The sequence below is a fragment of the Hyaena hyaena genome, unplaced genomic scaffold, assembly GCF_003009895.1.
Source record: "Hyaena hyaena isolate Hyena2069 unplaced genomic scaffold, ASM300989v1 scaffold_65, whole genome shotgun sequence".
NCBI classification, from domain to species: domain Eukaryota; kingdom Metazoa; phylum Chordata; class Mammalia; order Carnivora; family Hyaenidae; genus Hyaena; species Hyaena hyaena.
Genome location: NW_024080697.1, coordinates 3,571,749 through 3,641,331, shown reverse-complemented (window position 1 = coordinate 3,641,331; position 69,583 = coordinate 3,571,749). Strand labels below are relative to the sequence as shown.

Here is a 69,583-nt window from a genome sequence, read left to right as displayed (position 1 = left end):
ACACTCATTACCACTACATTCGGCTGCCAGCAAGATGACAGAAAAGGGAAGTGCTTTGTGAGTACAGAGGTGGTTGCATATGACGTGTGTGTCCACACACTTGGCATGCACCGTTGCATGGGCGTTGAGATCAGGCAGAGCTAAATTTGAAGCTGAGCTCTGATATGACACTTTATGTAAATCCCTTGGACTTTGGGCTTTATGTAAATCCCTTACCCTATCTGAGCCTCCATAGCCTCATCATTAACACAGAGACGGTCATATTCACCTTTTGGGGTTGCTAGTGTTCATTCAGTCGCTCAGCAATGACTTATTGAGTTCCTCCTATGTGCCAGGCCCTGTGCTGGGCACAGGACACCGCGTGAAGCAAGCAGACAGAGTCCTGCCTGCACTCTAGCTGGGGTGACAGAAGGCACATCCAGGGCCTAGCCCAGGTCTGTAGAGATGTGCTGAGACAGTACTCACGGGTCAGGGCTCTGGGGGCTCTGCCCATATCTCTGCCTTACTCCCTGTTGCCAGTGTCCAGTTTCTTGAGGGCTGTCAGTTGCATGAGGGCCTGTTCTCAGCTGTACATGACAAATCCGAGGTCCCCAGGAAACAAATCCTCTTCTCTACCCAGCAGCCCTCAACCAGTGACTGGTGAGGTTTGCAGCTACATAGCCCAGCTCCCTGCTTCTGGGGGAATAACTGAGGCACCAGTGGGATTGAACTCCACTTGTCTACCACGGTCACTAACTTGATGGGACATTCTTTATTAGCTGCCTCCCATCCCCGACCCACTCCCCCACTCCCTGCTAGCGCCTCCTAGGATCACCTTCCAAAGGAATGCCCTGGAATTCTGGTGTCAGTGAAGAAACCCAGACTAAGACCCATGGCCCCCCTCCACTCCTGAGAGGTCCCTGGGGCCTGAAGCACAGAGCGGGGGCCTCCAAGAGCAGCTCTAGAGAAGGGTGGCTGTGACGTGTGGCTATGATGTTTAGCCAGGACTTTCTATGGCCTTTGCTCATCATCTGGTCCACCTGGGTAGTAAGGAGTGGCGAGGTTGGAGAGGGCTGGAAATGAACATTCTGAGCCCTGCTGGATATCAACTCTCTCCCCTCACTGTTCTCATTTTACAGATAAGGATGCTCAGAGGTTCTATCCCCTGACAGGGTCCCCCAGGTCAGAAGCCAGACTGTTCAGGGATTCAGATCTAAGCGGCCTGACTTTAGAGCAAGGTTTCTTTTCTTTCTTTCTTTTTTGTTTTTTTTTTTTAAAGCTTATTTATTTATTTAAGTAATCTCTACGCCCAGCGTGGGGCTCAAGACCCTGGAGGTCAAGAGTCACATCCTCTGCCAACTGAACCAGCCAGACGCCCCCTAGAGCAGGGTTTCTTAACTGCAGCAGTTTCTTTAAAAAAAAATTAAAAAAATTTTTTTTAATGTTTATTTATTTTTGAGAAAGAGAGAGAGACCCAAAGTGCAAGCGAGGGAGAGGCAGAGAGAGGGAGACACAGAATCCAAAGCAGGTTCCAGGCTCTGAGCTTTTAGCACAGAGCCCAGCATGGGACTTGAATCCATGAACTGTGAGATCATGACCTGAGCCGAAGTCTGTGCTAACTGAGCCACCCAGGAGCCCCTAAAAATTTTTTTTAAACATTTATTTATTTTTGAGAGTGACAGAGCATCAGTGGGGGGGGGGGTGCAGAGAGAGGGGAGAGAGGGAGGCACAGAATCTGAAGCAGGCTCCAGGCTCTGAGCTGTCAGCACAGAGCCCAACACGGGGCTCGGACTCGGGAACAATGAGATCATGACCTAGGCCGAAGTCGACGATGAACCGACTCAGCCACCCAGGCGCCCCTTAGTCACAGCACTGTTGACACTCCGGGCTGGGTGATTTTTATGAGGGCTGTCCTGTGTGTTGTAGTGTCAGTAGAACCCCTCTCCAATTGTGACAACCACAAATGTCTCCAGACATTGCCACATGTCCCCAGAGGAGAACCATTGCTTAACTACCCACTCAAGAGGCAGGGGCATCCACATCAGCCAGAAAGGCTGCAGACCCTGAACCCCTGCTGTCCCGAGACTGCCTGTCCCTGTGCCCCGGAGGCTGCAGAGAAGCTACTGAGCCAAGTCACAGGGACAGTTAGGGCTTTGGCTGCGGTGTGAGTGGGAGCTGCCAGGAAAGCAGCATATGGGGATGTTCCAGGCTTCCAAGACTGGTCAGTGAAGGAGCTTAGCTGTTCCATTACTCATTTGTCCATCCTCTCTGCTCATCTGGCCTGGCTATTAAGACCAGAGCACTCTGACTTGGTAACAGACTCCAGGGCCAGGCTCAGATGGGCCCCGGTGATTAGTGCGCGAGCCCTGGAACCAGGTGTCTGGGGAACACTGAGTGAGGGGGTTCAAGGGGAGAGACCAAAGGCTCTTATCCTCTTCAACCCAAGGCAGGAAAGTCATAGTGGGAAATTAGACCGAGTAAGCCCCTGATTTGTGGAATAGACTCTCCACACTCTTGCCTGTAGCGTCAGAGCATAACAGTTAAGAGTGGCGGCTCTCGGGTGTCTGACTGGCTCAGTCGGTAGAGTGTGTGACTTGATCTCAGGGTTGTGGGTTCAAGCCCCTCGTGGGGTGTAGAGATTACTTAAAAATAAAATCTTAAAACAAAACAAAACAAAAAAAAAAACCCCAAAAAAGGCGTATGGGCTCTGGACCCAGGCTGTGTGGTTCAAATCCTCGCTTTACAACTAAATGTCTGTGTGACCTCACGTGGGTTACTAGTTTCCATTGTCAAAAATGGGGAAGACAGATAGCACCTACCTCTGAGGGTGGTTGGGAGGATGAAATGAATGATTAAGTGTTTAGAATAGTGCCTGGCACACAGAGGCTGTGGAGGTGTTTGATAAATACATTTCTGACTATCCTTCCAGGTAGGAATTATCCTCATTTTGCAGATCAAGTTGAATGAGCTGGAAAGAGGCAGAGCTAGGATTTGAACCCAAGCTGATCAGACTGTCCAGACTTGTGTTTTTTCACATGGCTTCACGGATGAGGTGGGAAGTGGGGTCAAGGCTGTGGCCTGGATGGGGCAGGATCCACAGGGTCCCAGCCCCTGAGGCTCATAAAGGCAGCTCTGGACAGTGCCCTTTCTGTCCTGTTGTAGAGGAAGTAGGTGGATAGCCACCCCAGTGTCCCACTGTCTGAGCAGGTGAGGGCTGCTGCTGGAGTCAGAGACAACCAGGGTCTTTCACTTACTATTTGAGCCAAAGCAGGGACTGTCACGGCGTGGACCCCAAGGGCACTGGCTGGTGGAGGGAATTACCCGGCAGACAGACATCTGTGCCAGCACCTGAACTAGGAGAAGGTGCTGGGTCCCAGGTGGGTGGGCGGAGGAAGGGAGCAGTGGCCAGAGATGCTAAGGAACACAGCCCCCCCACGTGGACAGCTGGGGAGGGATGGCCAGTGACAGGGGAGCCTGCTGGAGGAAGGCCCAGGTCTGTGGCTGCCCTCCCTATTGGCCTTTCTGGGCCTTCCTGCCCTGACTCGTGAGACCCGCCGTCTGTTACTGGGCAAGAGCCCTGGGGGCTTCTGAAGTCTGGGGTTTGTTACCCGACCTTGGAAACACTGCCTTAAACAACATTCTTCCCTCTCTGGACCTCGGTTTCTTCGTCTGTAAAATGAGGAGGTTGGCTTATGTTTCTTCCACCTGTAGACACCTGATTTAGCCCCATTGTCATGCCTCACGTTGGCACCATTTGTCAAGCACCCTGTGCACATGGCCTCACTTACCCTCTGAGGCGTTAAAACAAAAAAAAACTGTTTCGACCCATGGTCACAGGGTGAATTTGTGGGCTGGTCAGACCCCAGGGCTCCTGAATCCCCCACTTTGGGGCCACTTGGGGCAAGCCCTGACCCCATTCACCCCCTCTTCCCCTTCAGGTCTCAGTACCCCCAGGTCCCCGCTCTCCTAGGGAAGAGGAAGGGACCCCGCTGCTCCCCAGAACCCGCCTCCAGGCAGGGCCCCGCCGACATAGGCGCCGGGCTCTTGGTGAGCCAGCAGCCCTGAGCCTGGAGAAGGCGGCCATGCCAAGGACCCTGGAGGACACTCCCTTGCTGCTGGAGCTGCAGAAGCTGCCGGGATTGGCCAACACAGACTTGAGTGCCCCAAACCCCAATATCCAGGTGAGAGCTACAGGAGGGCCTAGGCCCAGCAGACACCTAGAGAGGAACTGGGCTGACCGGCTCCACCCTGAGGTCAGGCATCCCCTGGAATGGAATCCCTGTATTCCTGGGAGGGTCCTTTTTGGGGTCACAGAAGGTAGAGTAGTGGAGGCTGCTCCTCTACTTCCCCACTGCAGGCTGAGCGGAGCATGGGGCCCTCTGGGCCTGTGTTTTCCTGTCCATAGCAAAGGAGAAACAGCAGCAGCCTGGTGGGGGCTCTCATGAGGACCCACAGTGTGGAGAAGCTTCCTGAGTGTCAGGGGCTTCCAAAGAAACGGGGGAGGGGCGACTTGTGGCCCCCCACCCAGGCCTGACCCTTACTGCAGGTTTGGTTGAGTGTAGAATGGGGTGCGCTCGTGGTGGGGGGCTACCCCCCAGAGGGGCTTTATGGAGCCAGTGGGATTCCAGTTTATATTCACCACTGCCAGTCCTCAATCCTGAGTGGTAAGAGTTCTGCATTTTGTGCAGCACCTGCAGTTTGCAAAACACGTTATTTTTTAAATTAAAAAATTTTTTTTAACATTTATTTACTTGAGAGAGAGAGACAGCATGAGCAGGGGAGGGTCAGAGAGAGGGAGACACAAAACTGAAACAGGCTCCAGGCTCTGAGCTGTCAGCACAGAGCCCAAGGCGGGGCTTAAACAGACCGCGAGATCATGACCTGAGCTGAAGTCTGATGCTTAACCGACTGAGCCACCCAGGCGCCCCACAAAACACTTTCATCAAAAGAGAAAAGGCCATGAGAAAGCGTAGAGCCTAATGTTCTAAAATTGTTTAAAAGTATGTGTGTATGTGCGCACGCGTGTGGATAAAACCTGGAAGTTTAATCATCAAAATGTTATCTGTCAGAGATGGAGTGGGGGTGATTTTAATTTTTTTCATTATATTTTGCTGGCTTTCTGCCAAATTCTGTTCAGCGATCTCGGATTATTTTAGAATAGCCAAAAATAATGTTTTCAAAGTTCATGTTCACATAAATGATTTCATGTTACTTACTTCCTGTCCACAATGTGGTGAATGAGAGCTCACTCTCCACCTCCACCCCACCCAGGGCTGCTATGGGACTTTGCTCTCTTTGCTGTCATTTTCCAGCCCTACAGCGAGACCCAAGGCTCTTTGTGATTCTGGGCAGCCTGCAGCCAGGTTCACAGCCAGCTTCTCTTAAACTACTGGGGCTCTACCCTCGCATGTGTTAGAGCCACCATACCTAGCCCCACCTCATATAATTGAATTCATGTCTAGGGTAGGGTCAAGGAGTCTGGAATATCCAGGGGATTCTGATGCATGCCCAAGTCTTAAATTGTGACCCCATGTGCCCTGGGAGGCCAGGAAGGTTGGCCAAGAGAATGAGCTGGTTTGGAGGAAAGGTTGGCCTTCTGCCCCTGCCCCCACACTTGTCTCTGAGTGCCCTGAGCACTCCTTACTGGCTGCCCTGTGTCTGACCCTCTGCAGGTGACCATCGAGGTGGTGAAGGATCCCCAGGCCAAGGTGGAGGTGGACCTACTGGCTGAGCCCAGCAACCGCTGGCCCAAGGGTGCCTCAAGCTGGCTGCCTGCCAAGGAGCTCTTCTGGCCCCTATTCTGGAGCTACCTGGAGGGCGAGGAGGGGAGGACCAGTCTCAAGGGCAGAGCCCCAGGGGAAGAAGAGGAGGAGGAAGAAGTGGAGGAGGAGGATTACCCTGCAGAGTATAGCGAGAGTGAGGACCAGGAGGACAACGAGGAGGAGGAGGAGGAGGAGCCTGGGTTCAGTGGGGCCACGGGCAGCTGGGAGCAGGGCTGGCTGGCCCCTGGGGACTGGGCCTTCAAGGAGCCAGACGGCTACGGTGAGCATCCCCATCTTGGCATCCCCGGCTGCTGCTTCTGGAGGTTCTGAGGGTAGCTGGGGGGCTAGAGAGAGGCCTGAGCGCTCCCCGAACAGGGGCAGCTAGGAAGACCAGAAGGTTAGGACTGTACGAACACCATCATCTGCTAAATAGCAACATGGCTCAGAGCTTGCAAAATCTGGCTTCCCCCCCCCCAAAATTTGACCTTCACAACAGCCCTGAGACCCCCCTAAGCAAAATGGACAGTTGTTAATTTTATATATATTCATAGCTATCACTTTCCAACAAATTGGGAAAGTGATAAACCCAGCCACTTGTAACTGACGTCATTTTCAGACTGTGTGGGCTTGAATCCTGGCTCTGCCACTTACCAGCTGAGTGACCGTGGGCAAGTTACCTAACCTCTCTGTGCCTCATGTCCTTCCTCTCTAAAATGGAGAATGCCACAACCCTTAACTGCATAAGATTGGGTGTAGAGGGTATTGAGTTAATACATTTAAAGTGTCAGCATATTGTAAACTAAGTATTAGCTATGTTTATTATTTTTATTAGAAAACAACAGGACGGACTGTCAGAAAATACCACCTAACACCTGGCCAGCCCCCTTGACAGCCATTCTTGTTGCAGTTCAGGTTTCCCTGGGTGCAGTGGTGCTTCATGCACAGGCGCAGACACTCTCCCCAGAGCCCTGGTGTTTCATCGTCTGACAGCGTTGCCAACATTAGGACTAAGGCATAGCAGGCTTTCCCTTGTTCACCAAAATGATGTAAACGGCAGAGCTTTCATGCCTTTCAGCTTTTCTTCCATTAATTTTTCTTAGGCTCTTGGTGCCCACCTGCTCAGGCCTGCCTGGGAAGTAAGGAGAGACTGTGTATGTCAGTACTTTGGGGGTTCCACAGAGCCCCTGGGTCTCGGCCCTGCAACAGCCAGAGGTCTGTGGGTGCAGTCACGGTGTATCTCAGGTTCCTTAGACCAGGACTTGGTCCCTAACATGGGAAACCAGGACCTTCCTTAATGTCCCCAGTGCCAGGGCAGTGCTGTCAGCCTTGGTTTTGATTGACTTAAAAATTATAGGTCAGAAGGATGCCTGGGTGGCTCAGTCGGTTGAACATCCGACTTCGGCTCAGGTCACGATCTGGCGGTTTGTGTTTGAGACCCGCGTCGGGCTTGCTGCTATCAGTGCAGAGCCTGCTTGGGATCCTCTGTCCCCCTCTCTCTCTGCCCCTCCCCTGCTCTCTCTCTCTCAAAAATAAACAAACAATAAAAACAAATAAATAAACCCTCTAGGTCAGAGACATAGGGAGACTTGCCCAGGGTCACATTGACAGTGGTCAGGTAGCCGCCAGCCCCAGGTATATTTTTTGTCCTCGTTGCTGTGTTGGCGCAGAGTCGGTGGCTGGGATTGTTGCTGTGTCTGTAGAGCCACCTGCAGGGGTCCCTGGCTGAGGGACAGGTGGGGGCTGAAATCCAGCCCCGTGCTTCGTCTGCTAGGCTGGGAGCCCTGGCACAGGCGGCACCCTCCTGAGAAAGGGGTGCCCTCAGCTCATCTGCACCAGTGCCCCCTGTGGACTGTGCTCACTCACCCCTGGCTCCCTGCCTTGACCCAGACTATGAGCTTCAAGAGGAGTGGAGCCCCTGGTCTCCCTGCAGTGGGAGCTGCGGCAGCAGCAGCCAGAGGAGGACTCGGCCCTGCGGCCACGCCTGCACTGCCACCGAGTCCCGAGCCTGCGACCTGCCCCCTTGTCCTGGTGAGACGAACCCCAGCTCCTGCACAGGCAGAGGCTTACTCTGGGCGCGGCCCCCCGGGAATGCGGGCCTTGTTTGAGGGTGGGGCCTGCTGGTCCTGCCTCGTCCCAGGCCTAGTCCAGATGCTGTGGGGACCGAGAGCCTAGTGAGGGCTGGGCTTCCCCACTGGGAGCACAGAGGTGCCCTGGGGCCCCACCAGCCTGGCCTCCTCTCTTCCCAAAGGCACCGAGGACAAGGACCCCTCGGGCTTCCCCAGTGAGGGGTCGCAGCCCCTGGCCCACAATGCTACGGACATGCTCAGCCCAGGTCAGTGGCGGGGGGCGGGGCTAGGCCCTACTCCTGGGGGCTTGGGGAGAACCTCTCTTGGGAGGGGGAGCATCGCTGCACAGGAGGGCTCTCACCCCCATCCACTAGGCAGAGTACATGTTCCAGCTGCAAGATTAGCCTCCCCGGCAAAGGGGCCCTGGCATTTCAGAGTCCCCGTAGCTGGGCCATTGGCCTTTCCCAACCTGACGTTCCTGCTGGGAAGACCCTCCTGATGGGAGCCAGTGAACTTGGAGATCATCTGGTGGGGTATATTCTCCCTGGCTGCAGGATGGGGCGGGGACATTCTAGCTTCCATTCCTGGTCGCTCTTGGGGGCTCCTGAGTAGGCTTTGTGTGGGAAGGGGGCGCTGTCAGAAACAGGTCAGGGGCCAGAATTCCAGGCCTGCTCCTTCCAGCAGCTTGGAGTGGGCTGGGCTTTCACTAGGACATTCTGGGTCTCTGTCTCTTGGTGTCACTTGCCGCCTACAAGGAAGTAGGCAGCCACCAACAGGCCCCGTTGCAGGTGGGACCTATGTTCGATACTGTGAAGCTCCCTGAGCTGGCATGCGATGCCTGGCACTATGCGGGGCAGGGGGTTCCCAGAAGACTAAGGCCTGGGATCTGCTCGCAAGGAGCCTGGGTGTTAGGGGGAGAGAGAGACACAACTAGCTTGCGCACGAGGCTGCAGAGCATCCCCCAGAGTTCTGGAGCAAGGAGGAAGGAGCAGTTTGTTCTGCGTGGCCAGAGCCACGGCTGCATTCCCAAGGTAGAGAGAAGGGAGGCGGACGCGTAGATGGAGGGGTCACAGTGGGCCCAGAGAGACAGCGAGCCAGAGAAAGGCAGAGGGGAGAGTGGGCCGATTGTTAAAATAGTAGAACACTTTCTTACCAGTTGCTTACAACAGCGGTTCCTGCGCCCAACCCCCCCTTCCCAAGACCCTGAACCCCCCCCCCAATCCAGCAGGTGAGGGGACAGCACCTGGCACTTCCGGCAGCCTCCAGGCCCCTCCTCCAGCCCCTGGGCCCACGTCCATTCTGAGCCGTGGCCTCCGGCTGCAGGTGTCCTGGGTGCTGTGTGGTAGCCCTTCTCTGGCAACAGGGGAAGCCTCGCCCGACCGCCCCCAGCTCTGGTGCGCGGCCTTCTGTCTCCAGGCATTGGCCCTTGATCGCCCCCACCCCGCCCGGGGGCTGACCGCTCCCCTCCCCTCCCCTCCGCAGATGTGGACAGCTGTGAGAAGTGGCTGAACTGCAAGAGTGACTTCCTGGCCAAGTACCTGAGTCAGGTGCTGCAGGACCTGCCCAGCTGCCCGTGCGCGTACCCGCTGGAGGCCGTGTACAGCGCCGTGAGCCTGCGGGACGAGCGCCGGGGCCGCAGCTTCCGGTGGAGGGACGCCAGCGGGCCGCGGGAGCACCTGGACGTGTACCAGCCCACGGCGCGCTTCTGCCTGCGCTCGCTGCTGTCCGTGGAGAGCCGCACGCTGGCGGCCCAGCACTGCTGCTACGACGCGGGCAGCCGGCTGCTGACCCGGGGCAAGGGCGCCGGCGCGCCTGACCTCGTCAGCACCGACTTCTCGCCTGAGCTGCACTTCAAGGTGGACACGCTGCCCTGGATCCTCTGTAAGGGGGACTGGAGCCGCTACCACGCCGTGCGGCCTCCCAACAATGGCCGCGCCTGCGCCGACAACCCTCCCGAGGAGGAGTACCTGGCCCAGTTGCAGGAGGCCAAGCAGTACTAACTGGGGGGCTGCTGTTCTGGAGAAGCTTCCCCTGCAGACCCATCGCTCTGCCTCTGCCCAGACCCCGCGAGGCCGGCCTGCCTGTGGAACCAAGGCAGGTCAGCACCTCGGGTGTCGGTGTGAGGCTGAGGACGAGATCGAGGGGTGTACAGAGCCTAGGCTGAGGAGGGAGCTCAGTCCCCAAGGCCTCTGGCTGTGTGTGTGTGTGGGGGGGGAAGGTGTCTCTGTGGGGGCTGCCCTCTCCTGCCCACTGGGAGGTGCAGTCCCAGCCTGGCCACTCGTTTTCCTCCCTGTCCCTCTGAGCTGGGCTCTTCCACCCTGACTCCGGGCAGGAGTGGTGATTCCCAGGGCCTGTGGTGGGAGGCCCAGGTCCTGAGGTGCCGCAGCTGCGTTTTGCCAGGCTGGCGGCCAGCCTAGCGGGCAGCTCCTCTTTATCTCTGGGTGGTTGCGGGAGGCTTCTTGCCCCACCTCTGCTGGGAGCCACCACAGACCTGAACCGGGACCCTAACAGAGGTTCTCCTCGGCTCTGAGCTGCTTTTCAGTGGGCACTACTTTGGTGTAGGACTGAAGTCAACCCATGGGGCCAAATGTGGACAGCCAGGCTGAGGCGGCTGAGACAGGGCTGGCTTCCGGCTGGGAATGGGTCAACCTATTCAGGTTCCTTTCTTTGTCCGGCATCTCTGCTCTGTCCAGGTTGTAGGGATGTGCAGGACTGGATGGCACTGCCCTGAATGGACCGAGCAGCCAGGCCTGGGGTGGGCTCAGAGCAGCTCAGGAAGATGTGCACCACGGTGAACTTGTAAACCAGTTCTCTGCTTGGGCTTGGCGGCAGGAGGCCCAGATTTGGGCAGTTTCTATGGTGTTTATGAAGACTCCCACCATGGCCCACACTCCCGAGGTGACGTCATTGAATGCACTGAGCTCAGAGCTGGGAAGAGATGCGTGTAATCAGCTCTCCTAGCACATCTGGTACTTCTTCTCTGCCCTCCTCACCCCCAAAACCATACTTCCTCGCCTTGTAGTGGGTTGAAGGGCTGAAGTCCCCACTGTCCTGTTCACAAAAGCTTCTAAAGGTGGGAACTTCAGCCCCTAGAAGAACTTCAGCTGTCCTGAAGCTCTTTGTGATCCTCAGCAATAAAGCACTTTATTTTCAAATTCTGTCTGATGAAGAATTTGGAGCCTCAGCAGAGGTATAGGGGGTCCTGTGTGCAGCCCAAGCCGAGCCCCCATGGCCGTGTTTGTGACCCCTTAACCTAGCCGGGCAGGCAGAGCTCCTGGGGTGCAGAGGTTAGATGTAGATGTGAGTTCTCCCTCTTCACACTTGTACAGGATTGCCTAGAAGACAGGGAGGACATGGCCAGACCTCAGAGTCACATTTACTAGTTCTGGGGTGACAGGAAGACTTCTAAGACAGAGGTAAATTGCACGCGCTCCAGAGGAAGTGGCCGTATTTCCCCAAGTACCTTGCTGCAAGGGGGTCTGAGGCAGAGTTCCCCAAAGGACTACCCCTGTAAGGTGACAGAAGTATACCTGTACCCTGCCTTGGTTGCTACCCTTAACAGACACTGCGCTGTCACTCCTGGCATTTGGGGAAGGACAGAGACACATCAGGAAGTAGGATGAGGCAAGGTGTGTCCAGAGCCACCACCTGGAGACAGAGAACCAGATGTTTCCATAACCATCACACCTAGAGGTAAGTTTATTAGTCTGGTCCTGGACCACAGGCTAAAAATAATACTCTGGTGCAAATAAAATATTACAGGGCCAGAGAGGGCGGGATCTCAAGTCACCAGATGGGATCCAAGTTCCCTTACTTGATCTCGTCTGGGAAAATCAACATGATTAGCTGAAAGGAGGGGAGTTAGCAGATTCCTGTGAAAAAGGACTCTGGGATATCTTTATCTTCTTATAAAAAAAAGTTTCTGCTGGGGCACCTGGGTGGCTCAGTCAGTTAAGCATCTGACTCATGATTTCAGCTCATGATTAGTACCGGCATAATTTAATTATTTGTTAACAGAAACTTTTTTTTCAGATTATGACCTGAGCTGAAATCATGAGTCAGATGCTTAACTGACTGAGCCACCCAGGTGCCCCAGCAGAAACTTTTTTTTATAAGAAGATAAAGATATCCCAGAGTCCTTTTTCACAGGAATCTGCTAACTCCCCTACTTTCAAATAGAACTCACCTTGACACTTGAACACACTGTCTAAATTTAATCTATACCTGGTGGTTGTCTATTACTCAAAAACTGAGTTTAGCCAGCCACATTTTTGATCTGTAAGTGACATGGGAAATTGCTACCATCTCAGACCACAGATGACAGAAGATAAAGGGAGTTTGGCAGAGTCTTGAAGAGGCTGGGGAGCAGGTCAGCTATGAAATGGTGTTTATTCAAACTCTACAAAAGAGAGAGGCATGGTGCAGGTGGCTTCGGGCTCAGGGGACAGGTGTGTGTGAGGAGAAACAGTGATGGGGGGCCCACTGAGCCTGTTAAAGGGAGGGTTTTAGGAGCGGCCAGTACTAGAACCTGGAGGGGCCCCTCCCCCAGTTCAGGTCCAGTGTTGGTGAGGTCACTGTCTTGACTAGCTGTTCTTCCTTTTCCAAACACCAGAAGCCCTCGTGGCTGCACATCCAGCACAAACACCGCCACTGTTTCTGGTTTAGCTGCCCCAATCAGGATGGTTTTACCCAATTTTTCTCCATCTGGAGTACCTCATAGAAGGTCCTAGGCTAGGCAAGACTGGTCAGATCAAATTCTTACTAGGATTTAAAACAACCTAGTACAAACCCTTCCAGATCCTGCTGGCTTCCTTTGTCTGTTAGAAGACAAAATGTTTCAGAGCTTTTGTCCTATTGTTCATGAAAAGGTCCCAAATGAGCTTCTTTGACTCCTCCATTACAATTGGATTTTAACAGGTAGAGGTGCTTCTCAAAATGTGTCCTGACATCAGTATCACCAGGGGTATTTGTTAAAGTATAAGTTCACGGGCCACACCCCACACCAAGTAAGAATCTTTTAGGGGTGGAGTCCACAGCGTTTTCTGAATTTAACAGGGGCCCCCAGGTGATTCTTAGTGATGTGAATCCTTGGTCTATGATTTGCAATGTAGCCAATTAACTAGCTTTTCAAAATTTTCTTGCTCAAGGGAAAACACTTGGGCCCTTGAGTCTGGAAGTCAGTAGGTACCATTTGGCAAATGGTACCTATGCTATATCTAATCATCTCTAATGCTCTCATAAGGTACCTGTTTTACCCATTATACAGGTGGGAAAATTTGCCCCATTTTTTTAGGAAGTGGTATGATTCAACCCAAGTCCAACTAAGTCCACGGTTTTACTTTTAGCTCAATCGTTCTGCGTTTTAGACTAAAAAATGCTAACAGTAAGGAGCACCTGGGTAGCTCAGTCGGTTAAGCATCTGACTCGATCTCAGCTCAGCTCTTGATCTCCAGGTCTTGAGTTCAAGCCCCGTATTGGGCACCATGCTGGGCATGAAGCCTACTTAAAAAACTACTAGCAGTAAAACGGCAGTGGTAAAAATCGGAACAGCCACCATCAATATTGGGGATGTCAACTGTTCCTGAGCAGGTCACAGGAAGTTAATTTGCCTGGTGCTTTGCTTTTTTAAAGGTGTTTATAATCTCTACTTCAGATTTTTTTGGTAAAGAACTCTAGAATTAACTCTCCAGCCAGGCAGGAAAGGGCTCCTATTTTGTCATTGGTCTCTCTCTCTGTGAGGAGGAAGAGTCGTCTTTTAGGAGGGGCCCGGAGATCGGATTCAAGCTCCAGTCCAGGTTCTTTATCAAGGCAGATCTAATGCCAAATTAGATGCTAATTAGTTCAGTCCACCATTCCTTTGAGTAATCCAAGCTAAAAGTGACTTTTGGGGGTCTAAATTATCCAGATCAGTACCGGTCTTTTGCTTTAACTACAATGTTTTGGCCAAGTCACGTTGGTAGGATTAGCCTGCAGGCCTCCCTGCCACCTAATAAAACAAGCAAAAATAGATGAAGGAAATAGCTGTGCCTGCAGGAGGCAGCGTGTCTGGATTATAAGGCCCTGACTCACGCTGGGACACAGGGCACCAGGGCAGGCCCTGAGGGAAGGCGGCCCTCCTGTTCAGGTAGTGAACTTCTGCCACGTGGCAGCCTGGACTCCATTTGAACATATACCCCCACCATGTGGTCAGTGCTCAGTAAACTTGTTTCATGGAACCGGGTATTTAAAAAATACTCTACAATATTCCTATCCTCCTCTTTTTGGGAATACTAAGAGGCCTGGAATTTTTTACCCCCGGTGGGGATGCCTAACACACTAGAAATACAGCAGCCTCTTTGAGATGAACCCAGCGACAGGACACTAGACATCGTGGTTTAGACTCGAGCACTGGCTCTCCAAGTTCCAGTCCTTCTCAGCTCCTGCGAAGTTATCAGTTGCCGGGCCTGGGAGGTTACTGATGAGAAGCAAGACTCAGATTCTTCTAAAACAGAAATGCTGGTAGTAGCTTTCTCTAAGGCTATTATGGGGGTTAAACGAGCTAATACCAGGGGGGCTACTCAAGTCTCCAGGACCTAGGAACTGCTCAGTAAGCAGAAGCTGTGAGCCTGAGGCTCCCAGTACCCCCTGCCACAGGGTGGGCATCTTTCCATATATCAAACCAGCACCTGATGCTCATCTCTTCTTGCACAGAAGAGGCCACACAAGGAGGCAAGCCTAGGGGGTGGTTTCTTGGCACTGTTTACCCCCAAGAACCCCGCCCTGAGAGCAGCTTTGTGCCAACCTGCAGAAAGGACACTAGCTCAGGAATACGGGGAGAAGGTTTCCTTCCTGCCTCCTAATTACCTGCACTTACCCGGAATGTTTTTCCCTTTAATTCAGTATCTCCAAGGGAACTCAATACCAGCCACCCAACCAACACAGGTTTCCAGATCTGCATGTTTTTTAAATTACGTTTATTTAGCGTATGTACACATAAAAGAGAAATCGCCCTCTGATCCCACCCAGCAGAAAACATGCACAAACCCAAGGTATACGTGGAGGGAAGGGGCCCCAGCCCCAAGTTAGTGGTTGGGATGGTGCAATCCTGTGAGTCCCAAGCCCCAGTCAGGAGAGGGCTGGACCGAAGTACTGGGCAGCCCCTTGCCACCAGCCCTAAAATAAGCGTGCGCCGTAGCCAAAGGTCTGTTTGATGCCCTCAAAGTAGTACCGCTGCCAACCCTGCCGCGTCCTCTCTTCCTCGGGGGCAGGGATGCCTCTGCCTTCCATGCACAGCTCAGTCTCTCCATTCTTGTCTATGAAGGTCAAGGTGATGGTGGCAAAATGCCCTGGGGAGAGGGGGAGGGGAGGGAGGTTTAAGATGCCGGGCTTCCATCAGGGTTGGAGACTAAAGGGGAGAGGAAAGAGTTCTGGGGGTTGGGACTAAGCAAATATGCATACTTACCTTCCGGCCAAGATTTAAACCTCCACTTCATCACAATAAGTTTCTCAGGGACCTAAAATAACCAGAGAGATCAGTGTGTACCACAGACCACCATGTACCCGATCCTGACTGGAAACAGCCATATGCCTTCCGTTCAGTCTCTAGTCTGTGCAGTTCTACATCTCGGGGCACAAAGTGGACCACGGGTTCGTAGCATCTGCACCAACACTGGCTGCAGCTTCTCTCACTCCCAAGTCCGGCTCAGTCAGCTGTGCCCGGGTGACATTTCAGCGCTATAAATGGAAAAGCCACCAGCCGCCAATATATATGACCTCTCTTCCATGTTTGATTCCTTCAAGAACTAATTTTACTCCACTAAGGGAAAAAATTCTGTAAAAGCAAGAAATTTCACCTGCAACATTCTTTTGAAAATCAAAAATGAGGTTTAACTAACCAAATTAAATTTTACCTACACAGCTGAAAAAAGAAGGAATGTTTTCCTTCTGACCAGAGACTACATCCTGGGTCTGGGGCTAGCAGGCACTCACCAGATCAGTGAATTCCCCGGAGACGTTGCCATCTACCAGGTGAAACTTCCCACCTTTGTCTGCTTCTAACATTGCAGGAGCATGAGTAAAGGCCTGAACGAGCTGTGGAAAAAAAGGAGGTAGGAAGATGCCCCTCTCAGTGGGACCTAGGGACAAATGACAGGTGATGCTTGCATGCCTCTGCTCTCATTCCCAAAGGCACCGCTTTGTCCAATGACTGGCTTCTGTTATGTTTCAGTACAAAGGAACAGCCACTGATCAGGGCTTTGACTGGAGTAGCTCTCTGAGCAACCATGATACTGTTACTTCAGATCTATTTACTTTTCCAGCGAGAATGTGTGCAGTGGTGCCAACTTCCACCACCCCGAACCACTGCACGGGAGGAGAGAGGGCACGGTAGCTTTGAGGAACTGAGTGAACACAGAAGGGTTTTTCCTTTGCCTCCACTTGTATGAGGAAATCCTCACGGCTCCACTTTTTAGTACCTGCTCTGCACGCAGAGGGGATGTGCCCCAACCCACATCACCTGAACAGCAGATGCCCTGAGGCCTAAAGGACAAGATTCTACGTACCTCTTGGGTAGTAAAGACTCTATACAGCTCCTCTGGCGATGTCAAGAAGGTTTCTCTAAGGGTGATCTTACAAGTGGGGATTTTGACACCAACAGGTCTGGCCTGGGTTTTTGAAGGAGCAGACTTAGCCTGTGGAGGCGGCAGTGAGAAAGGTTTAGAGGAATGGGGAAGCCTCCATTAATGTGGCTTCCAGGACAGGCTGGTCACTCATTCACACAAACTTCTTCACCTCTAGTGCTAACTGTTCCACAGGGCTGGATGGACGATTCAGTCGTTAGGGGAACCTTCCCAGAATGTTCTCAGTTCCCAAAGAAAACAATACTCCCAATGGAGGACAGATACCCACTGGAAACCCTACTGACCAAAGGACCTGGCAAACCACTGGGTATTTCTGAAGCACTCAGTGTAATTCTCGAGGAAAAATCCTGTGCTCGAACAGCTGGAAGCAGCCACCTCCCCTCCAGGTCCCCTCACTGTGCTAACAGAGGGCAGCAGGCTGCACACTAAGCCTGAACCGTGCAAGTTTCATCTCCACAAAACTATCTGCTCATTCTGCAAATGTGGTGAAATCAATCGATCTCCTGACAGGTGAATGTTGTGCTCTAACGCCGGTACCTTCATTGACCCCTCTAGTTTCAAAGTATGAAACATCAACACCCCAGTTAGAATACTGAAGACATAGATACATGCAGACCGTCCTGTGTTAACAACCTCCTGACTGGTGTTAAATGCCAGCAAGAGTCAAACTCCAAAGCCCCTGCTGGCTTCCATTTGCTCTAGGGGTCTGTTATAAATGAATACAAACCCTGTTAAACACAAACAACTATATATTGTGGACTCTGTAAAAAGCACCATAGGGAGATCACAGGCTGCCCTGGCTTGGAAGTTAGGGTCAGAGAGAAAGAGTGCATGCAAATACCACTTACTTACCTTGCGCTCCTCAGTTTTCAGTGCTGGCTGCCCGGATGGGTCCACTGACTCTCCGTTCATTGTAGGCAAGATCATGCCCTGCGTGAACTCTGAAAAAATAAAATCCCCACTCTCGGAAGTTCCTTCTTCGGAGCTGAGACTGGGGCTTTAGTCTGACAAACATGTCCATCTCCCAAATAAGGTAATGACAAAGACAGAAAGAGTCCACCTACTTTAGGTCTTTACTTTGGACTATGCCAGACAGGTATCTGAGTGTATGCTACAAAACACAGAATGTTAACGAGGTCTAAACCTTGCTCCATTAGAAGCAGTACAACTTGTTAACTATACATGAGGTCTCCTATGAATGTAGCCACTGAAGGTAGTAGCACCTCTAAGGACTTCAAGAATAGGGCAAGATACCCACAGATGCCTATTTAGTCCCCCTTCTCCGCTCTGACTTACCTCAGTAAAACAGCCACAACTAGTTACGGCACCAGAGCACTCGTTCTCACCTGAAGAGGTATCACCCTGATGCTAGTTCCCTTTGACGGTCATTTTATGTACTCCCCACACCAAGATCAGAACACAACTGGCAGAAATGGAATTCTAGGGGAAAGCTGAGCTGACTGCTACCCTAATAAACCCCTAACTGTCCCTGGAGAATGTGTATCAAAGATAGTCCAAGACTATGCTCAAACCATCCGGGGATGCCAAGTTTGACTATCCGACAGAAATATGTCAGCCTCAATATAATCTAAGTTTTCTCGTAGCCACATTAAAGTGTTAAAACAGACAGGTGAAATCAATTTTAGTAACGTGTTTAACCCAATGCTTCCAAACTACCATATCAATATAAAAAGCTATTGCTAATTTCACATTCACATCCTTTTTTTGGTACCAAGTTTTCAAAACCCACTGTATTTTCTACTCATGGCACAGCTCAATTGAGACTATCCACATTTTAGGTGCTCAACAGTCAATATACCAGACAACCCATCTAGATCTATCCCTCATTCAGAGTTTACAGATGAGATGAAATAAGCCCCCTCCCCCCAAATCTTTACCCATTTTGCAAAGAAAGCGCTGTTAGGACCCTTAAGCAGAGTCTGATGGTTGGGGGTGGGAGGAACTACCTCCTTAAGGTACACATTAACTACTCAAGGGATACCTGTTTTGAGAGTGCTGATGTAAATTCCCATTGCTTCTCTTAGGAGTTTCACCCCTTCTTCCTTCATTAAGGCCACGAGATTTGTGTCAGGCTCATCTTTGGCAAGGCTCACACTAATCTGAAAGATCAGAAGTAGGTGGTAAATAACTTGAGGGGCACCCACGACGTGGAATGTGGGTGCTGAGCAATCAGAGAGCTGCTGACATTTCCAAAGGAAATGTGTGAGGGTTGGGGTATTCTTCCAATCCCCATGAGTGTTCCTTCTCGAGTTCTCTTTGCCAAAGCCAAGGTGGCTAACATTAGAACCCAAGTTACTAGCTAAAGTAAAGCAATTAAACAAGCACAAGCTGTGCTGGAAGCTCTTAATGGCACCGCAGACCTAGGAAATCCTCTGCAGACTGAAGTTCTGAATGCTTGGGCCAAGCCTGGGCTTCAGTCTTGAATGGTTAAGTCATTTCTCTCATCTGAGAATAGAGAATGTGGAAACCTCAGCTGAGGAATTAGGAAGCACAAACCTCTACTTCATCCACACTGTTTTCATCAGATAAATTGGGGATCTCCACATGTCCCTTGTACTGTACTCCAGACTTAGAGGTACCTGTCAAAAGCAATGCCACATCATTAGTGTCCCCCTCTGCAGGAACAGGCTGCTCTGGAATCCTCGCTACTCCTCTGCCCCCACTTCATTTCAACTACTGAACTGACCCTCTTTATTCTGAGATAACGGCAGACCCAACCAACCCTCCCCGCTTTTCCCCCGGAAGAAGTGTCTTTCCTCATTAGATTTGTTGAGGTCAACTGCATTATGACTGTATGGGACTAAGAGCTATGTGGATGTGACCCTGGCAGAAATTCTGCCAGGGAGAACTCAGGTCAACAATCGATGCGGTCAGTTCTGCTAGAACTGTTGTTTTGAAAATACAAACTTGTTCCAGTGCGACTCACATATTAGGGGACAGTCTGATCACAGCATGAATTTCACATTTGCTAACACGGGATTTCTTCCATAAGAAACACCAGGTGACCTCTCCCCACTCCCTGCCGCCGCCTGGCCCCCAAAGCCACACCCAGCTGAAATGAGCTGCACAGGAATACACAAAACACACACATTTCAAACATTTCTCAGCCAGCAGCCTCAGTTCCCCATGTGTTACGAGCCAGCCACCCACACTAGTGTTACAACGTTCCTTCTGGTTTCGGCTGACCCTCCTTCCACTAATTGACAACAACCCACACGCTGCAACCCTTCTGGTGCCCACTATCACGAGTGAACGTCAGGTCTTTTTCAAGGCAAAGCACCATGTTTACTGTATTATTTATGTACTTCTTCCCATATAACATGTGTAGACTGTGCTATCAATTTTTACATTCCTAAATTTTAAAAACGTGTCACCAGTGAAGGTTTTGGGTGTCGTGTCCTGTCCCCAAACCCTCTCTTCCCTAGAAGCCCTGTGGTTTTGGTTGAGCAATTTTGCGCAGTATGGTGATTTTTAGGGTGATGTTACAGCAGAACTGACTGTATTACAAAATGAACCAACAGGACATTTATCTTCACTTCTCTGGACCTCAGTTTCTCAATCTATAAAAAGAGGATTGGGCAAGATGATACCCAGGGTTCCTTTCAGATTACTATAGTAGTTGTTTTTGAAGTCACGAACAGATCTACTCTTCCCCTCCCTATTACCATTTACTTGAGAAACACTCACCGAGGCACAAATCAATTGTATGCTTTGCCCCATACATGTTTTTCTTTAGCTTTAGTGCCTTTTAAAACTGTCAGGACCCTCCAGGTGGGACACATACAGGGCTCCGATTCTTTGCCAATACCACCACAAAAGGGACATTAAGCTGGAGGACAAAACCGCCCCAAATTATAGTCACATTCAAACTTCATTAGCACAGTAGTCTCAACTGCTAGACAGATTCACACTGGAGAAAGTTAAAACAGATCAAGACCAGATCAAGACCAAAACACCCCTCCCTTTCCCACTGTTAAGTCAGTCACCCAAGAGACAAGTTAGCTGGTCTGGGGAAACGCTACCTCACAGAAAATGTCCTGACATATTATGTGGCCCAAAGGTTCAGTGGTTCAGCTGCTCACTGGTGGGGGCTTGCGAGGCCCCCAGAGAGGAAATGCATTCAGTGTCCCACAGTGGCGGAGAAATTTTGGCACCCAATACTAATTTTTATGAAACACACGGCACTGTCCCTTGAAGAGTTCCTAACCTCCCCCAAACTGTTCTCCCCAGCTCCCTAACAGGTCAACTTGAATGCAGTTGGCTTTCGTTCTAACGGCCCAGCACAGACTTACCTGTCCAGTTTAGTTTGATGCTCCACTCATAAAAGAATATAAGTTTGCCTTTGCGATTGTTAATGGATGCCTCTCCATCAAGCTTATTCACTTCTGTCACCTCACACTTGCCTTCCTCATTTTGCACCCGCACTGCCAGGAACAGCGTTTTCAGCTTATCTGTGGACCAGTTTGAAGCATCCCTCTCTGTCCTGCAAAATAGAAGTAAAGCATTGAACTAGCAGCCAAATGGAAGACACACTGCTTGCTCTGTGCACAAGAATCCAGGCTAAAAGAGACCTGACAAACAGTTTGAAAAGATCATTCCCACTCCAGCATCCACAAACATGTTATCTTCTTTTCGGAAGATAAGGAGTCCCATGCTGTCAATAAAGATAACTCTTGTATGGAATGGTTACAAATCAAATGAAAAATTATGCTTCCCTTTCTCAGCATGATGATGCTAAGTCAGTATTTGACACTTGAAAATGGCGCCCCCGTTTGAGCAAAAGGAAAACTGAGACCATCTTGCTGAGGTCAGGAGCCTAAGAGTGGGCTCTAAAATGCAGTATTTAGCTAACAAGTCCAGTAGGTAAGAACCCAATACTCTTGACCTCATTAGTGTAGTGTTCTAACCTGTCAAATTCAGGCTGTGCTATAAATTCCCTACACATTCTGTGTCCTCTAAACGGCTAGGAAAACAATGTTAAGTCCAGGGCTTCAGACAAAAATTAGATCAAGCATTCTGCATGTTAACAGAGGGCAGGCTGAAATACAGAGAGTAAAAAAAATCAGTCTGCTTCTCAACATACAGAGAAACCAGCAGCAAAAAGGGCTGCAACAAAGTAAAAATGAAAGCAACGCGAACAAAGTTCAGTGGAGTTAAAAGTTAAAGAAATAGTACTTTTAGAAGATTTCATAAATAAGAGTAGGCTTTTAAAAGTGGTTAAGTTATAAAACGGCGATTGCCCGGCAACCAGGGGCAGTCTTGGGAGTTACAACACAGCCCAATGAATAGTTCCGGGTGAGAGGCCGGGGCATCTTCAGCATCACTGAGCTCCTAGCACCTGCCGAACACGTTCCAAACCTTTGTCCTCTGGACGAGGCAGTGGTCCTCTGTGACTGACTCTGAAAGCCGCAAAATGGGAATTCCAGTCACTAGCCCCGAGCCTACCACAGCAATCTCCCGACACAATCCACGGCGGTTCGGGTCTCACCGACTCCTCCGGCCACGTGTGGGAAGCATGTCCCTACTCGGGCTGGATGCATCGGCTAGAGGGGTTACGTTCTCGTATCTCTGAAACGCCTCCCCTGGGCGCAGCCCTCCGCGTCGCCCCCTTGCCCTCTAAACACTGAAACAGAGGCAGGTGGTAGTGCGTGGAGGGACCTGGGACTACGGACCCCTGCCACAGGAAGAACCCACCCCCATCTCCGGGCAGGGTTGCCCCGACCCTAGCTTTGTTCCGCCGGAGGTTTCAGGGACCCGCAACCCTGGCCGGGCCGTAGCGTTCCCGCGGCCTGGCCCGCTGGCCCTCACCAGTGCCAGTTGTTGACGTTGGTGGCGTCCGCCCGCTCCTCCACGATCCAGCGTGGGTCGCCCTCACCCCACTTGGCCATCAGCTTTCCTGTCGCGCCGCCACCAGCTCCCGAGCAGCCACAGCCACAGCCTCAGGACTGCCTGGTCCCAGCCGCCTGGCAGCGCCTGGAAACTACTAGAAGCGGCCGCAGAACCTCCTGGCTTGCTTTTCCCTCCACCCCCCGCCCCTCCCCGCCTTAACTTCCGGCTCCTCCTCACTCCCACAGGGTACTTCCGTTCCACCTCCTCGGACTTTAGCTTATTCCTGTTCTATGTAGAGTTCCTTCAAGCTCCCTCGGGCTAGCCCTAAAGGGGCCGGAAAAGCAACCGCTCACACGGCCATTCATCACCCTTAAGACCACAAAGAACACGTCTCATTGTTTCCCGAGTTTCTGCATTGGCCCTGCTGAGCCTCGTGGGAATTGTAGTCTTGTTGAGTAACCTGCTGGATAACCGCGGAAGGTCGCGCTAAAAGTAAAGGAAACGACTTAGGTATAAGCGCTAGAAGTTCTGGGAATTGTAGTCAAGATGCTCTATGGCACCTCCGGACAGTGCCTAACGGCAAAGACGGGAAAACTACAACTTCCAGCATACCCTGCGACCCCTTTCTTTACTCACGCTCCCCCTTCCGCCCCACCCAGCGACTGTTCGCTTCCGCCCATTTTCTCTGCCGCTTAGCCTGACTAGAAAGGGTGGTCCAGCGGCGGAAGAGTCTGACGCTGTCCTGAAAGGGTGGGCTCGGTGTGGAAGAGGTGAGGGTGTCCCAATCCGTTTGGGCCGCGTATCTGGTTGAGTGTAGTCTCTCTGCAAACATGTCCTTTCCCCCTTATTTTCTGAGGCGTCCCTAGACCTCCAGGCCCGACTCTTCCAGTCGGAGCGACCGAGTACGCTGCGAGCCCGAGTACCCTCGAGGTTGGGGCTGTGAGTGAGCCTCGACATTTGATTTTGAAAGAGCGTTTAGTCCGCCAGCGATCCGCCGGGCTCTGGCGACTGCAGTAGATGCGTGGCTTCCTGGACGTGCCGCCTGTAGAGTGTTCCTAGGTTAACCCACATTTCCCGGTCTCCGTTCATAGCCTCACATGTGGGAGCCTGGCTCAGAAGATGATAATAGAATCTGAAGCTAACTTCTCGGTAGCTGGTTTCTGAAATGTCCTGAGGCAGGGAGCGAGTTGGTTGTGGATTTTTTTTTTTTTTTTTTTTTTTTTTTTTTTTTTTTTTTTTTTTTTTTTTTTTTTTTTTTTTTTTTTTTTTTTTTTTTTTTTTTTTTTTTTTNTTTTTTTTTTTTTTTTTTTTTTTTTTTTTTTTTTGCTGATGCCTGTTGTCCTTCCTTTGTCTTGTACCTTGGATTTGCTTCCCTGTCTTGTGGGCTCTCAGTAAACCGGTGACGATAGGGACAAACCTCTGCTGTGTTTGAAATCATGTTGAAGCACCTTTTCCAGTCACTGTTAAAATTGTACGTGGTTGCTGCAACTTCTAGAGCCATTAAATCTTTATCATTATCTCTTTACTTGGCAAGTAAATTTAGGTTTTGATTTGGCTAGAAGTACAAATTGGTGTCAAGTATCCCCTGCGGTTGCATGGTTAAAAACGATTCCAGAAACCCTCTGGTGGATTATTGGGTGTGTTAGACACATTCTGTGCTTATCTGTAGGTATTTAGAGATATTTATTTACTGCCCTTGTTTTCCCTAGAGTAAAACAGAAGAACCATGCGTGTGAGGAGGCAGAAAACCTGGATTAAAGAAGCAATTAGCAAAGTGGTTTTGGTACCTAATTCTTTTGTGCCTCATCTTCCTCATCAGTGAGATAGAGGTAGAATCTGCCAGGCCTACCTTACAGAGATGTTGTGAGCATGGCAGTGCTCTGTTAAGTTGGGATGTGTGCCAGGGACATTTACATGCTCTATGTGCACCTTCATTGCTGGTGATGGTCACTAGTGTCTAATTTTTTTCATCTTTAGGATTGCTTAAAAGTGTTTTCTTTTTAGCTTTTTCTAAGTTACCATGATGCTTTATTAATACAAATTAATACTGAGCATTAATTTTGTGTCAGACACTAAGTACTCCACATGTATGAAAGCATTTTACAAGCTAGGGGTCTGTTACACGCAATTTACAGATGAGGAACCAAGATGGAAAGGTGTCAGTAAAATGTCCTGTACTAAGAAGAACTGCTCTTTAGTATTTACTTTCTGCTAGGTGTTCCCTGAGTCCTATTTCTTCTTCACTGCAGTCCTGTGAGGTAGGATAGCATTTTCTCCAAGGCTTAGAAGTAAAACTATTTACCCAGTTTGCTCAGAATTGGGAAACCAAGATTTGAATTCAAGGCTGCTTACTATAGAGCCTGTGCTGGTACCATCTTGAAGGATGATTTCATTACATCTGTCAGCTTTTTTATTTGGCTTTAAATGTACACAAGGATTTTTAAGTTACATCTGGGTTCAGTAGCAATTGACTAGTGATGTCTGCCATGGGAAGGAATCAGACATTAGAAAATTCCCACTGCACCTTTGCAATCCCTATATCCCCTGAAAACACAATAGTCAGGAAGTGAGAGTACAGATGATTTCCTGGCTTACAGTGGTTTGACTTAGGATTTTTCAGCTTTTTGATGATGTGAAAGTGATACACATCCAGTAGAAGCCATAGTGTGAATTTTGAATATGGATCTTTTCCTGGGCTGGCAATATACACCCTATACTCTTGTGATGCTGGGCAGTGGGAAGGGAGCTACAGCGCCCCGCCAGCCACATGATCACAAGACTGGACAACTGGTACATTAAACTGTTTTGCATCCACACAGCCATTCTGGTTTTTCACTTTCAGTACAGAAGTTGATAAATTACACAAGATATTTAACACTATATTATAAAATAGGCCTTGCGTTAGATAATCTTGCCCAACTGTAGGCTAATATAAGTGTTCTAACATGTTGAAGGTAGGCTAGGCTAAGCCACGATGTTCAGCGTTTTCAACTTAGGATATTTTCAACTTAGGTTTGGTTTATCAGGATGTTAACCCCATTGTAAATCAAGGAATATCTGTAGAGTATGTTAAGGGCCATCAGAAGCTTCAACAAGGCTGCCGTGATGAGTGTATGTCAAGCTTCTGTTGTGAAAGATACCATTGAAATAAAAAGAAAAGCAAATTAATTCTTTAGAATTTAATCCTGTGTAGCCTTTAGAGTTCTTTTTGTTGCTTTTAGAGTTTTGGTTACTCTTAGTGTTTCCTGGTATTTAAAAAAAAAATTTATTTTGAGAGAGCATGCATGAGCAGGCAGAAGGGTAGAGACAGGAGAGATAGAATCCTAATCTGGCTATTTGCTATTAGCGCTAAGCCCTACATGGGGCTCAATCCCAGAAACTGTGAGATCAAGACCTGAGCTGAAGTCAAGAGTCACTTAACCAACTGAGCCACCCAGGCACTCCACTGTTTCTTAGTTTAAACCAGTTTTCACTCTGTCCAGTTTACATTGATAATTTTTTTCAAAGTGAAATCTAATTTTAGAATAGTGATAAGAGGGACTTGTGGTATTTTGACTGCTTCTTTATATATTTTCTTTTCTTAGCCATGCCCTCAGTTCCCAAATTTTGGCCAATACTTGTCGGTTAATTAATCATAATTTGAAGATACAGGCAGGATAGTTCTGCTTCATTTAATCTTTGCTTTCTTTCTTCTGACATTTGGCAAGCATATACGAGAGCAAGGGACAGTTTTATTCACTGTAGTATTCCCAGAGCCCAGAATAGTGCCTCAAAGATGGCACTCAGTATTAGATATATGTTGAATACAGGAATGCAATTTTTATCTGTTTTGTAGATACCTTTTCTTTAATCTTTTAAATGTATATTTTTGAGAGAGAGGGGAGAGTGAGCAGGGGAGGAGCAGAGAGAGAGGGAGACAGGATCCAAGCAGGCTCCACACTGTCAGTGCAGAGCCCCATGTGGGGCTCGAACTCACAAACCTTGAGATCATGACCTGAGCCGAAGTTGGGCACTTAACTGACTGAGCCATGCAGGCACCCCGGTTTTATTGATATTTTGATCTTGTGTATTCAGCAAAATTTGGGATGCAATTTGGGATGCATTCTTATAACACTTGCCTGTCTTGTACTGTTACCTTTATACACATCTATGCTGAATACCCCAGCTCTGTTGTATGGTCCTTCAGAAGGGGACTGTGTCTTCCACTTTTTTTTTTAATGTTTATTTTTGAGAGACAGAGACAGAGTGCGAACAGGAGGGGGCAGAGAGAGAGGGAGACACAGAATCTGAAGCAGGCTCCAGGCTCTGAGCTGTCAGCACAGAGCCCGATGCTGGGCTCAAACTCACGAAGCATGAGATCATGACCTGAGCCAAAGTTGGACGCTTAACCGACTCAGCCACCCCGGTGCCCATATCTTGCATTTTTAAATATCCCTCACAGCACCTGGAAGAGTACCTTGAACAACATACGTATTCTAGGCAGAAATGCTGATGCATAGGAGCACATGTACCCCAGTGTTCATAGTAGCACTCTCAACAATTGCTAAAACATGGAAAGAGCCTAAGTGTCCGTCAATGGACGAATGGATCAAGAAGATGTGGTTTATCTATACCATGGAAAACTACATGGCAATGAGAAACAATGAAATCTGGCCATGTGTAGCAACATGGATGGACCTTGAGGTTGTTATGCTTAGCAAAATAAGTCAGGCAGAGAAGGACAAATATCACACATTTGCACGTATAGGAGGATTAGGAGGAACTTAACTGAGGACCATGGGGGAGAAGAAGGGGGGAAATGGTGGGGGAAAGGGAGAGAGGCAAACCGTGAGAGACTCTTGAATGCTGAGAAACAAACTGAGGACTGATGGATGTGGGGGGGAGGGGGGAGATGGGCATGGAGGAGGGCACTTGTGGGGATGAGCACTGGGTGTTATATCGAAACCAATTTGACAAACTATTTGTAAAAAAAAAAAAATTTTTAAAATTTAAAAAATATAAAATAAAAATAAAAAAAAAGTATGTATTCTAGGAATGAATGAGTACTTGTGGGTAATTAGAGGATCAAAAGTATGATTTGATCAGCTGGAGACCCAAAGATCTGATTTTATGTGGCAGGTTCAGTATTTACTTTATCTAATTCTTTTAAACATCCCCCAATTACTGGGGTGTGGGCTGGGAGGGAGAGTTTGTAGTGAAGGAAACTAAAGCTTTTGGAGCTCTGTGGGAAGCAATCCAGGAAGAGACATGTGTCTGTCTTACTCTCACAACAGATGAATCGGACAAAAGGTGATGAGGAGGAGTACTGGAATAGCTCCAAGTTCAAGGCTTTCACCTTTGATGATGAAGATGATGAACTCTCACAGGTGGGTTTTCATGAGCAATTGCTGCAGATCATACCACCTCCGCAGTGCCACTCAAATTCTTTCTCCTTGTATCCTTGGTAACCTGGGTTTTGACCATGTCTTCATTAGTCCCAGAAATGTTTTGGGTCAGACCTTTAGAAATATCTTCATAGAAAAGAGCCAGAAAGATTGTAAAACTCAACTTTCTGCCCTCTTTCTTTTATTCTTAAGGTGATTTATTCCTTTCAGTTTCTTTTTTCCTTCAGAACCCCAGGTCTTATATCATGTGGTATAGTTGTTATTTTTGAACAATGAACTGGATTGAAAGTTGTCTTTATTGCATCTATTTTACAAATGGGGAAACATTTATTTTTGGAGAGAAGGATAAACTCACTCAGGTTTACATAGTAAGTCATTGCCAGGAAATATGATTAGAACTTTTTTTTTTAAAGAGTTTTTTTTTTAATGTTTATTTGTGGGGGGCAGACAGAGAGGGGCATATAGGATCCGAAGCGGGCTCCACACTGACTCAGCAGGGAGCCCAATGCAGGGCTCGAACCCACAGACTGTGAGATCATGACCTGACTCAAGTCAGATGCTCAACCAACTGAGCCACCCAGGTGTCCCAAGAGTTTTGGGTTTTAAGTTTATGTATTTATTTTGAGAGAGAGAGGTTGAGAGAGTCCTTGCATGTGCTCTAGGGCAGGGCAGAAAGAGAGAAGGAGAGAGAGAATCCCAAGCAGACTCTGCACTGTAAGTGCACCGCCTGACATGGGGCTGGATCCCATGAACTGTGAGATCATGACCTGAGCTGAAATCAAGAGTCGGAACTGACTGAGCCACCCAGGTGCCCCTGTGATTAGAACTTAAAAGCAGCTTTGATTCCTTCTAACTCTTGCCACTGGACCACAGTGTTGGCTAAAGAACAATTTGTTTTCCTGGCAGATATCTGGCAGGCTAGATTGCAAAGGGTGAAAGTGTTGGCCATCTGTAAGTTCCAGTTGCTCAGCTGCCTTGGTTGTCAAGGAGCTAGGTAGGAGATCTGCTTGCCTGAGTGCCCTGCCTTATGTCCCTCTGCAGTTAAAGGAATCCAAGAGAGCAGTGAATAGTCTTCGAGACTTCGTGGATGACGATGATGATGATGACCTGGAGAGAGTCAGCTGGAGTGGGGAGCCGGTGGGAAGTAAGTAGAAGAGGCTATAGGAGGGGATTGAGATTCAGGGTTCTTGTCACTAATGAAGCCTCCATTTGTTGTCCCCTCAGTGCTTGTCAGGAAGCGGAATGAGGGTAGACTATTTTCAGATGAGCATACATTTGGAAATTTAACCTCGGAAGATACTTGACAAAATAGCAGTAGTTCCCATATGGCTGTCTAGGTCTGCTATCTTAGGGATAATGCTTCGCTGGCTGTTTCGGAGTGCTTGTTAAAGTTACATTCCTAGGCTTCACTCCAGAGACTTTGATTTAGTAGGTCTCGGGGGTGGGTGTCTTAATTTGTAATAGGTACCTTAAGTGCTTCTAATATGCAGTCGTATTTGGGGGTGCTGGCTTACTTGCTCCTAACTGGCCGGCAGGACTGACTTCCTTAGACACCAAGTCTCACCGTCTAGCTATTTTATAATACCACTTAACACTCTTGCAGGGTCCATCTGATTTTTGAAAATATTAAAATTTTTTTAATATAGGAAATATCACACTTTAAAGTATTTTAGGCACACAGTGAAAAGTTTCCCTCCCACACTGCATCTCCCTCCCTCCATCATGCATCTACTATTCTCAGTCCCTGCTATCCCAAAACACTGCTGTGGTTTGCTTCCTGTGTGTTCAACTAAAGATTCTTTTTACATTTGGAAATGCATGTAGGAATATGTATTTTCTTATTCCCTCTTTTACACCAACGGTAGCATGCTTTATACCCTGCTCTTTTCACTTGACAATATAGCTTGGAGATCGTTCCATATCAGTACATAAAGAAGTTTCTCGTCTCTCTTAAAACAGCAGCATCGTATTACATTGTATGGATTTACCATAATTTGTTTAACCTGTCCACTTTTGATGAATTTTAGATTGTGTCCAATCTTTTATTGTTTATACTGCTATCAATAACCTTGTTTTCTGCCCATGTATGAGTATGTGGAAGATCAATTCTCTAGTGAAATCACTGGCAGAGGGTATTTGCATCCGCATGGGTTAGATATTGCCAAATTGTTCTCCACAGGGGATGCACCAGTGTGCCCCCATCAGCGATGTTCGAGTCTTCCTGTTTCCCCACAGCCTTGCCAACACAGGGTATTATCGCACTCTGGGTCTTTGCCAATCTTACAGGGGCCAGTGGTATCTCAGTGCACTTTTACTTTGTGTAATTCTCCTATTAAGAGTAAGTTTGAGCATCGTCTATAGCCATTTGGATTTCCTTTCCTGTGATCCATTTGTTAATTTTCTTTCTCCTTTTTCTGTTGATGAGTCGATTTGATTTTTATCCTTTCCCCCTACTTCAATTTTTTAAGTCCATGTCAATAACAGACCGGGGCCTCTGGTGAAAAACTTTTAGTACTTATCAGCATGCTGTATGTCAAGGATTATTTTGGATGAGAATCACTGATTTAGTTCTTACTGTCTCACAGGTATCTCATGGTCCATCAAAGAGACTGCTGGTAACAGTGGGTCAAACCAGGAGGGTCGTGAACAGCTCAAGAGCCGAAACAGTTTCTCTTCCTATGCACAACTACCCAAACCTACTTCTACCTACTCCCTGAGCAGCTTTTTTAGAGGTAAAGAGTGATCGTTCAAGGGCTAGGGGGCCCTCCTCTCTTTTCCAAAAGAAAAAAAAAAAAGCACTCAGTTTATAATATTCGTTTACTCTTGAAGAAAAAGATGACTGAAGGATAAAGAATTATCTTTGGAACTGGCAGTTAGGGATTAGAAGTGGGAGAAGAGAGACATTCAGAGGCATTGGGCTGGGTTTCAGGAACATCATGTACAAAACTGACATTAGCTCTGTGGCAGGTACTGAAGAAATTTACGTAGGTCAGGATCCCTGCCTGCCCCTGTGCATTGCTGTTGGGAACCCTTGTCCACTCCTGGTGGGGATATAAAATGGTCTAACCACTGTGGAAGACAGTGTGGCAGTTTCTTACAAAAAAGTAAGCCTGACATACAAGGACAAATACTGTATGATTCCATTTCTATAAAATACCTTTTATAGTTTGATTCATCAAGACTGTAAAATAGTGGTGACCAGGGGCTGGAGGTGAGGAGGAATGGAGAGTTGTTGTCTCATGGGTACAGAGTCTTAGTTTGGGATGATGAGAAAGTCCTAGAGATGGAGAGTGGTGATGGTTGTCCCGTGTGAATGTACTTAGTGCTACCAAACTGCATTTAAGAATGGTAGAGAATGTTTATGTCATATATATTTTACCACAATTAAAAAAAAATTTTCTCCCTGACTTTGTTTTCCATGGCACCTCAAATTTCTGAAGTTGAATGGAGGTTTGTTTTAAGCCTTGAGTTCCCACATTGCATAAAAAACGTTCTATACATACTGCATCCTTAACCAAGTGAAATGACTCTGGTTGGAACTATTGACTTCTCTCCTTATATGTTCTTTACTTCCAGGGAGAACTAGACCTGGAAGTTTCCAGTCCCTTTCTGATGGTAAGCATTGACCCTCTGCTCTGGAGTTTTAGGCAAGATGTTTCTGAGATGGGGTACAGTCTGCGGGGTCATGGGGACAGGTGGTAACTAGATGAAATTTTTTCTGAGTCTACCACCATTATTAGAGACACTTTCTGATTTTGAGTAAGGAGGTCAAGATCTGGCTGTAGGGGCAAGGGGTGACTTCTAGGGATGCTGTCTCTGGGGAGGAGCTGAGATCTACTTTGGGCCATAAAGATGCTTTGGGACCTCATAAGTCAAAAAAATGCGTATGAGAAGGAAGCAGTAGAGGAGGGGAATGACATGACGATGGTGTCCTTCTGAATCAGCTGCCTATTTTTTCCAGCTCTGTCGGACACACCCGCCAAAAGCTATGCTCCAGAGCTGGGCAGACCTAAGGGGGAGTACAGGGTAAGTTCTATCTTAACACTGGTGTGACACTTTACGTGGTGCAGAGTGTTTGACATACATTACCTTGCTTGACCTAAATGTATTGAGCAGCTATTACTTTAACTTTTTTGTAGAGAAGAAAACTGGATTTCTAAATATCAGGGCTTGCCTTGGGTTTCACAGCTATTAAGTGGTGGAAGTGGGACTCACAGTCTGTTTCCTCTGTCCTAGCACACTTCCCTTATCCATCCAATACTGCCCTTTGAAGGCTGTATTTTGAAACTTTCGATTGCTGTGGTCTAGAAGTTTGGTGGAGCTAGTGTTCCCAAGAAGCACATAAAGTAAATTGATTCATAAGGAAGAAAGTATATCATAAGATCCAGAAGAGAAACATGTCGCCTTCTTTCCTTCTGTCTACATAGCCATTAATTAGAATCCCAAAATGTGACTAATTCTATCAAGGGGGTGGAATCCTGAACCGGTAGGCATAGGGTGATGGTTTTGTTGGTTGGTTCTTTCTGTTTTTAATCCAGCTCTTCTTGCCTATATTTCCCTGTTCTGATTTCTTCAGAAACTCACAAAAAGACCACCCCATTCTTCATTTTTTTTTTTTTTTTTTTTTAATCCATTCCCTCCCACAAAATATTTCCCATTAGGGAATAAAGATACGAGTTTTAAATGAGGAGCTGGCGCACTGATAATGCTGATCCCTTAACTTCCTGAGATTCATGTGTTGCTAATATTCCAGGATTACAGCAATGACTGGAGCCCCAGTGACACGGTGCGACGCCTTCGGAAGGGCAAGGTAAGGCCACTGGAGAGAGAACTCTTGGGGGAAAAGAGCACCATGGCTGGGAGAAAATGTTTTCAAAATACATACATTATAAAGGATTTTTATCGAGAATATATAAAGAACAATGATTGTCTTCAGTAAGAAGATAAACAACTCCGTGAAAGACTTGGTGCAAGATTTAACCAGCTATGTCAAAAAAAGATACGAGAAAAGCCAAAGAGCACTGGAAAAGTTCTTCCACATTAACAGTTATCAAGAAAATGTGAATTTAATCTGTGAGTTACCACTGTATAGCCACTAGAATGCCTAAATTTAAAAGTATTGATCATACCAAGCATTGCGAGGCTGTGGAGGAGCCAGAACTCTGCTACACTGAGAGCAAGAAGGGGAAATGTTAAAACTACTCTGGAAAATAGTCTGGCACCTTACGAAGTTCAACATAAACGTAATTTCATTGCTAGACGTTTACAATCTGAGGTAAACAAAAACTTATGTTCAAAGACTTGTACGGGGCGCCTGGGTGGCTTAGTCGGTTAAGCGTCCGACTTTCGCTTAGGTCATGATCTCGCGGTTCGTGGGTTCAAGCCCCGCGTCGGGCTCTGTGCTGACTGCCAGCTCAGAGCCTGGAGCCTGTTTCAGTCTGTGACTCCCTCTCTCTCTGACCCTCCCCTGCTCACGCTGTCTCTCTCTCTCTCCTAGAAATAAATAAAAAATATAAAAAACAAAAAAACAAAGACTTGTACACAAATTTTTAGCAGGTTCATTGAAAATAGCCCCCAAAGTGGAAATAACCCAAATATCCTTCAGGAGATGAATGGATAAATGGTGATATGTCCATACGATGGAAAACAATTTACCAGTGAATAGGAATAAATTAGTAGTACTCACCACAACGTATAGATTCATCTCAGCAGTGTGATCTTGAGGGGCACCTGGCTGGCTCAGTCAGTAGAGCAAGCATGTGTCTCTAGATCTCAGGGTCATGAATTCAAGCCCCATGTTGGGTATGGAGCCTACTAAAAAAAAAAAAAAAAGTGAAATTGCATAAAGGAAGCCAGATGTAAAAGAGTACATATTGTGTGATTCTGTGTCTGAAATCCTAGAAAAGGGAAAACTTTAGTGACTGAAAACAGATGAGTGGTTGTGAGGGGCTAGGGATGGAGGTGGGGCACAGGTGTGGACATCAGAGCTGACAAAGGAGCTTTTTGGGGTGATGGAATTGTTCTCTATCTTGATTATGGTAGTAATTACATGGAATTTTCTATGAATTTGTCAAACTCCCTGAATTCTACAGTTGAATAGGGTAGACTTTATTTATGTAAACTAATACTTTCTTAAAAAGAGAATAGGTGATCTCTTTACCCATTGACTTTGGCAAGACTTCATCAGGACATCAGGACTTCCTTGCATGTTAATTCTGTTCTTATTTTGCCAGGTCTGCTCACTAGAAAGATTCCGCTCCTTACAGGACAAGCTACAACTCCTGGAGGAAGCAGTAAGCATGCACGATGGAAACGTCATTACTGCAGTAAGTTGTGGCTTTTGTTTGTTGTCTGTTTGATTGTTGTTTTCTCAAAGTCTAATCAGAATAGGACTTTAACATTTTAGGTTAAATGTCTGTAAAGATCCTAGATTTCTCTTATTTGTTTATTTCTTTATTTTTTGCAGTAAATGGCTTTTGTTTGTTTGTCTATTTTAAGAGAGGGGAAGGAGAGCATAGAAGGGGGTGGGGGGGAGAGACACAATCCGGAGCAGGCTCTGCACTGTGAGCGCAGAGCTTAATGCGCGACTTGAACTCACAAACTGTGAACCAAAACCAAGAGTTGGATACATAACTGACTGAGCCACCCAGTTGTCCCCTCAATTCCTCTTAAAATGTAGGATTCTCAGTAATACATGCTTTGAGGCTCAGCTGGCAGGGACATGCATTGTATGTGGAACTCTTGATTATAATCGGGAAGCAGCAGGTTGGCTTCTAAAAAGTAATTTGAGAGAGAAGAGGTGTGAAAGCAGTCTCTCAGAGTGGATGTCTTTTGCCTGGGTGGGAATGGGCAGGTGGACTTCTCTGAGACACAGCTCAGTTCCAAATGTCCATCACCTGTCCTGTCACATAGAGAAATCTGTTGTCTGGATCTGCCAAGATGCCTAATGAGTCACTGACCTCATTCCTAGACATCAGGAGTTCAGGGCAGGGCTTTGTATTTGAAAAGTTACACAGAGTAATTTATTCTTTGTTGTCTTTTCCTCTAGGTTCTAATCTTTCTGAAGAGGACACTGAGCAAAGGTGAGCATGGGTTGAGAGAAACCTTCAGTCGACAAGATATCTGCTACATTTGAAGGGAGAATGTCATTGTGGCTCTCCTACCAGAATTCACCATCATGAAGTCTGTTTCTGAGACAGCTGGGATGGCCTAAGACTTCAGAGTATCCAGCTCATCTCTGAGGGTCGTTTTTCATCCTGTAGGGTGATAACTACATTCACTTTAAAGCGTCCCTCTTTACTAGACAGATGGATGGCTGTGTTGATTTGAGGACTTCAGAGTTCATGCTAGGTGCCTGCTGGTTGAGTTGGTGAGAACTGAAGGCTGACTGAATGGCTGAGAGTTGCCCTGGACCATGGAGTGCATTGATGGGGGATTGAGCCAGAGGAATGGGTACCATTAAAAGCTGTTCCTTGCTTGTGATTGGCTCTGAGGAGGTGTTTGGAATGTATGAGGCAGGAGACCCAATTTCACAGCTGAGTAATAGGCTTTAATCTTCCCCACCTAACTATTTCCCGCCTGCCAGAGATCCTCTTCCGGGAGCTGGAGGTGCGACAGGTTGCTTTGAGACATCTCATTCACTTCCTTAAAGAAATAGGGGATCAAAAGCTGCTTTTAGACCTCTTCAGGTAAGAACTGATCATTTAGTCTATAAAGTTTACTGAGTACTTTATTCAAAGCACTCTGGAGGCTACAAAGAGAAAAGACACTGTCCTTTTTTTGTTATTAGATAAGATACTGAAACGTGATGGGATAACTAATAATACACCTCAGTCTGTGATTAAGTGACAGTGTAGCAGGTGGTTAAGAACGAGGCGCCGGAGTCAAACATATCTGCATTGAATACTGGCAACACCACAACTTAACTTGAGCAAGTTGCCCAACTTCCCCCAAGCATCAGTTCCAAACCTGTACAGTGGAAATGATGATATCTACCTCAGCAGGTCATTGTGAAGATTAAAAGAGTTAGTGTAGGAAAAGCACTTAGCTTAGTACCTAGTCTGTATTATTAATATTTTCAGGCATTTTTTTATAAAAGACTCAGAATAAAGGTATCTTTTATTGTTTAGTCCCCAATGATGCCAGTGAGAAGTATAGTGGAAGAGCAGAAGAAGGAAATACAAGATTTAGTCAGGATACCCAAGGAAAGCCACAGGGTAGTGGTTAGGAATTGACACTAGGTAGGATTCTAACAGGTAGAGAGGCAAGAGCTCTCTCTCTCTATATATATGTGCTGGTGGCCAGGGGCATGAGAATGTCTTCTACCATGCTTTCCTTCCTTCCTTCCCTATCTCATTCTAATCAGTAGAGACTTTCCTGCCCTTAGATTAAAATTATGTATATTATGTCCTTTCTTCAATGTCAGGGAAGGTGTTAGAACCTTTATTTAGGCTGATAATCTGGCCCATGGTAACTCCAGTTACCTAGTGACTCCAACACAGTGCAGTGATGAGCTGTCCCAAAGACTGTGGTGGGGAAAAATTACAGATGGTTAGCCAGGAGTTTGCAGAAGACATGTTCGTTGTGGCAGGCTGTTCTCTCCCTCCTTCCCTTCCTTCCTTCTTTCCCACTCAACAGGGCTTTATTAAGCATCTCCTCTAGGCCAAAGTAGTGATGTTAGCTACAGTGGTCCATTCAGAATCAGAAAGAATCAGAAGACAAAGTCTGTGTTCTCCAGGGTCTTACCTTTGCGATAGGCAAAACTCACTCTACACTGTACATGAAAACAACAGAGAACAATATAAAAAATCTGTTTCCAAGATTGTGCTGACAGAGAAGAGGGCTTTAATCTTTCCCAAAAAACCTTTAAGATTACTATGGGCTAAGGTTTTGTGGAGACTATGAGCCTTTCTAGCAGACCTGCTTACAAAGTTATTACTGTCCTGCAAATGACTTCTTGTCCTTGCTTTTTGCTCAGCTAGAGTGATCAGGGGAACAATCATACCTGATCCGCCATGTGTTTTCAAAAGGTTGCTGGTAGAAATTTTAAGAAGAGGAGGGCTTATTTCACTTATGGAGGCAAATGAGTTTGAATTGTGTTGTTCCTAGAGCAGCCATCCTATTTTGTGAGGTTATACTGCCACACATCAATAGATAAAAATGCCCTGCTCCCTTCTGCTTCTTCCCAGGTTCCTAGATAGAACAGAAGAGCTTGCGGTAAGTGTGGCCTTTGTTTCAGTTGGGGACCTGTTTAACAGAAATCTAAGCCAAAACCCAGCCTCCAAGATCCCAGACTAGTTAACAATTTCCTTCCTTTGGTATTGATTGCATCCGGAAGAGAAAGGCACTGAGAAGCCTGAAAACTAAATCCAGATGATGTACTGTTGCTTTTTACATGCTCTTTTGATTGGGCTTCTGAATAAATACTCTTCTGAATAAATGAATAAAAACTGGCCTGGTCAATTTGTAATTTGTTTTTTAGTTTCTGGTTGTTTTCAGTTCCTGATTTGTAGGAGTTTTTGGGTTTTGGCTTCTAATACTAGAATATGTTGAGAGTTAAGAGGGATAAGAAAGCAGATATAGGTCAAGAAGGAAGATAGGTCAAGCCGGGATGCACCCAATACACATTTTGCCTAAGAGCTGAATGGCCGAGTGTTCATGCTGATTTTTGGCAGATTTTCACCATTACAAAATAAACTCCTGGAACACCGGAATAAATCTGAAATTGTACCAAAAGTTTCATTATATTATTAAAATTGTAGAGATGTACTTTGAAAAGTTTGCTGTTAACAGTGCAGGGGTAAGAATTCCCCAGCACGTCCATGGCAGGATTGTCCCTCTGTCTCTGCACCACACACCTGTGGTGGTATCTGTGCTTACATTCAGCTGGCATGCTTAATGATCTTGCTGACCTTCTTTGTGCAGCAGAATATAATTCAGGAAGATGTTTCAGTAATATTTTGCAAAAGGAACTTGTACTTAATATTCAAGGCATGGAACAATCTCAAAAAGTCTTAATCTGAAAATGATTGGCAGTGTGTAGCAATCATTTTGAAAAGCTCTTTGTTTACATTTTTAATTTCCGTGGAGTTGTAGTGGGTTAAAAAAAATTTTTTTTAAATATTCATTTGTTTTTGACAGAGAGAGAGACAGCATGAGCAGGGGAGGGGTAGAGAGAGGGAGACACAGAATCTGAAGCAGCTCCAGGCTCTGAGCTGTCAGCACAGAGCCCACCATGGGGCTTGAATTCATGAGCCTTGAAATCAGGATGTCAGCTGAGGTAGGACGCTTAAAAACCGACTGAGCCACCTAAAGGGCCCTTATCTTCATAGATTTGAAGCTGTAAGGAATTTTCTTCATACAGCATTCATTGATTTGAAGTTTGATTAGTGAAAATAAATGTGCTTTGGGTAATGCATTTTTCTCTAAAATTTTCTTACTTTCTTCCTATTCTCTATTATATATGAATTGAAGATTCAGATTTACACGCATGCTGTTGTATATAAATTTGGAGCTTTCCAACCTTACAAACTTGAGAATTGACAAAGCTAATGATAGTCTGCTTTCAGTTTCTCCTCAGAGTGGAAAGTCTTTCCTGAAAGACTTAAGGCCAAATGGAGTTGAACAATAAAAATTAACTATAGCTCTCAAAGATTGCTTTCTTTAATACTAGGAATGATTATATACCAAACATTTTATGAAGATTAGATCATGACATAATCTCTATTATTCTATTTTATGTTATCATTTACATTTTTATACACTTGTTTCTAAAAGGATATGCTGTCCTTCCTAAAGCCAGTTTATTTTCTTAATATTCATATTAACTGTCAATTTTTTTTTAAAGATTATATTTTTAAGTAATCTCTATACCCAATGTGGGGCTCAAACTCACACCCTGAGATCAAGAGTTGCATGCTCCACTGACTGAGCCAGACAGGTGCCCCTAATCTGTTTATTTTTTAATTCTTGGAAAGTTTTTAATAATTGTACATAAAATCACAACATTTACAACCATCATAAATTATTGCATCAATTAGCTCTTATAATAATAAGTAGGGATTTTTTAAATTATTTTTATTTTTTAATGTTTATTTTAGAGAGAGAGTACTCACGTGCAGTAGGGGAGAGACAGAGAAAGAGACAGAGGATCCGAAGTGGGCTCTGTACTGACAGCAGAGAGCCCCAGAGCCTGATGCCAGGCTCGAACTCAGGAATTGTGAGATTATGACCTGAGCTGAAGTCAGACACTTAACCGACTGAGCCACCCAGGTGCCCCAAATAGGGATTTAATCTTCAGTTCCTTTTTTAGAATTCCAAAACAGAAAGCACATGAGGAGATTGTCTTTCAGAGTTCTGTGTAGAACCTATGGTATTTGAATGTGAGCCTTCAGGTGTCAACAGTGAATGAGATGACATGCCTTGTTCGTGTTACTGATGTTTAATTACTAGATATTTACAGGATAATGCTTCCATTGATTGTGTACAAGGTCAAGGATGCCAAAACTAATGTTGAAGTAAGCATTTAACTCTTTGGCTTTTCAAAAGGTTAAGGTTGAAGCAAAAGCTGGTTTTAGTTACATAGTGAGGCTAAACTTTGGAGTAAAACTAGGTGCTCAACCAACTACTCAGTGCTTCATTATAGGCCAGCACTGTCCAGTAGGGCTTCCTACGATAATGGCAGTATTCTGTATCTGTGCTCTTGGATATGGTAGCCACTACTCACATGTAGCTTTTGTGCACTTCCAAAAATGACTACTGTAACTAAGGATCTGAATTGCTTAATTTAACTTAATTAATTTAAATGTAAATGTAAACCAGACGTGGGTAGTGGTTATATATTAGATATTGCAGTTATAAATAAACCAAAGAGTGATTTTGAAGATTTTTTTTTTAAAGCAATCTCTCTAACCCTGAGATTAAGAGTTCCATGTACTGCTTACCGAGCTAGCCTGGCACCCCCGAAGAGCAATTTTGAATCACTATTCTCTCCATACCCCCATATCCATCCACACCCAGAGGAATATCTGATAATGAAGAATTTAGTTTTTAAGAATGGTATAACTAACTCAGCCTTCTAAGGAGACAAAGTAGCTCAAAGCCTGCCTTTTTTTTTTTTTTTTTTTTTTTTTTTTAATTGTAGCTGTCTCATTATCGAGAGCACTTGAACATTCAGGACCCCGAGAAACGGAAAGAATTTCTTAAGACGTGCATTGGGTAAGTATGGGGGAGAAATGTTTTTAAGTATAAATATTCTTATATAGAGAAGCGAAGAGACTAAGGGGTGGATAGGTAGTTCAAGGGAAAACCCAACAGTAGGTCATATAAATAAACATCGTTAAAGATGGTCCCATTCAGTGAAGTGACTTCAGGTATTAATTCCCTAGTAGAGTTTTCGCTGATGAGTAGTAAATTGAGAAAAATAAAGGCAATATAAAGAGCTTTTTTCTACAGTTTATTTTTTTTTGAAGACTGCCTTTTATTATGGAATTTTTCCCCCTCCTCTCCCTCCTTTTTTTGGTGGTAAAATGAGTTGGAATTTTTTTTATGATGTTATATATTAAAATAAAAAGTCAGTGTTGCTGGTCCTTTGGACCCCAAAGCACAAGAACCACTGATCCAGTGTAGGTGTTCATCCAGGATATAAGTCCTTGTAAAGCCAGTCCCACACATTCTTCTACTGGTGAGCACTCACTGCTCTTGGAAGCGGCTTATGTTACTGTTGGATAACCTTCATTGCTTTAAAATGCTTTGTTATCTTGAGCTGAAACTTGCTTCCATCTGTCTTTCAAGACAGGTATAGAGTCTTCCCAGTAGGCCTTAACCCACGTTCAGAATTCATGGTTGTGTTAGTCCCTCATGGGATGAGAGTGCCCAGTTTCACATTTAGAAATGTCTTTGTGCAATCCTTAATGTGAGCATTATCACATACTGGGCTGTGTCATAGTGGCCTCTGGTGAACAAGGAGAAAAGTTGGAATAGTGAAGTAACTGAAACCTATTGCTGTCTCCCTTTATCTCTTGCAAAAATTGCCTGTGGCTCAGGCTTCTCTGGGATAGTGTAACTGAGTTTCGGAATTCTTCCAGGAGTGAGTGGAGTATGGAAGTAAGGCAGCACTTTCTAAAGGGGAGATCTGTGAATTGGAAGCTTAAAATCTGGCTTCTATTCCTGGCCTTATTTCTTGACTTACCATGTATGACTTTTAGGCAAGACACTGTCCCTCAACATTTTTATGTGTAAAAATGCAGTGTTGAAGATGGGAACCCTTTATGTTTGTGTAGATCTTTGAGATCTTTATCAATCTACAAACATACTACCCTACCTTGTAATTTAATTGTACATACCTCTCTGCAGTAAGAAACCACAGGGCTTCACTGGGTTGTGGGTGATGAGCAGTTGGCTAGGCTCACTCACTCAGTATCTCATTGTCACCAGCTCCCACAGCAAAGCCACTGATGACTACATATATTTTGTGGACTTTGAGGGTCCTTCCTTTTTCTTTTTTTAAAATTTATTTATTTTTATGTCTTTATTTTTTATTTTGAGAGACAGAGACAGAGAGTGAGCAGGGGAGAGGCAGAGAGAGAGGGAGACAAAGAATCTGAATCAGGCTCCAGGTTCTGAGCTGTCAGCACAGAGCCTGACGCGGGACTCAAATCCACGGACTGTGAGATCATGACCTGAGCCGAAGTCAGTCGCTTAACCAACTGAGCCACCCAGGCGCCCCCACCCCTTTTTTCTTTTTTTAAAGATTTTAGTTTTTTAAGTAATCTCTACATCCAGCATGGAGCTTGAACTCACAACCCTGAGATTAAGAGTCACACGCTCTACCAGCTGAGCCAGCCAGGTGCTCCTCAGGATCCCTCCTGAGTTGGCAAAACCTTAAATACAGAATCCTAGTCAAAGGTCTATTCTGTTTCCTGTTTCTCTCTTTGCCTTTCAGGGATGCTCTAAAGGTGCATTGAGATCAGCTTTGTGAAGCACTGTGAGCCTCTTGTGCTTGCAGTGGTGTTTTGGTTTAGTTAGGTTTGTTTCTTATTTTAGTAGAGAAAGGTACTAATCTGGCTCTCTACCAGTTTGCCATTTTCAGCAGAAGATTCTACACATATTCAAGACCATTACACCCTCCTGGAACGTCAGATCATTATTGAGGTTAGACCCCTTGTCTTTATGTTTTCTGCTTCAATGCCAGGGCTCAGTGTCCCTCAGCATCTAGGAGACTTCTGTGCTCTGCCATATGTGTCATTTCCTGCTACATTCTGTGAGAGCCTTTCATTTCCTCTTTACGTGATCGCCCTTTTCCCTCCATTGTTCTCAGGAGTCCTTTTCCTTTTCACTTGCTGTTAACCTGGAAGTATTTTCTCTTCCTCCCAGAATTCCCATTTCATCCTTCTTTCTCCAGTCTTCCCCCATTCAACATGGATCTGTCATCATTTTATGGTTTTTAAACTCCCTTGGGCAATCCTGGGCAGTTTCTTTTTCTCTTCTTTGCCTCTTTCCTAGGATAGGAAGCACAGCTGCTGTAGTATTTAATGTTTCTTTCCTGCCTCTACTCTGTGGACACTGTTTTTTTTTTTACTTGGTTCGCTCCACCACAGGCAAATGATCGACACCTAGAATCTGCAGGACAGACTGAGATCTTCCGGAAGCACCCCCGCAAAGCTTCTATCCTCAACATGCCGTTAGTGACTACGCTTTTCTACTCCTGCTTCTACCATTACACGGAGGCTGAGGTACAGGCAAAGTGTGGAAGAAAGACCCCACACACTTGCAGTGGGCAAGAGGAATATACTTTGAAGCCAGTTATTTCCATGTGCTCTTTAACGATGGGTGTGTATAGTTCTTGGAAGTCCCCTTGGAAGCTTTCCTGGCCATCAGAAGGGGGCGAGCCCAGAAGGAAAGAGGTTTGTAAGCGCTTGTGTGGCTTCCGGTGAGCTGGCATGCTAGCCTAGCGCGTTCTGTCTCACCAGTGCAGGTCCTACAGCAGTCCCTGTTTAAAGGTTCATAATTTAAAATGGTATGGTATAAAGAAGAGCAGCAGGGTGTTAAATATTTGTGAGTACTTGAAGAAATTTTATTTTTGAAGAGATTCAAGTTTAATGATCGTAGGTGGGAATGAGCGTAATGGTCACAAGATTAACATAAAATTGGGAAATACACCATATGTATTAATCCAGTCTCATTTAGCCAAGTTGTGATATCCAATTAGACCTGATGGAGTTCTTCTCTTAAATTATTTTCTGTGTATAAATATCTACAGAGTGAAATGTGAAAAGAAAATGTTAGAGTGGGTGGTATTTGGGAAAGTAAGTAACACTAAAATTCCTTCTCCATTTTCATCCTAGGGGACGTTCAGCAGTCCGGTCAACCTGAAGAAGACATTTAAGGTAGATATAAATTGGTCAGTGTTGGGTAAAGTAGTCTCAAGGGTAACTCTGTGGAGTGGATGTTGCTTTGTATCCTTGTCCAGGAAGTCCCTTTATATTCATGGTTAAAGGTGGAAAGGACTGAGTTTGTGGGAAGTGAAGGAAGATTGCAACTGAATGGCTTAATGGTGGTGCTGGGGCATGGGGGTGAGGAGGTTCTTGATGACTTGAGAGATTTGTGCATTTTAAGAGGCTTCAGAATCAACCCCAAGGCATATTTTTGCCTGTCTTTTCTAGAATTCTCCCTGATGCATTTCTACTCCCTCTTAATTCCCCTGGCCTCTGCTTTTTAGATCCCAGACAAGCAGTATGTGCTGACGGCCCTGGCTGCTCGCGCCAAGCTGCGGGCCTGGCATGATGTAGATGCCCTCTTTACCACAAAGGTGGGTGCCCTGGAATCGTCTGGTGCTGCTGAGGCCTCAGAGTTGCTGTCTTGTGACCTCATGCCTCATGGAAGCTCAAGTTCTAGTTACTGGTTTACATTTTTCCTCCAACTTTTTATTTTCCAAAATGTCAAACTGAAAGAAAAGTTGAAAGAATAGTATGATAAACACTAATAGTCTTTACTTATTTTAGTAGTTTATTAACATTTTTGCCATATCTGCCTTTTCTTTTTTCTTTTGCTGAACCATTTAAAAATGAATTGCAGACATCATGATACTTGCCTTGAATATTTAAGCATTTACTTCATTTATAATCACAATATTATCAATTTCAGGGTATTTAATGTTAATTTTTTTAAGTGTATTTATTTTGAGACAGAAGGAAGGAAAATGCAAATGGAGTGGCAGAAAGAGGGGGAGGGGCAGAGAGATAGGGAGAGAGAATTCCAGGCAGGCTCTGACGGAGGCGAGGCCTTGATCTCACGAACTGTGAGATCATGACCTGAGCTGAAATCAAGAGTTGGATGCTTAACCAACTGAGCCACCCAGGTGGCCCTTAACGTTAATATTATCATATATATAGTCTATATTCATATTAACTCTTTAAAGCTTTTTGTTTTTGTGTTTGCTGTCAGGATCCAATCAAGGATCTTACATTACTTTGGTTGTCATGTGTCTATTTGTTTATATTTTAAGTATGTTTTTTTCTACTATGGGTTTGAAATTTTTCTGTTTCTTTCCTTTGTTAGTAGGTGGTTCTGTTTGTTTTTATTTTTGTTTTTTAAGATTTTATTAAGTAGTCTCCAACCCCAGGGTGGGGCTCAAACTGACGACCCCAAGATCAAGAGCTGCATGCTCTACCAACTGAGCCAGCCGGGGGGCCCCCCCCCACTTTTTTTGGTTGTTGTTGTTAGTTATTTAGCTGCATTAACTACCATATGATTAGTACATTAGCTAATATAACTCATATATATGTGTATATATGTATATGAAACGTATATAATTAACTACCAAAACAATACATGTCCATGTCAAAATGAAATACTGTATGAGAGCATTGACAGTCTAATAACATGAAGTTCCTCATCCAATGTCTACCTTCTCCTATCTCAGTCCTGTCCTCAACACAACACTTAAAAGGTTGATGGGTAGTTTCTCAGACTGCTCCTCACGAATTTACAAACATCTTTATATGAATATAAACATGCGGAATATAGGATTTTTTCTACCCAGATAAGTTCATACTACAAGTATTGTTAAATTGCTTATTTGATTTAGCCATATTTCATAGACTTTTTTCTGCCTGAAGATCCAAGAACTTATTTCCTATCTCTTACTCTTTTTCCATCCTCTTTTAATTCCTTGACTTTTCTGAAAAACTCGTTTCTCTTCACTTCTCTATCTCCCACCTCCCACCCATCCACACTCACCACTGTTACTCTAGTCTGAACATAAAATGAATGGTCACAAAGTGTGTTGAGTCTTTCTTGTCTGGCTACTGCTGCCCCATCTTTCCTTTTCAGAACTGGCTAGGCTACACCAAGAAGAGAGCGCCCATTGGCTTCCATCGGGTTGTAGAAATTTTGCACAAGAACAGTGCCCCTGTCCAGGTAATGCCTCCTAAAGAGAGTTGGGTACAGGATCCTCTAGGAGACCTAACTTTTAGCCTCTTCCTGGTCAATGATGGGAGACTTGACCTGCTCTAGTCTTATCTTAAAGACAGTATAGTAGCTGCAGTGGATCTTGATATAGAAACGGCCAGGGAGGGAAGTTCTACTCTGCCCTTTAGAAGGAATCCCAGACTGCCCCTCTCTAAGGAGCATCTACTGTGCTTAGCTCACGTGGAGCACTGACATATTATTCAAGTGATACAAAAAGAGAGCTCAGTGAAAAAGGACATCAGGGAGCACTGAGCACAGCACCAGATCAGATCTAGAGCACATGCGTTGCTGGCGTGGATGTCTGGCTATAGCGTAAGGCGGAGTGTGCTCTTCCTGCCTCTCCTGGGCCAGCATGGAGATACTGCATAGAGTCCACCTCACTCCCCATTGCAGAACTAGTCCTAGGGTTGATGGTGGGAACTGTAGACATCAGATATGGAACTCTTTTGCCTTCTTCAGGATTTTTTTGTGTGTATCTTTTGGAGCTCTTTGTTTTATGGGTCTGGACATCATTAATCAGAAGTACCTCTTCCCATAGATATTACAAGAGTATGTTAATCTGGTGGAAGATGTGGACACAAAGTTGAACTTAGCCACCAAATTCAAGTGCCATGATGTCGTCATTGATGTGAGTCTCTCAGAAAGGAGAAGCCCTGAGTTAGACCCTCAGTGGAGAGTGGGGAATTGTGATCTTCTCTGTCCTAGATCCTGTGGTACCTCTTTCAAGTTTGACTTTAATAAACAGAATGATCTGGCAAGAGTTAGTTTGGAGACCTGTTCTCCTATATTATTTTCCCAGCCTTTGACTGACCTCTCTTTTTTTATAAATTTGTTGCATTCAAAGAATTCATAGAACTGAATCCAGCCACATGAGCTCTCCAGTAAGAAATTCTGTAGGTGCCTGGCCCCCTGTCCTCCCACTGTAGCCTCTCAGCCTCTCTTTCAACCTTGGCCCAGTGTTGGGAGTGGCAGGAAGAAAAAGCCCTCGTGGAGAAGGTTGATTGGAGGTTTTATTACTGTTTGTTGGTACAGACCTGTCGGGACCTGAAGGACCGTCAGCAGTTGCTAGCATACAGGAGTAAAGTGGATAAAGGATCTGCAGAGGAGGAGAAGATTGATGCCATTCTGAATAGCTCGGTGAGCAGCTACAGTTTACCCCTCCAAGCAGTCCCAGGAGATGGTCCCCAAAGTAGCATCGAGTATATATTCCCAAGGCCAAGATGGGGTCACTGTTAGCTGAGCATCATGGGTATAAGGGCCTCTGAGCCTGAGGGTCTGAAGCGCTACTTTGAAAGGCAGAAATTACTTCTGAGATGTGGGGTGATCCAGGGTTAATCTGGGGACCTTGGGCTGAGACTTCATGTAGTACCCTGATAATCGTTAAACACAGCAGGTAGGAGGTACTCATCCAGGGACTGCAGGACCAACTGCTACAGACACAGAATATCCACACAATAGTTTTCTGGGGCCAGGTATGACCTACTGGTTGGAAATAAGTGTCTAAAACAGCTTTTAGCTATTGGGGCAACACTCATCTCTCATAGCATGAAATCACTGAACTTTTTGTTAACATAGAGCTTAGCTCCCTGTTAGATATTTTGGAACCTACCCTGGGGTCATTTGAATCTCGGTCCTGAGGAAGACAGAGCCAGAATAAATGCCCTAAATCAGGCTTGTAAGATACAGAAGAGCTGTTTAATTCGTCTCTGAATAACAAACTCCCCCACATATTAGAAAGACATTTTTCAACTTCCCCCTCCATTTTTCTTATTCTTACTTTACGAGGCTGTTAGCCTTGTTTTATTGTATTCCCCTACCTCTCTGTAGGGGTCAGTGGAAACTGATCATTGTTTGTTCTCTCTACAGCAAATTCGATGGAAGAACTAAGTGGCATTAGCTACTCTGAAACCTGCCTCATTTCTTCCTTTCCTGCCTATTAAAGTAGAGAGTGCTCTTTGTTGGGAGAATAACAGTATCACATCGCTTTGGACCCATCATCATCAACAGGCAACGCCTGCTACTCTTAGGACAGAAACCAGCACCTGGGCACAGACAGCTTCAGACTGATCTTCTGTCCAAGAATCATCATCTATAAGGGCCAAGATCTAAAGCTTTGACTCATGAGAAAGATTCTCTCCACCTGGTGCTCAAGTGAAGGTGGGAATAATTTCTAGATTGGGCCCATATTGGGCAAGATCTCTCTTGGTCTGGGAAAAATGACTGCTCTAGCCTAGACTAAGAGGTCAGGGATCATAGGATGGCCACTCCATTCCTCTCAGCTAATTATGACCCTGGACTTGGTGCTGGACATTGGCAGTTCTGCTCTGAATGAAGTCAGAATAGAACCAAAATGGCTCTCTCCCAAGGGACCTCAGGAAAGGATGCCTGTGTAGCCAGGAGCTGTTGGAGGTGCCTGCACACCAGACTGCAGAGTCCTCCAGACAGATAGTGCCCAGACCTTGTGTTTCTTCAGCCAGTGTCGTCCTGCCACCCCAGTCTAGCCTCTGTCCGAGACTTGTTGTTCCTCTTTCACCTGCACACCACGATGGCCTTGTGTGGGAGATAAGGACATTCCCATTATCTTTTCCTCTATTTTTCCCACCCAAGACCCATAACCTTATATGGAGCTCAGATTCAGCAGTGCTGGAGAGATCTTCCTTTATGCACAAATCTCATTATTTCACTAGGAGCTTCCAGAGGGTTCACCAGGGCTAACCTCAGCAACATTTCAGACGGTTAAGATGGAGGTTTTAGTTTCATGCTTGGTTTTCAAGAGTGTATTCTGGAATGCTAGCCTCCTTGCCCTGTACCAATATCAGCCTCTCTTCTCTGTGACTGAACTGGGTCTCCTTGACATGCCTCAACCCCTAATAAAGCTGCTTCTTCCTTGATGCCTTTTCTTTTCCCTCCCAATTGTTTTGTGCAGAACAATGAAATAATTGCCCTGTCTCTTGGGACCATTACAAACCTGCCTCAGTGACTGCATTCAGTGGTCTGTCAACACACGTCAGGTCATAGAGTAATGGTGCTTATGGCAAAGTACAGCCATGTGGTTAACAGAGTACTGAGCCTGGAGACAAAAGACCTGGCCTCTTGTCCCAGCTCTGCTGCTGACAAGCTGTGTGATGTTGGGTGAATCCCTTTCTCTCTGGACTCACTATCTTAACCTGTCATTGGGGGGCATGTTTCTCTCAGAACTTGTGGAAGTCTCTGCGCCTGTGACTGTGTGGAGCAGGTGAAATGGTAGGAAGAAGAGGAGATGTATAGAAGCACACAGCACGCCTTAGGGCATGCAGTAGCATGGGAGAATTTGGGCCCCAGGAGACTGTCCAAATCTGGAGACGCTTTGTTGCCACAACTGTTGGATGCTACTTGAATCTAGTGGGTAGAAGCAAGGGATGCTGCCAAATATCCTACCATATAGGACAGCCCCCGCCAACAAAGAATGATCCTGCCCAGAATGTCAGTAATGCAAATGCTGAGAAACCCTGCTTTACAGGGATTAGACTCATCTCTTGCTCCTCCACTTTGCAGTCCCCTTTGCAACTCCAGGTAACCTCATAGCTCCTTCCCTAATCATCCTTCTTCCTGTTGAAGAAACAGGGTTTGCTACATTGTGCTAAAGTTATTTGCTGATAATAAACCGTGTTAACTTTATGAACTAATATCTCAGCATTCGTTTAGAGAAGCAGAATGTCCAGGAGTATATAGTCTTGTCTATATTACAGACTTTACTCAAGTATGGCCAATGGTTTAACAGGCTCTGGAAGGTTGTCTTCATGTCTGGTGGTAGAGCTGGGTGTCCATACAGCAGGCAGTGGGGAAGGGAAGATGGGTAAAATGTGAGCAAAGGCAAGGACAAGATGGAGGCCCATGAAGCTGGACAGGAACCCGTGTCAGCTCTCACTGCCTCCAACATTGAGGATGTGGGTGTCCTGCAGGCAAAGCTGGCTGGTAGCCTTTGTCACGGAACTGAACACAAACCTGGCCCAGGAGTGTGAGGCTATAGGAGGATCGAGGGGAAAGTAGTGATCATGGGTCCAGCTGCTGCCCCACACCCACACGGTACCCAGCAAAGTACCAGCCCAGACCTTGTAAGCAGCAACACAAACTGGCTGCTGCTTCACCCCTCCAGATCCTCACAAAAGTCTGTGGCACACCCTAACTGGAAACATTCAGGGAAAGGAATTCTGGGAAATGTAGTTCAGCCTTGCCAACTTGACATGTTACAAAGCCACAATGACTGGGTCCATATTTTTGAGGATGTATTAGTGAAGGATGGGCCTATAACCCACACCTGTACAGGTTAACTAGTGCTGAGTGGGGAGGTTTTGAGCTTCTCTTTCCTTAGGAACAATATACATCGCTTGCAACATTAGGATGACCTACTCACTTTTTTTTAAATTTTTAATGTTTTTTAATGTATTTTTGAGAGTCAGAAACAGCGCGAGCAGGGGAGGATTAGAGAGAGAGGGAGACAGAATCTGAAGACAGGCTCCAGGCTCTGAGCTAGCTGTCAGCACAGAGCCCGATGTGGGGCTTGAACCCACGAACTGTGAGATCATGACCTGAGCCGAAGTCGGACACTTATCCGACTGAGCCACCCAGGCACCCCGACCTACTCACTGTTTTGATCAAAGGAAGTATTATTTCTCGGACTTGACGAGAAATTCCATACATTTCACTTGAAGAGCTGAAATTGAGAGTGACATAGGAGCCTATGCAAAGGATTAGAGAAGCCAACCATGAAAGGTCACATACTGTATCCAAAGGTCACATGAAATATCCAAAAAAGGTAAATCCACAGACACAAAAAGCAGATTTGTGGTGCCAGGGACTGAGGATGGTGGCGAGCAAGTGGGGAGTAACTGCTTAATGGTTACAGCGTTTCCTTACATTCAGAGGACAAAACTGCAAATGTACTGAATTGTTCACTTCCAAATGGCTGTTATGTGAATTTCACCTCAATTTCTTTTAATTTAAAAAGTGGATTAGAGGGATGCCTGGCTGGCTCAGTCCACAAAGTGTTAAGACTCTTGATCATGAGTTGGGTATAGAGATTACTTTTTAAAAGGTGGATTAGAGATTTGAATAGTTTTGCTTGCTGGTCTCAGTTTTGCCACTGCTATAAAATAGAGTTCTGAATATCACTGATTCTTTCCCCAGCTCTTCTGAGGTATGATTGGCAAATAAAAATTGTATATATTCAAGGTGTACATCATGATGATTGATATATATTGTGAAATGATTACCACAGTCCAGTTAATTAACATATCTGTCATCTCATATAGTTAACCTTTTGTGTGTGTGTGTGTGTGTGTGGTGAGCACATTTAAGATCTACCCTTAGCAAATTTCAAGTATATAACCTAGTATAATTAACTATAGTCACTATGGTACACATTAGATCCCCAGAATTTACTTGTCTTATTCTTCAGTATTCTTCTTTGTATTCTTTTGAGTACAAAAAGAAGGGGTTTAAAAAATAACTCGTTGAGAAGTGCTGGATCTGTATGATTGATATTCCAGTCTGGGAAAAATCTAGAAGTCCAGAACCTTCTGCTAGGAAAAGGAGGCTCCCATACTGCCCTGGTATAGTGTTCCTAGAAATAGCAAAAAGAATTCTTGTCCTCATGAGGCAAGTCTGGAAAACTCTGGGTGGGGCTGGCCCCTTTAAGGCTCAGAGAGTGAAGTAATCTGGTAGCTAAGGAGTCATAATGAGACTTTCTTGGGTAATTCTCCCTAGAAATATAATTCTTACTCTCCAAGACCAGAAGTACCTAGGAGGAAAGCCACCTTCTCCTCAATTTGGTTGGTGAGAGATCTATGTAAACAGGCTTACACATCTCTGGCTTCATTTTCTAAAATCTAGATGTCCTTGACCTAGAGTGGAGATCATGTTAAATTTGGGCCCTTTCCTATCCTGTGAGGAACAGTGTTGAGTGAAAGGGAAAAATTCCTTTGAAGTGGGGTATACATGATCAGTCTTATTTCTAAAATCTTAGAGGGACTAGAACTAGGGAGAAGGCCCTGGACCACATGCATCTGTGAAACCCACTGCCAAAGTAAATGCATCTGCTGAAAAATGTGCCTATAGCCTATGTGGATGAACATCACTTTGGATTTTTGTTCAGGTTTTTCACGAATCCACGTATTCCTGATCCATGGGCAGTCTGAGCTTAAGAATCCTCCAGGACTCACACTGCAAGTACAGAATCTGGGAGGAGAGAGGTGCTGAAGCCTGCCATCACAAGAGGTTGTGACTGGGGCACACACCCTCCTGCATAGACTCCCCTGTCTTCTAAGAGAAGGAGCCAAACTGATTGGTATCTATCACTGCAGGAGATGGTGGCTTGGAAATGGACTTGCTAGAGGGCCTTGAGTCCCTGCGGTTTGAGTATGGGATTCGAGAGGAAGACCGCAGCTGGCTGTATTTGCACGGCCGTTCTCGAGGGCTGATGATCAAGGCCTGTGCCCATGCAACCTTCTTCTGCAAGCTACTCTATAATTTGAGGTAAGTTAGGTCTCCAAGTTCAGGCAGATGGAGAAGAATCCCACTGCAGAGAATCCAAATGACTTAAACTGTTTATATTGGAGGATAGCTTTGATAGAGGGAGTGTTTTCCTATATTTTCCAACCCACAGTCAATCACTCTGGGTCTGAAAGCACCAGGAAAGGCATACCAGAATCCCTTGGCTGTGGTTACATAACGAAGCAGGGCTGATGATTTCCTTTCAGTGGTTGGATTGATTAAATGATCAGTTCATTCATTCACCCATTCATGCACTCACTGAGACCACCAACTTGGCTTCTACAGCTACCAATAACTAGCTGTTCTCTCGCTATTGGTCAAAAATTTGGGGGCTAAGCTAATAGTGGAATTCTCCCTAACAGGAAAACCACCTGAAACTTTGGGAGTCCTTTTGGCCAGGTGACTTACATGAACACAGTATTCCAGGAATACACTCAGTCTAGTCCTGACCTCTCATGTCTTTGTACAATGTGGCTCCAGACACTTAAACAGGAAGCATGTGAAAGCAAGGTACTGAAGACCAGACTCCTGGATTCTATAACTCTAGGCTACTCCTGGAACATAGGTAGCTCCCCTGCCACCAGACTACTTTTCTTTGAAATTGAACGTGTTACAGATACAGCAGATACTCAAAGAGGCAGGCTGCTTAATGAGTTTGCTGAATGGCTGACTCATAAGAAAACATAAACTTTCTGGTTGCATTCCAGATGAGTGGTGAGAAATCAAAATATGAAACTTCCGGGAGGCATTTTATATTTGGGAGGATCAGGCACAGAGGAAATGCCTTCCTTTTAACCCAGAGGGAAACCTTAAATAGAACGTGGCTTGTGATGTTTATATGGAAACTCCAGAGCTTAAGAATTTTTACAGAAATATAGAACAAATTTAAGCTTGTATAACAACAGAAAACATTGCCTTATATATTCAAAGTTCAGATTTTGTTTGCCTTGGGCCAAGGAAACACATCCAGAACCAGTGAGTGAGTGTCTAGAAGGAGACACTTATATCCTTGATCCTCAGGTTCTTAGATCTATTTTCCCTTATACACCAATTACTTCTATAAATCACATGTTTGAAAAAAACTAAGTTATCTGAATGCCCAGATCTATGCAAAAGCGAAATAGCAAACTAGAAAGAGTAGGCATAGGGAGGGAAAAGGTATGCTTATCATGATGTCAATGAAAAAAGACAGCTGTCTGCACAGGAAACAGTGAAGGCACTGGCCCACAGTGTTCCAGGATGATGTATAAACAAGTGGCTATTCACAATGATAGTCCTGAGTCAAGTAGTTCAATATTCAGACCTTGTGTTTAAGAAGGCAGGGAAATGCACAATGCACGTAACAACAACAAAAAGAAACATGTTCACTTAAAAATGTTTTAAACAAGTTTTGGTCCCTTGAAGGGGTATGCTTTACTTTCTGGAAAATTCACTCAGGAGGAACATTTCATTCCCTAGCGATACTGGACAAGTGGCACGTGACTGGAATGCCTTATCTCTGGAGTACTAAAGGTGCCACCAGGCTGCCATGTGAGGAAGTTAAAGCAGAGAACACCAGAGGTTAAGAGCTACTGGGTGTGTGTGTATTTATTTATGTGTCTGTGTTTCATTCTCCAGAGAATCATTACGTAAGAAGCACACTTCCAGGTGTGTCTTGACTGGATTGCTTGATGACACTCCCGACGATAATGATGAGTTAAAGGTGGGCATCATTGGAGGTGGCCACCTTGGGAAGCAGCTGGCCCGTGCACTGCTTCAGCTTGTCCCCATCCCTGCTGAGAACCTGCGGATCTCCACTCGGAGGCCAGAGGCCCTGGGTGAGGAGCAGTGTGTGGTAGCTCTTTAGGTGTTGATGAGGCCATTTTGAAGAGGCTCTTTGAAGAAGGAATCCCTGCATGCAGCATACAGAGTTGTCTGCTTGCTAGCCCTGAGAAAAGCTAGAAAGACTCTGTGTGTGTGTGTGTGTGTGTGTGTGTGTTTTAAAGTTTTTGTTTTTAGGCAGAGAAGGACAAATACCATATGTTTGCACGTATAGGAGGATTAGGAGGAACTTGATGGAGTAACAAGGGGGAGAAGAAGGGGGGAAATGGTGGGGGAAAGGGAGAGAAGCAAACCATGAGAGACTTTTTTTTTTTAATATTTTTATTTATCTCTAGGAGAGAGAGAGAGCGTGAGCAGGGGAGGGTCAGAGAGAGAGGGAGATACAGACTCTGAAACAGGCTCCAGGCTCTGAGCTGGCAGTCAGCACAGAGCCCGACGCAGGGCTCGAACCCACGAACCGCGAGACCATGACCTAAGTGAAAGTCGGACGCTTAACCGACTAAGCCACCCAGGTGCCCTGAGAGACTCTTGAATGATGACAAAAACTGAGGACTGATGGATGTGGGGGGGAGGGGGGATGGGCATGGAGGAGGGCACTTGTGGGGATGAGCACTGAGTGTTATGTGGAAACTAATTTGACAATAAACTATTAGAAAAAAAATAAAGTTTTTGTTTTTAAGTAATTTCTATACCCAATGTGGGGCTTGAACCCATAATCCTGAGATCAAGAGTCTGAAGTTCCGCCAACTGACCCAGCCAGGGGCCAGTAGAAAGATGTGTGTGTGTGTGTGTGTGTTCTAAGTGGGTCAGAGTAGTACTATCTCTCTATTTATCTATCTATTTTATTATTATTTTTAATGAATATAATTTATTGTCAAATTGGCTTACATACAACACCCAGTGCTCTTCCCAACAAGTGCCCTTCTCAATGCCTGTCACTCATTTCCCCTCCCTCCCACCCCCCATCAACCCTCAGTTTGTTCTCTGTATTTAATAGCCTCATGTGGTTTGCCTCCCTCCCTATATGTTTGTATCTATTTTTTTTTCTCCTTCCCTTCCCCCATGGTCTTCTGTTCAGTTTCTCAAGACCCACATATGAATGAAAACATATGATACCTGTCCTCTATTATTTCCCTCAGCATAATACCTTCCAGTTCTATCCACACTGCTGCAAATGTCATGATTTCATTCTTTCTCATTGCCAAGTAGTATTCCATTGAATATATAAACCACATCTTCTTTATCCATTCAGCAGGTGATGGACACTTAGGCTCTTTCCATAATTTGGCTATTGTTGAAAGTGCTGTTATGAACATTGGGGTACACGTGCCCCTATGCATCAGCACTCCTGTATCCCTTGGGTAAATTCTTAGTATTACTATTGCTGGGTCATAGGGTAGCTCTAGTTTTAATATTTTGAGGAACCTCCACACTGTTTTCCAGAGCAGCTGCACTAGTTTGCATTCCCACCAACAGTGCAAAAGGGTTCCTGTTTCTCCACATCCTCACCAGCATCTGCTGTTTCCTGACTTGTTCAATTTAGCTACTCTGACTGGTGTGAGGTAGTATCTCAGTATGGCTTTCACTTGTATTTCCCTAATGATGAGTGACATTGAGCATCTCTTCATGTGTCTGTTGGCCATCTGGATGTCTTCTTTGGAGAAGTGTCTATTCATGTCTTCTTCCCATTCTTTAATGGATTATTTGTTTTTTGGGTGTTGAGTTTGGTAAGTTCTTTATAGACTTTGGATACTAGCCCTTTATCCGATATGTCATTTGCAAATATCTTTCCCCATTCCATCGGTTGCCTTTTAGTTTTGTTGATTGTTTCCTTTGCAGTGCAGAAGCTTTTTAGAAAGATGGTTTTTAACCTGTTCCTTAAAACAACTTTCTTCTCATGCTCCTGTTTCTCTTCATACAAATAAATCTTTTGCTTTTTACTGAAGAAAAAAAAAAGGAAAACTTTCTTTTCCCTGTAAATATTTTATATCCTCCTCCCTGTGCCCTTGGTGATAAAATAGCTTTCTTTTTTTTTTTTTAAGTTTTTTTTTTTTTAAGTTTTTTTTTATTTATTTCTAGAGAGAGAGAGTGTGAGCAGGGGAGGGTCAGAGAGAGAGGGAGTCACAGACTGAAACAGGCTCCAGGCTCTGAGCTGGCAGTCAGCACAGAGCCCGACGCGGGGCTCAAACCCACGAACCGTGAGATCATGACCTAAGCGAAAGTCGGACGCTTAACCGACTAAGCCACCCAGGCGCCCCATAATAGCTTTCTGAGTCTTTGATACAGAGAAGTTTTTCAAAGAGAGTTCACATCTCATTGGACCAGTTAGAGTCCAGTGGGTATTAACCAGTTCCAAACATTTGGCCTTGTTTTTTTAAAAATAACAATTACTAAATTAAAAAAATGTTTTATAATGATTTTACTTACTAGTCTATGATGATAGAAATCAGAAGAGTGGTTGCTTCTGGGAGGCTGACTGAGGAGAGGCCCAAAGGAACTTTCTGGGAAGATGAAAATGTTCTATATCTTGAGAAAGGTATGAATGAGTTACATGGGTGTATGCCTTTGTCAAAAATGATCAGACTAGATACTTCAGATCTGTGTGTACCCTGTATATAAGTTATACTTCAATAATAAAAGCATTAAATAATTTTACGTATATTATAGAAAATTTAAAATATTACTTTATAAGGAAATAAATAATAACTATCTATAATCCCCTTACCAGGGTTACCATTTCCTTCCTATATTTCTCTGATTATATCAGATTATATCCGTAATTGGTACTGTACAAAGTTGTTTGTATTCTGCATTTTTTTAAAAATTTTTATTGTTTATTTATTGTTGAGAGAGAGACACACAGATGTGAGCAGGGCAGGGGCAGAAAGAGAGGGAGACACAGAATCTGAAGCAGGCTCCAGGCTCTGAGCTGTCAGCACAGAGGCCATTGCGGGGCTTGAACTCACAAGCTGTGAGATCATGACCTGAGCCGAAGTCAGACGCTTAACCAACTGAGCCACTGATGCGCCCCTATAGTCTGTATTTTTCACTTAATGTATCATAAGCATATTCTCCTATTACTTAACATTCTTCAAAATAATGATTTTAAGTTATCTAGTATCCCAAAATATGGCTGTATGCTAATTTATGTAACTGTGTCTTATTTGGTTGGATTTCCTTGCATATAATTTAAAACATAAAATTACTAGGTCAGAGGGGCGCCTGGGTGGCTTAGTCGGTTAAGCGTCCGACTTTCGCTTAGGTCGTGATCTCGCGGTTCGTGGGTTCGAGCCCCGCGTCGGGCTCTGTGCTGACTGCCAGCGCAGAGACTGGAGCCTGTTTCAGAGTCTGTATCTCCCTCTCTCTCTGACCCTCCCTTGCTCACGCTGTCTCTCTCTATCTCCTAAAAATAAATAAAAATATTTAAAAAAAAATTACTAGGTCAGAGAATAAGTACATCTTTATTAAGATATAATTTGTTTATAATAAATTGCACATTTTCAAAGTATACAATTTGATGTTTTGACACATGTGTACACCTGTGAAATCATCAACACAAAGTAATGAACTTACCCATCACTCTCAAAACTTTTCTTGTAATTTCTCTATCTCGTTGCAACTCCCCATGAAGCCACTCATCTGAATTCTGTCACCATCAATTAGTTTGCATTTTCTAGATTTTAATATAAATGGAATCATACAGTTTGTACTTTTACATTCTGACTTCTTTCACGCTGCCTAATTATTTTGAGATATACTCACGTGTTTCACGTATTTATATTCTTTTTATTTCTGAGTAGTACTTCACGGCATGAGCATTCCATAGTTTATCTGTTCAGCTACTGGTGGTGGACATCCAGGTTGTTTCCTGGTTCTGGCTCTTATACAGAAGGCTACTCTGAACATTTGTGTACAGATATTAGTATGGATACGTGCTTCAACTTTTCATAGGTAAACACCAGGGAGTGGAATGGCTGGATCCTATGGTATGTTTTTCGATTTTTTTAAAGACAATTCTAATATAGTTTTTCAAATCGACTTCCAAAAAGGGATGTACACTTTCACCAGAATTGTGTAAGAACATCCATTTCACTATACTCTTGTCAGTTCTGGGAATCCTTTTTCTTTTTTTTATAATCATCATTTTAATATGCATTTAAATTTTTTCTTGTTTGGAGGTGCCTGGGTGGCTCAGTCAGTTAAGCATCCAACTTCAGCTCAGGTCACGATTTTGCAGTTCATGGGTTCAAGCCCTGTGTCGGGTTCTGTGCTGACAGTTCAGAGCCTGAAGCCTTTTTGGATCCTGTGTCTCCCTCTCTTTGTCTGCCCCTCCCCCGCTCATGCTCTGTCTCTCTGTCTCAAAAATAAACTATAAAATTAAAAAAAATTTTTTTCTTGTTTAGCATATTCTCCATTGATCACTAGAAGAACTGAATATTTTTTATAGGTTTATTGCTATTTCATCGTTTTTGAGTTCTTTTTGTTCAGCTTTTCTGCTGGAGTGCCTATATTTTTCTTATTAATTTGCAAGCATTCTTTCTGTATTAAAGAAACTTAAAAAAAAAATCTTAGCACCCAAGACAAATCTCTAAAATCTCATCAATAGGACTAGTATATATATTTCAATAAAGTAATACATTCTTTGGAAAGCACTATATTAATAATAAAATCACAGTTTTTAAAAGTTTTATTTTTGAGAGAGAAAGCATGAGCAGGGGAGGTGCAGAGGGAGGGAGAGAGAGAGAGAGAGAGGGAGAGACCCAAGCAGGCTCCACACTGCCAGAAGAGAGCCTGACACGGGGCTCAACCCCATGAACCATGAGATCATGTCCTGAGCCAAAATCAAGAGTCAGATGGTCAACTGACTGAGCCACCCAGGCACCCCTGAAATTGCAGTTTTAGAATATCACTGCATGTTGTGTAAGGAAGCAGGAATTCAACATGCTTAGCAGCTGATTCTGTACACTTTTGAGAACAAAACATGAAAGAAGAATGGCTGTGCATGTTTTCTTTTTTGTTTTAGAGAGAGAGAGCATGAGCAGGGGAAAGGCAGAGGGAGGAAGGGGGGAGGGAGGGAGAGACAGAGAGAGAGAGAGAGAATCTCAAGGACCACCCAGGCGCCCCCGTGCATATTTTTAAAATTTCCTCTTTGTCTTGTCCATCTTCCAGGTTTACAAGTGCCCAGATAACATCAGCATCACATGTATCATGTACTCTTGGTAGTTAAAAACTCACCTCTCCAATGTCTGTAATATTGTTTTCCAATAGCTCTTAAAACACACTACCTTATGTGAGTTTACATTTTTACTTTGAAATCCATGTCGAAAAAGTACAAATGATTAACTATCAGTGACTGCTATAATGAAAATACATGAGCTACCACATTTCTCTCAACATTCAAAACTGTCTTATTAACAGAAAGTTGCATATACTTTACTGAAATCACAAGTATATCTTTCCAGACTCCTCCTGGCCTCTGCCCAATACTCTTCCACTCTCTTATCTTTTCCCACCTGAGAGCTCAAGCCACTTAGCTGTGTAACCCTGAGTAAGCTGCATGAATTTCCTCACTTGTAACATAGGAATAATACCAGTCTCTGCCTCAGAAGGTCCCTGTGAGGATTCCCTTAGATGATGTATGCAGAGTACTTTGTACACTATCGGCACATGGTAAGCCTTCAGTAAATTAGAGCAAGAAGACTTCTAGAAAACAAACCAACCAACCTGAAAAATTTTAGCCTTTGGTCTAAAAGCAATCTCAACCACATCTGTGTGGTGCTAGCTGCTTTGATATTGCAGTTAGGACATTGCCTGTGTCTTCTAGAAGATGTGAGGAGGGGATTTCTTTGATTTATGTGTCGATAGGACTTGAGATGAAGTAATTGTCATCCTCTCCCCATCGTTGATGTTTAGGTCAAACTCATTTGTACTGTGATCTTTCTTTCTCCCTTTCTCCCTCCTAGATGAGTTCCAGAAACTGGGAATCCAGTGCTTTTACCGTAACCATTGTCTGGCGAGCTGGGCCAATGTGATATTCCTCTGCTGCCTGCCATCTCAGCTGCCTAATATCTGCCTAGAAATTCAAAGGCACCTGCAAAAAGGTTGCATTGTGTACAGCTTTGCAGCAGCTGTCCCAATAGCCAGGTATCCTGTTAGGAGAGCACGGAACTGGGGGGCAGAACCCCATCCCCTCACATCTGGCTTCTCCCCCTCTCCCCCAGCCCTCTGCCTCATGGAGTTGGTCATTCCCAGTAAGAAGGTGGAAGCAGCTTTGTCCGCATTACACAGCCAGCCTTTCTAATTGTGTCTTCCCCACTTCTCCACAAACAGCGCTTGTGGGTGGAACATTTTCTTTGATGTGCAAATGTTTAGAACTGCAATGGCCCACTGCTTCCCACTACTTGAGGCCCACTGTGTTCTCCTTGTGCATTAATGGGAAGGGAACCACCAGTCACCAACGTGAAAAATGATTCACAGCATGTGTCAAATAATATTTTTGTGCCCCTATTGTCCAGCCTGGGGCCTGACACGAGACAACATTTACTCAGTGTTAGGGAGCCGGCTGAAAGTCCAGCTAATGAGTGGTGGCCTCAGTGCTGCCTCCACCCATGTTTGCCTCTGAGCGGTGCCTGCCATGCAGGGTAGGATGTTGGGGTTGGATTTGATCCAACACAGTGGATCCTGTGGTGGTTTATGATAGTCCTGGCTTTGCACTCCGTGTCTTGGGGGATTTCCTTTCAGGTTGAAACTCCTGCTGAACAACACCAATATCTTGCGGCCTCAGTATCACTGTGTTGAAGATTTTGTCAACATCTGGGGGGCCAATAAGGAGATCATAGCTGCCCTCCAAGATCCTGCGATTCTTCAGGCTACCTGCCCCTACAGTCCTGCTGGTAAAGGCTTGCCATGTTTTTGGCACTCTTTTGAAAGTGCCTCTCAGCCTAGTGCTACTTTATAATCCATGTGTGTGTGTGTGTGTGTCTTGGATATGTGTGTAGGGGGAGTATAAACTGGACACATTCCCACCTGCTTAGTTTTGAATGGGAACAACTTTGGTGGCAAAAAGCAGCCTCCACTAAGGAAAGCAGACAAGTCTGAGTGTTTGGACCTGTGAAGGCTGAACCAGAAACAGCCAGAGGGGAGAGCCTATTTAAAACAGAAGGGTCTGCTGTCTGGCACTAAATGGCATTTCCCTGCTCTAGTCTGGCATTTTTCCTCTGTTTCTTTTCCTTATTGGAAAGATCATTCTAGAGATTTCTAGAGATGCTTTTGCCACTATCAGTGTCTTCATTAGTCACACCTGTCCTCCTGTGGTGGGGTTAACATGTGATTTGTTATAAAGGGCACAATCATGGCTCTTTGCCCAGAAAGAGGAGTGTTTGCTTATCTTGAGGTTCATATGAACAGCCTGTCTTGGAAAAAAGGTGGCTGTTCATTTTCTGGGGTTTGTTGTTTGTTCCAGGAAAACCCTTTTGGTGGTGCTGATATTTCCCTTCTCATTGATGTGTAGGGGGAATAATCCTCAATATCAAGTGGTTGGAGGGAGTGTTCTACGCCATCCTAAATTTCTGCACCACAATGGACATGCCCCACTTCCAAGTGCTGCAGCATCTGAATGAACTGTTCCTCTCTGTGCACCTTGAAGACTGTGAGAAGGATGGAGCATCTTGCCCCAAATTTCAACTAGGTGATTTTGTCAATGAAATCTATACCAAGATCCTACCTCAGGAAAGGTAAGGCATCAGACAGTAGGCTATTCTAATTTCTCCCACACATCTTAGCAGATGCTTTTTCTTTTTTTCCTTTCATGTGATCTTTGCAATTTTATAGAAATAATACATTCTTGTAAAAAATCCGACTGGTGGAAAAGTGAAAGCTCTCCTTTATTTCTCAAATACCATTTCATAGACTTCACATCCAATGGTTTTTATATTTTTGTCTTTTAATCTATGTATTTACAAACATATTTATATTATCATGGTATTATAATGTGTATACATACCTATGTCTATACATTTTTGAAACATGGGGACTATATATGCTGATTTTTCATTTGCTATGTTGTGGATGCATTCTATGTCAGTACAATCATATCTACTGCATTTATAAGCAATGCATAGGGATCCACTGGATATATTATTTCATTACGTTTATTCATCTTACTTATTCTTGATAATGTAGTTTTCCCCTGCCCCAAATTCTAATAAGGGCTGCAACTGAAAATTTTTATATGTATTTTGCACTCTTATACCAATATTTCTGATTGATGACTATCTAGAAGAATATTCTGAAAGAATATTTCTGGGCTAGAGGGTATATATATTTTATGTTTGATAGGTATTCCCAAATTGCTTATCAAAAACGTGGTGCTTAGAGGCATCTGGGTGGCTCAGTTGGCTAAGTGTCTTGACTCAGGTCATGATCTCAAGGTTCATGGGATCCAGCCCCACATTGGGCTCTGCACTGACAGCATGGAGCCTGCTTAGGAGTCTTTCTCTCCCTCTCTCTCTGCCCCTCCCGTCTGTGCACTTGAGTGCTTGCTCACTCTCTCCCTGTCTCTCTCTCTAAATAAACTTTAAAAAATTCTTTTAAAAAAACATGGTGCTTATTTACATCACCACCAGTGTGTATGCATGTGCCATTTCTCTATAGCTTGCTAACTATAAGATCAATCTTTTTAACCTTTGATAATCTAATAGGGAAAACTGTTACCCTTGTTACCAGTGACTTCCATGCCACTAAATTCACTGGGCAATTTTTAATCCTTGTCTTGACTATTGAACCTTGAACTCTTGAGTCCTTCTTGAAGCAATCTCTTCTCTTGGCTTTCATTATACCCTTAGATTCTCCTCATTTTCTTCCTGTCTAGCCTCTCCTTTCCAGCTCATCTCCCTCATCCTTATGTCTAGGAGTTTTCAGGGCTCTGTGCTAGGCCTTCTTTTCTTGCCATTCTATACTTTGTTCATGGGTGAACTTTTCCAGTTTAGAGACTTAGGTTGCCATCTTTATACTGACAGCAAATGACTCTGTATCTCTAGCCTAGATGTCAACCGTATACCCAAGTTGTTTGTAGTCACCATCTCCCATCAAACTCAACGTGTCCAGAAGCATACCTGCTCTCATTCCTGCTCTGATGGTGTTTCTTACCTAATTTCATGCTCTTTTGCCAAGTTTTTTAAGCCAGAAGCCTGGAAGTAATTCCTGATGGTCTCCCATCTCTTGCACTCTAATTGATCACCAAAGGCCTATGAAGCATTTTTAGTTTGGGGATTTCCCTTCGCCCTTGGCCTGGAATTCCTTTTCCTCTCTTATGTTGGATCTCTTTTTCCTGGATCCCTCTTCCTCTGGTATGGTTTACTCTTTCATAGGGGTGGGTCATATCTTCTTTCAGTAACTTCTTTAGAAAACAATGTAATTTATAGAGACTGTGTCTGAAACTGTTTTTATTCTAACCTAATCTTTATTGAGTACATAGCCAGGTATCAAATTCTAAGTTAGAAATAATTTTCCCTCAGAGTTTTTTTTTTTTTAATATTTTTATTTATTTCTAGGAGAGAGAGAGAGAGACAGCATGAGCAGGGGAGGGTCAGAGAGAGAGGGAGATACAGACTCTGAAACAGGCTCCAGGCTCTGAGCTGGCAGTCAGCACAGAGCCCGACGCGGGGCTCGAACCCACGAACCACGAGATCATGACCTAAGCGAAAGTCGGATGCTTAACCGACTAAGCCACCCAGGCGCCCCTCCCTCAGAGTTTTAAAGGCATCGCTTCATTGTCTTACAGAGTTGCTGTTTTTTTAAAAACCTTTAAATGTTTTTATCCCTTTTTTGAAAGAGAGAGGGAGAAAGAGTGTGCATGGTAGAGAAGCAGAGAGAGAGAGGGAGACAGAATCTGAAGCAGGTTCCAGGCTCTGAATTGTCAGTACAGAACCTGACAAGGGGCTCAATCCCATGAACCAAGAGATCATGACCTGAGCTAAAGTTGGATGCTTAACCAACAGAGCCACCCAGGCTCCCCAGACAGAGTTGCTGTTGAGAAATACAATGCCATTCTAATTCTTGAATTCATCCTTTTTTGAAATCTATTTCTTTTCTCTCTGGAAGCTTATAGTATCCTGAAATTTTTGACCTCAGTATCCTGAAATTTTATGATGTGTGATGAATTTGGGTCTATTTTATTTTATTTTTGATGTAGGTCTATTTTAACTCACTGTGTTGGGCACATGGTGAGCCTTTCCCTCCCCCCCCTTAATTTAAAAAATTTTGTGAATTATAACACTTATGTAGAAAAGTGCATAGTCCATAAATTCATAAATAATGCAGTTTAATGAACTATTGTAAAGGAAATACCCATGTAACTGATATCCATAAAAAGAACATTCAGCAGTCCTTTTTAATCTGAACGCCCAATTGTCTCCTTTTCTCCAGTTATATATTTCATAATTTCCTCCCCTTGCCTGTTTTCTGTCTTCTCTTAAGTCCAATGTTTGACCTCCTGGACTGAAACTCTGATTTTCTTTATCTTTCCTACTTTTTTACTTAAAATTCTTTCAAATTTTATTTTAGAAAGACAGGGGAGAGAGACAGAAGGGGAGAATCTCAAGCAGGCTCCATGCTCAGCGTGGAGCCTAACATGGGGCTCAATCCTACAACCCCAAGATCATGACCTGAACTGAAATCAGGAGTCAAACCCTTGACTGAGCCACCCAGGCACCCCTATCTTTCCTATTTTTAAAATCTTTGTCTATTTCTGTTTTCTGAGATATTTCAACTATACTGTTTTTGCTATCATATGTTGAGCATATTTTAATTTTTGCTATATTTTGAATATTTTCAAATTCTTTATGTCTCCAAATACTCATTTTTTTATGTAGCATCCTGTTGTCATTTCACTATGCAATACCATCTCTTATCCCTTTGAGAATGTAAATGAATTTTTTTCTTCTGTGAGGAGTCTCTACTGATCATTTGTTTTGGTTTCTATCATTGATTTAAGAAGCTTTATTCAAGTATGTATATGGAGAATTTGCTCATATTTAAGGTCTTGGTTACTAAAAAGTTGATTGGAAACTCTGTTTGCTACTGTGGTCGTTACTACAGAGTGATTTGATCAGCTATTTGCTTGGGAAACTGAATATTAGTTTAAGTGTTTGGGACCCAACTGGGGAAAGAAAGCTATGTATGAGTGTGAGAAGAGGGGTCATCTTATTGCTTAGATTTCTTTACTTTATATCCCCTCTATTCAGCAAATCCTTGTCCAAAACAGTGCCTATTTTCTCCATGTCCAGAAACCCCCTATTTTTTTTTGTCTTAATTTACTTAAGTAATCTCCACACCCAATGTGGGTCTCAAACTCATGAACCCTGAGATCAAGAATTGCATGCTCTACCAACTGAGACAGCCAGGTACCCCCCGAGACCCTCTATTTACCTCTTCTAGAGAATAAATCTTTTGATGGGGAGGAGGAGGGACAGTCTCCTGAGTGTGCAGCATTGGGTACTGTGCTGTGAGGGTCTCTTAATCTTAAGATTTTCAGTCCATCATCATACTTTTAGTACCATCTCACCTCTGCTTCATGATGTACTGGGTCTCACTACTTCTTGAGTCGTTTGTGGGTTCTATCATATAAATGGACTGTGCTTTGGTTTTCCTTGTTGCTCACTTCAGGTTCAGCTCCGTGTTATTATTCGTCCATATTTTTTCCAGCTTCTAACTTGTTGCTCTTTTGTTCTGTCTCATTCTCACTAGATATTCTTTGCCTATTCATTTTTGTTTTGCTGGCTTTTATTTATTGTTTCAGAGAAGGTTTTCAGCAGGAATATATTATGTATATTGGACATAATTTCCATATTTTCCTTTCTTTTTGGTAACTTTTGCTGTCCAGAGATTCTAATTGTTGTAGTCAAAATTGTCAAATCACTTCTTTATGACTTCAGGGTTTTAAATCATACTCATAAAGACCATCTTCATCCTAGGATATTCTGTATCTTCCTCTAGTATTTTAATTTTTTAATATTTAAATCTTTAAGCAGTTTTGGATTTTTAGTATCTTCTATTCATTTTGGAAAGCAAACTGTCCTACATTATTTGTAAAGTAGCCATTCCTTTTCCTACCAATTTGAAATATGATTTTTATTATTTGCTAAACTGCAAGATATTTATGGATATATTTCCGGACTGTATTCTGAACTGGGGATGATATTCTATTCCCATGCTATGATTTTTTTTTTTTGGTCATCAACTTAATTTTTATTTATTTTTAATTTACATCTAAATTAGTTAGCATATAGTGCAATAATGATTTTAGGAATAGAATCCAGTGATTTGGTCCTACATATAATACCCAGTGGTCATCCCAACAAGTGTCCTCCTTAATGCCCCTTGCCCATTTAGTCCATCTGCCACCAACCCCCCTCTAGCAACCCACAGTTTGTTCTCTATATTTAAGAGTCTTTTGTGTTTTGCCCCCTCCCTGTTTTTATATTACTTTTGCTTCCCTTCCCTGATGTTCATCTATTTGGTATCTTAAATTCCAAGTATGAGTGAAGTCATATATTTGTCTTTCTTTAATTTCACTTAGCATAATACCCTCTAGTTCCATCCACGTTGTTGCAAATGGCAGGATTCCATTCTTTTTGATTGCTGAGTAATATTCTGGTGTGTGTGTGTACATACATATACACATATATATACACACATACATACACACACACCACATCTTCTTTCCATTCATCAGTTGATGGACATCTGGGCTCTTTCCATACTTTGGCTATTGTCAGTAGTGCTGCTATAAACATTGGGATGCATGTGCCTCTTTGAAACAGCACACCTATATCCTTTGAATAAATACCTAGTAGTGCAATTACTGGGTCACAGGGTACTTCTATTTTTAATTTTTTGAGGAACCACCACACTGTTTTCCAGAGGGGCTACACCCAGTTTGCATTCCCACAAGCGGTGCAACATCTGTTGTTGCCTGAGTTGTTAATGTTAGCCATTCTGACAGGTGTGAGGTGGTATCTCGTTGTGGCTTTAATTTGTATTTCCCTGATGATGAGTGATGTTGAGCATTTTATGTGTTATCCATCTGGATGTTGTCTTTGGAAAAGTGCCTATTCATATCTTTTGCCCATTTCTTCACTGGATTATTTACTTTTTGGGTGTTGAGTTTGTTAAGTTCTTTATAGATTTTGGATAGTAACCCTTAATCTGATATTTCATTTCCAAATATCTTCTTCCATTCTGTCAGCTGCCTTTTAGTTTTGCTGATTGTTTCCTTCACTGTGCCAAAGCTCCCATTTATGATTAACTACTGTATGTTTTTCTATATTTTGGTATCTGGTAGAACAAGTCCTCTTCACTATTTTCTAAAGTTTTTTTTAATGTTTATTTATTTTGAGAGAGAGAGAGAGAGAGAGAGCGTGTGAACAAGTGAGGGGCAGAGAGAGAGGGAAACACAGACTCTGAAGCGGGGTCCAAGCTCTGAGCTATCAGCACAGAGCCCGACATGGGGCTCAAGCTCACGAATCGTGAGATCATGACCTGAGCCAAAGTTGGATGCTCAAGTGACTGAGCCATCCACGTGCCCCTAATATTTTCCAAAATCTTATTCCTTCTTATACATTTATTCTTCATGTGAATTTTTAAAAAATGACTTTAAAAATTAGCAAAGTAATAAGTGTTTGTAGTAAATAGGATATCAACTAAAATGTACCAAACAGTGAAAGTATTTCCCTTAAATCCCATTTTCTAGAGGTAACTACTATCAATATTTGCTGTGACAAAATAACTTGAAAATAGGCTATGTTTTTAATGTTAAGTTACTGAGTAAGATGTTTGCTCTTGGCTTTTGGCCCTATTTATAAAGTTGAAAAGTTCCTTCTTAAATGAAGAAGGAGTGTAGAATATCATCATTTTGTAAGCTCTAATGAAATAATGAATATAAGCAACATTAGGTGAAAAATTGATGGGGTAACTTTATAATGAATAGATCAGACGGAATCCATTCATCAGTCTTAACACTGCAGAAAGAGAGACAATGTGTTTCTGGATGAAAACAGACACAGATGAAATACTCTCATAAAAAAACCCTAGGGGCACCTGGGTGGCTCAGTTGGTTAAGCGTCCGACTTTGGCTCATGTCATGATCTTATGGTTTGTGGGTTCGAGCCTCACGTCGGGCTCTGTGCTGACAGCTAGCTCAGAGTCTGGAGCCTGCTTTGGATTCTGTGTCTCCCTCTCTCTGACCCTCCTGTGCTCATGCTGTGTCTCTCTCTCGCTCTCTCTCTCTCAGAAATAAATAAAAAACATTTAAAAAATTAAAAAAACAGAATTTGATTAAATCTATAGATATAAATTCAAGAGACAGGAAAGTGTTAAATGACCATGAGATATAACCAGCAAAATCCAGAATATGGGAAACTTTAGAGGATAAACAACCTAATTTCTTCAACAAATAAACTGCAAGGAAAGAAAAAGAGGAAGGGGAACTTATAGATTTAAAAAAACCCTTAAAAGTCCCTATATATGTGTTGATCTATACCTTAAGAGGTTGAAAGGATATCTTTTTTTTAATGCTTTTTATTAATTTTTGATAGAGATAGAGCGCCAGCAGGGGAGGGACAGATACAGAGGGAGACACAGAATCTGAGGCAGGCTCCAGGCTCTGATCTGTCAGCATGGAGTCCAATGTGGGGCTGGAACCCATGAACCATGAGATCATGACCTGTGCTGAAGTCAGACACTTAACCGACTGTGCCACCCAGGTACTCCATTTGTTGAAGAGGATATCTTTAAAAAAATTTTTTTAATGTTTATTTAATTTTGAGAGAGAGAAAGAAAGACAGAGACAGAGAGACAGAGACAGAATGGAGGAAGGGCAGAGAGAGGGAGACACAGAATCCAAAGCAGGCTCCAGACTCTGAGCCAAAGGCAGACACTTAACCAACTGAGCCACCCAGGTGCCCCTGTTGAAGAGGATATCTTAAAAGAAATGATATCTTTTCTATTCCCAATGTCTATGATCTTTCTCACATATTTTATTTCTAAATTCAAATTGGGGTGCCTGGGTGGCTCAGTGAGTTAAGCATCCGACTTTGGCTCAGGTCATGATGTCACAGTCTGTGGGTTCAGGCCCCGTGTTGGGCTCTGTGCTGACAGCTTGGAGCCTGGATCCTGCTTTGGATTCTGTGTCTCTCTCTCTGCTCTCCCCTGCTCACGTGCTCTCTCTCTCAAAAATAAATAAACATTAAAAAAAATAAATTCAAGGGAAATATACTGAAAAGAATCTCAATGTCATTATTATAATCATTCTTTAATTATAAATTCCTGCACAAACACACTTGAAAAAATGTACATCAGTACAAAAATCATAGGTACTATTAAATCCACACAGTGAACAGTTCTAGCTGAATGTTTAATTATGAATTTTAATTAGTTTGATATCAAAAATAAAGTACCTATTTCCTGTTATGTTTAATAGCCAAATCAGATGTACTGAACAGACATTAAAAAGTAACAGTATTTTTTTTCACCCTAGGCCTTTCCCCTGGTTTGATCTGACTGTTGTGCAACTCAAGGAAACTCCCTTTAGTCAAAAACTCTCAACCAGTACGGGTCTCCAGGACCACCTTACCCGTCTTTACTGTGATTCATTCGGCATCTCCCTAAGCAAGGAACAGCAGCCAGGGGTCTCCACAGGTTCGTCCTCCCGTTAAGAGAAGAGACCTCAGGAATCTACAACTGCTGTACCTTGATTATCACAATTCACAGTAGAATCGTGTGACTGCATCGTGTTTGCCACATGTTGGGCATTAAGGAATTAGAAAATTGTACTGATGTTCTTTAAAATATAGAATAAAACAAGAAGTCTTTCACGTCAGTATATTTGGGTATGTCTGGCTTTTGGAAGCAACCAAAGGAAACTGTATAACCTGAGACACTTAAGTAAGCTGCTTCCCTATGAAAGCCATGCTAATATAAATTCTCTCTCTTCTAACAGCTAAATTCCAGAATTTATAATGTCATTATTAGTATATATTTCAGCTTGTTCTCCTGTAGCAGTGAATAGCTGATAAACGATACAGCTTGATTTTCCTACCATTTTG

At 44.6% G+C, this 69,583-nt stretch overlaps 4 protein-coding genes across 7 annotated transcripts in view; 3 read left to right on the top strand and 1 right to left on the bottom strand.

Annotated features, from left to right (window-relative positions):
* ISM2 (isthmin 2) overlaps positions 1-10,962 on the top strand; it is a 16,764-nt gene extending 5,802 nt beyond the window's left edge. Inside the window, exons 2-7 of one of the 3 annotated variants that reach the window (XM_039232357.1) lie at positions 3,918-4,160; positions 5,652-6,021; positions 7,629-7,769; positions 7,990-8,073; positions 9,290-9,905; positions 10,501-10,962. In XM_039232357.1, coding sequence (XP_039088288.1) covers positions 3,918-4,160; positions 5,652-6,021; positions 7,629-7,769; positions 7,990-8,073; positions 9,290-9,807 — 1,356 coding nt within the window. In that variant the 3' untranslated portion in view covers positions 9,808-9,905; positions 10,501-10,962. The remainder of the gene's footprint in view (positions 1-3,917; positions 4,161-5,651; positions 6,022-7,628; positions 7,770-7,989; positions 8,074-9,289; positions 9,906-10,500) is intronic. The other 2 variants (XM_039232358.1, XM_039232359.1) reach the window with 2 other exon arrangements.
* Positions 10,963-14,743: 3,781 nt separating this feature from the next.
* On the bottom strand, positions 14,744-22,488 carry AHSA1 (activator of HSP90 ATPase activity 1). Its single transcript, XM_039232311.1, has 9 exons — positions 22,255-22,488; positions 20,739-20,929; positions 18,943-19,025; positions 18,428-18,545; positions 17,278-17,366; positions 16,348-16,476; positions 15,776-15,877; positions 15,249-15,300; positions 14,744-15,132 (listed from the first exon to the last, which is right to left on the bottom strand). The coding sequence occupies exons 1-9, from the start codon at positions 22,332-22,334 to the stop codon at positions 14,960-14,962; spliced, it is 1,017 nt and encodes a 338-aa protein (XP_039088242.1). The 5' UTR covers positions 22,335-22,488; the 3' UTR covers positions 14,744-14,959.
* Positions 22,489-22,950: 462 nt separating this feature from the next.
* On the top strand, positions 22,951-48,019 carry VIPAS39 (VPS33B interacting protein, apical-basolateral polarity regulator, spe-39 homolog). Its single transcript, XM_039232229.1, has 20 exons — positions 22,951-23,045; positions 27,549-27,641; positions 28,701-28,803; positions 30,245-30,391; positions 31,236-31,274; positions 31,621-31,685; positions 32,413-32,469; positions 33,893-33,985; positions 34,708-34,741; positions 35,245-35,347; positions 36,848-36,875; positions 39,802-39,875; positions 41,735-41,810; positions 42,257-42,391; positions 43,004-43,045; positions 43,378-43,467; positions 44,991-45,077; positions 45,667-45,756; positions 46,161-46,265; positions 46,995-48,019. Exons 2-20 carry the CDS (start codon positions 27,549-27,551, stop codon positions 47,013-47,015), a joined length of 1,482 nt encoding a protein of 493 aa, XP_039088160.1. The 5' UTR covers positions 22,951-23,045; the 3' UTR covers positions 47,016-48,019.
* A 2,877-nt stretch (positions 48,020-50,896) lies between these two features.
* NOXRED1 (NADP dependent oxidoreductase domain containing 1) lies at positions 50,897-69,282 on the top strand. Of its 2 annotated transcripts, none has more exons than XM_039232230.1 (7): positions 50,897-50,942; positions 51,470-51,641; positions 53,277-53,476; positions 59,444-59,624; positions 60,222-60,373; positions 60,991-61,213; positions 69,016-69,282. In XM_039232230.1, the coding sequence occupies exons 2-7, from the start codon at positions 51,487-51,489 to the stop codon at positions 69,191-69,193; spliced, it is 1,089 nt and encodes a 362-aa protein (XP_039088161.1). In that variant the 5' UTR covers positions 50,897-50,942; positions 51,470-51,486; the 3' UTR covers positions 69,194-69,282. The 2 variants fall into 2 exon arrangements, with proteins under 2 accessions (XP_039088161.1, XP_039088163.1); XM_039232232.1 differs by having other exon boundaries at positions 50,902-50,938.
* Positions 69,283-69,583: the final 301 nt, after the last annotated feature.

What these genes read in the sequence shown, in the direction of transcription:
- AHSA1 (XM_039232311.1), bottom strand. Translation starts at nt 22,334, where the DNA reads ATGGCCAAGTGGGGTGAGGGCGACCCACGCTGGATCGTGGAGGAGCGG. An exon ending in ACAGTGTGGATGAAGTAGAG is followed by an intron (nt 18,546 to 18,942) that starts GTTTGTGCTTCC and finishes CTGATCTTTCAG; the next exon opens with ATTAGTGTGAGCCTTGCCAA. An exon ending in GTTTAAATCTTGGCCGGAAG is followed by an intron (nt 15,133 to 15,248) that starts GTAAGTATGCAT and finishes CCCTCTCCCCAG; the next exon opens with GGCATTTTGCCACCATCACC.
- VIPAS39 (XM_039232229.1), top strand. Translation starts at nt 27,549, where the DNA reads ATGAATCGGACAAAAGGTGATGAGGAGGAGTACTGGAATAGCTCCAAG. An exon ending in CCTGAGCAGCTTTTTTAGAG is followed by an intron (nt 30,392 to 31,235) that starts GTAAAGAGTGAT and finishes CTTTACTTCCAG; the next exon opens with GGAGAACTAGACCTGGAAGT. An exon ending in CTGCTTTTAGACCTCTTCAG is followed by an intron (nt 35,348 to 36,847) that starts GTAAGAACTGAT and finishes GCTTCTTCCCAG; the next exon opens with GTTCCTAGATAGAACAGAAG.
- NOXRED1 (XM_039232230.1), top strand. Translation starts at nt 51,487, where the DNA reads ATGGACTTGCTAGAGGGCCTTGAGTCCCTGCGGTTTGAGTATGGGATT. An exon ending in TCGGAGGCCAGAGGCCCTGG is followed by an intron (nt 53,477 to 59,443) that starts GTGAGGAGCAGT and finishes TCTCCCTCCTAG; the next exon opens with ATGAGTTCCAGAAACTGGGA. An exon ending in AAGATCCTACCTCAGGAAAG is followed by an intron (nt 61,214 to 69,015) that starts GTAAGGCATCAG and finishes TTTTCACCCTAG; the next exon opens with GCCTTTCCCCTGGTTTGATC.